At 42.6% G+C, this 70,636-nt stretch overlaps 3 protein-coding genes across 11 annotated transcripts in view; 2 read left to right on the top strand and 1 right to left on the bottom strand.

Annotated features, from left to right (window-relative positions):
- The window catches only part of STT3A (STT3 oligosaccharyltransferase complex catalytic subunit A), a 21,486-nt gene extending 10,790 nt beyond the window's left edge, over positions 1–10,696 (top strand). For all 4 annotated transcript variants that reach the window (XM_036353376.1, XM_036353378.1, XM_036353377.1 and 1 more), the window contains exons 9-18: positions 1–95; positions 862–1,017; positions 2,200–2,291; positions 2,950–3,105; positions 3,348–3,536; positions 4,390–4,506; positions 4,624–4,726; positions 6,001–6,189; positions 6,978–7,093; positions 7,659–10,696. The exon at positions 1–95 is cut by the window's left edge and continues 86 nt beyond it. In XM_036353376.1, the coding sequence (XP_036209269.1) occupies positions 1–95; positions 862–1,017; positions 2,200–2,291; positions 2,950–3,105; positions 3,348–3,536; positions 4,390–4,506; positions 4,624–4,726; positions 6,001–6,189; positions 6,978–7,093; positions 7,659–7,697 (1,252 nt within the window). In that variant the 3' untranslated portion in view covers positions 7,698–10,696. The remainder of the gene's footprint in view (positions 96–861; positions 1,018–2,199; positions 2,292–2,949; positions 3,106–3,347; positions 3,537–4,389; positions 4,507–4,623; positions 4,727–6,000; positions 6,190–6,977; positions 7,094–7,658) is intronic.
- Positions 10,697–12,429: 1,733 nt separating this feature from the next.
- CHEK1 (checkpoint kinase 1) lies at positions 12,430–51,157 on the top strand. Of its 5 annotated transcripts, XR_004974767.1 has the most exons (16): positions 12,430–13,049; positions 13,663–13,747; positions 14,734–14,957; positions 16,148–16,212; positions 16,301–16,370; positions 17,794–17,982; positions 18,411–18,515; positions 20,578–20,673; positions 21,663–21,771; positions 21,958–22,135; positions 22,393–22,524; positions 24,761–24,862; positions 26,161–26,282; positions 33,851–33,975; positions 49,840–49,953; positions 50,471–51,157. XR_004974767.1 is itself a non-coding variant. In XM_036353381.1 (14 exons), exons 2-13 carry the CDS (start codon positions 13,683–13,685, stop codon positions 26,254–26,256), a joined length of 1,431 nt encoding a protein of 476 aa, XP_036209274.1. In that variant the 5' UTR covers positions 12,430–13,049; positions 13,663–13,682; the 3' UTR covers positions 26,257–26,282; positions 33,851–34,169. The 5 variants fall into 5 exon arrangements, 3 of the variants coding, with proteins under 3 accessions (XP_036209274.1, XP_036209273.1, XP_036209275.1); XR_004974768.1 differs by lacking the exons at positions 49,840–49,953; positions 50,471–51,157 and adding an exon at positions 45,363–46,388; XM_036353381.1 differs by lacking the exons at positions 49,840–49,953; positions 50,471–51,157 and having other exon boundaries at positions 33,851–34,169.
- Positions 37,046–43,327, bottom strand: ACRV1 (acrosomal vesicle protein 1). 2 transcript variants are annotated; one of them, XM_036353384.1, is made up of 5 exons: positions 43,230–43,327; positions 40,517–40,720; positions 40,163–40,426; positions 38,095–38,214; positions 37,046–37,405 (listed from the first exon to the last, which is right to left on the bottom strand). In XM_036353384.1, exons 1-5 carry the CDS (start codon positions 43,276–43,278, stop codon positions 37,281–37,283), a joined length of 762 nt encoding a protein of 253 aa, XP_036209277.1. In that variant the 5' UTR covers positions 43,279–43,327; the 3' UTR covers positions 37,046–37,280. The 2 variants fall into 2 exon arrangements, with proteins under 2 accessions (XP_036209277.1, XP_036209276.1); XM_036353383.1 differs by having other exon boundaries at positions 40,163–40,720.
- Positions 51,158–70,636: the final 19,479 nt, after the last annotated feature.

Below are 70,636 nucleotides of genomic sequence, written 5' to 3'. Positions count from 1 at the left end.
GTTGAACCCACAGCAATTTGAAGTTCTTTTTCGAAGTGTCATCTCCCTGGTCGGCTTTGTCCTTCTCACCGTGGGAACTCTCCTCATGCTGACAGGTAGGAAAGGTTCATGTCTTTTAGTATTAAATGTAAACTCCAAAAATATGGGTTAAGAAAGATTTCTTCTTTTTCTCCTATTTCTCTTTTCATTATAAACATATGAAGTCCTACTTCTTCAACTTTTATTTCACTTGTCAGCCTGCTGTTTGGATTCAGCATAGCAAAGTATGTCTTGTTAGAGCAGCGCTTAATCTCAGAAGAATCACACTTGATCAAAGGACCGTATCTTACCTTGCTAATTATTCTCTCTCTTTTTTTTTCTTTTCCCTTTTTTGGTTCCTGTTGGTAGGATGGGAGAAGTCCTAACATTGCTTGCCAAACCCTACAGCACGGGCTCATCTGATCCTGTATGCATGCCACCACAGTTTAGTTACACATTTTCCTCACTTCCACTTCTCAGAGGCTGATTTTATTTGCCAAGTTTCTGTGAATTGTCTAATTCAGAGCAGCACTAGAGGACGTAGTTGACTTATAGAGTTGGCCTTGGTTTGACCAGATTTGGCCTAAGCCCTTCTGGGATGCATTTCTGCCTCCCTTCTGAGTTTATGCACAGCCTGACTTTATTTTGCTTGCTTTACTGACGAAAGTACTCTCCAGTTTGAAAAAAGGGAAGGAGTGAAATTCTCCAAGTATTGATGGCATTTAAACAAAAACGTCCTTCTGTCTCAGAGAATCTTATTGAATGAGAAGTTGTGATTAGTAAGGATTAGATGTTACTTTGTTTCAGGAGTGATTGTGAAATATTTGTTCTCTTTGCTGCCAGGAAAAATATCTCCCTGGACGGGGCGTTTCTACTCACTGCTGGATCCTTCTTACGCGAAGAACAACATCCCCATCATTGCTTCTGTGTCTGAGCATCAGCCTACGACCTGGTCTTCATACTATTTTGACCTGCAGCTTCTTGTCTTCATGTTTCCAGGTCTGTCTGCCTTGTGTTCTAAAGCGCCCTTCTTTGTAAGAGTCACCATTTGTTTCAAAATAAGTAAAATACCCTCATCCTTGTGTTTGTTCTTTGCCTACTTACCCTGTGCAGGACAGAGGATGATGGCTAAGCATTTTTTTCTGAAGCAGAGTAGATGTTAGAATTGAATAGTTGCAGACCTTGGAAAGTTCAGAACCTCAGTTTTCTGCTCATTTATGTGTGAAAATTTGTATTCAGGGTGTATGTGTGTGTGTGAATAATTCTAGTGTACCTCTCTCCCAATGCCCATCCCTGGGTCCTCCCCATTAATCAGCAATATTGAAATCCAGAATGGGCCTGGCTGATTGTAGAGCCTCTTCATCTAATGCAGTGGTTCTTAACCTGTGGGTCGCGACCCCTTTGGGGGATCGAACGGCCCTTTCATAGGGGTCGCCTAAGACCATCGGAAAACACACATATATAATTGCATATTGTTTTTGTGATTAATCACTGTGCTTTAATTATGTTCAATTTGTAACAATGAAATTGGGGGTCACTACAACATGAAGAACTGTATTAAAGGGTCGCGGCATTAGGAAGGTTGAGAACCACTGATCTAATGTATCTTCCGGCCAAGCCAGATATGTTTTTAGAATTTACCCGTTGTACTGGGCTTCCTTTTAAAAAAATTTTTTTATTTTGTAAAATAACTTTTACATTTTTTTCTTACTATGAAACTAAGTTATCTATTGTAAAAAATATATGTGAAAAAAGTTAAAAATTTCAGTTCTCACCACATATCTGTTGCTACTATTAACATTTTGATGTATATTTGTCCAATTATTTATTGAATAAAAATTAAATGCTAGTTTTCCTTGAGTATTTTAATTTCATAAGGAATCATAATTTCTGTTTAGTATTGTTTTAGAGAAATAATATTTAAGATATATCATTTGTTAACTTTTTTAAAACTACAGAGATGTGTAATGGAGAAGGCAAATGGTCCATAATCTCTGTAGCAGTATTTTAATTGTAGCATATTAATTTTATAAATAAAATATGCTATAATTTTCATTCTTAATGTTGGACATTTATGTGGTTTCTGATTCTTTGCTATTTTAAAGAGTGCTGTAGTGAACATCTTTCCATGTATGTATGATTGTTTTTTTAGCTGCTTACTTTTTACTTTTACTCTTGTAGTTGGTCTCTATTACTGCTTTAGCAACCTGTCCGATGCCCGGATTTTCATCATCATGTATGGTGTGACCAGCATGTACTTTTCAGCTGTCATGGTGAGGAACTCCCTATCCTAGCACACCTTATATTCCTAACTCTGGGTGCTTTTTTGTTTCCTGCATAGCAGGATTCAGAAAGTTCTGATGATTGTGCACATGCTTCCCTCTGAGCATTCGAGGGCTGCCTTGTAAAGCTGCTCACTGGTTGATCCTTCACTGGAAGGTGTGAGCACTCATGCATTCTGATTGGGGGCCCAGCTTTCTTGTATTCATGACCTTGTGTTAGGGACAGGCACTTCTGCTCTTGTTGGAGAAAGTGACCCTGGGCAGGTTCCTTCCCTTCTCTTTCTGGATGTCTTAAAAAGGGAGATGATGGAGGCTTTTTGAGTTGTTAAAACAGGAGAGATTTCATATATTGTAGCAATACTGTTTCTCACACGTTTTTGATCCCAAACCATAGTTAAGAAATATAGTTAATATTACTCAGGACTCTCATACATATATACATATATGTATAACTGAAAAACGAAGGTTTAGAAATATATACTTATACTACTGTAGACTTATCAATTATTTTTTCTTCTATTTTGTTCTATTTCATTGAAAAGTTATATTTGTTAAAAACCCCTAAATTAATGTCATCATGTACACATAGGTTGAAAACTATAATTCGTAAAACACAGATTAGACTGTAATCTTGCTTCCTGCCTCTTAGGTGCGTCTGATGCTGGTGCTGGCACCTGTTATGTGCATTCTTTCTGGCATTGGAGTCTCCCAGGTACTGTCCACCTATATGAAGAATCTGGACATCAGTCGTCCAGACAAGAAGAGCAAGAAGCAACAGGATTCTACCTACCCTATTAAGAATGAAGTGAGTATAAAGCAACACTAAGAACAGGCTTGGGAAACTGTGTGTGTGTGTGTCTATGTATGTTTGTTTGTGTACGTTTTTGTTTTTGAGTAAGGGAGTGAGAGGACTGTCATAAGTGGTCAGAATTAACTTATACAGCCCCTGACTTACTTTGATTCATTTTATTATTGACTGTGTGTAAGAAGCTGTTCTGTGTTGTGTAAATTTAATTTGGTTTTATAACACATTTTTTCCATGTTTAGGTGGCAAGTGGGATGATATTGGTCATGGCTTTCTTTCTCATTACCTACACCTTTCATTCAACCTGGGTGACCAGTGAGGCCTACTCTTCTCCCTCCATTGTGCTGTCTGCTCGTGGTGGGGATGGCAGTAGAATCATTTTTGATGATTTTCGAGAAGCGTACTATTGGCTTCGTCACAATACTCCAGAGGTAAAGATTTGGGAAAAGTGGGGCTGTGGGTAGGGTAAAGGGGGAGACATTTGATGTTATGGTGAATCAAAGCTTTTAGATGGGTGGAAAACTTGGAGAAATTGTAACTATAGGACTCTAGTGTTGAATGAGCTTTAAAGGTCACCTCCATTCAATTCAGGATTTCTGTCCTTACTGGTATTGATGGTGATTTTATCATTAGGTGGACTATCACAATTATATAAGAAGAAAAAAGTTACAGATAAATAATACATGTTCATTGTAAAAAAATCAGCAAATAGAAGAAAAAAAACAAATTTTCCATAATGTGATCACTTAATGATAACCACTTTTAACATTTTGGTTTATACCTCTGAGAATCTGAAGTGATTTCCTTTGCAGTAGCTATTAGAAATAGCACTTCTGAGTTAGATTCGTGAAGAGTCAAAACTTTAAGAATTTTGTAATCCTTTCCCATTATATCCTGTGATTTGTATTTCCCCCATTATTATAACATTTTTAAAATATTATTAAAGACCATTTATTTAATACAATTATCTGGTGAGGCCAATCTATTTGGAAATATTGATCAGTCCTCTATACCTCCTACTCCATTATACTTGTTTGTAAAAAAGTGATCTACAATGAAAGTATTAGGAATGTTGGATTATATAATTTGCACTGAGATTTCATGATTGTATATAAATGTAGGACCAGATGCAAAGATTTATTTTCTGTTGCATGCATTATTGTGTGAAGAAATTGATTAATTAGTCATGCCTGATTTCCTATCAGATGCCCTTCCACTCCATCTCTTGTATGTGATTTTTGGAGGCATTGAGAAGCTTGTTATTTTCATTTCCCCTTCTTTCAGGATGCTAAGGTCATGTCATGGTGGGATTATGGCTACCAGATTACAGCTATGGCGAATCGGACGATTTTAGTGGACAATAACACGTGGAATAATACCCATATTTCTCGAGTAGGGCAGGTAAGGTAAAGGGATCATTTGAGTGTTTGGCCCACAGGGTCTAGTGGGAAGTATTTCTCCTTGAGGGATCAAATGACCTGGAATTTTGTTCTGAGAAATGTGCATGTCTTTTTCTAGGCAATGGCATCCACAGAAGAAAAAGCCTATGAGATCATGAGGGAGCTTGATGTTAGCTACGTGTTGGTCATATTTGGAGGTCTTACTGGGTATTCCTCTGATGGTAATGTACTAGATTCTACTTCTGGCTGTAGGGCCTAGATTCTAAGAAAACTAGATGGCGCTCCTATTTTTCTGTCCTTCTGTTGTCTTAACATATTTTCTTAGTTGGGGAAGTTCCTAAGTATTTGCAGCTTGAGTTGTTTTGGTTTTTTTTTTTTTGGTAACAAGTAGAAAGTAAATGTAAATATTTCTCATGTAGGTACAGCATGCTATACTTGTTTAAGGTCTAGGAGCAGTTCCACAACCACAACATAAAGCTTCTGAAATGAACTTAAGATTTAATGTTTTTAGTAGGTTTAAGCCATAGAATAATCTCCCAGCTTAAAATGTTTTATATATATTGTGCCTCACGCAGCCTGGGCATGTGCCCTGATGGGGAATGAAACTAGCAACCTCTTGGTGCATGGGGTTAATGCTCAACCACTGAGCCACACCAGCTGGGGCCACATAAGTCATTTTAAAATGTCTGTTAGCCAGATCAAAATAAGTAAAAAGAAATAGGGAAAATGAATTTTATTTATTTATTTTTACTTAACTTTTTAATTGAATTTATTGGGGTGACATTATTCCCCCCATTGTTACAACTGCTTTTTTTTGATATTGTTATAGTCCATTTGTTCAATACAATTATCTGATAAGGCCAGTCTATTTATTTGGAAATATTGGTTAATAAAATTATATAGGTGTCAGATGTACAATTCTATAATACACCATCTGTATACTGCATTGTGAGTTTACCACCCCAAGTCAAGTCTCCTTCCATCACCATTTATCCCCCCTTATACCTTCTTCTACCTCCCCCACACACCCTGGAAATGAACTTTAATAATTTTATTTAACTGAATATTATTACTTAATATGTAATCAAAATGTGTTACACACTTGGTTTTGTTTTTGGACTATTTCATACTTAACAGCACATCTTAATTTGGACTAGCTTCATTTTAAGTGTCAGCTACATGTGGCTAGTAGCTACTGTATTGGACAGCTCAGCCCCAGCTAATACCTGGACCTAATTTCAGTTGTGACTTAAGCCTGGACCAATTGTATAGGATTTTAGCAGTCTAGTAATCTATAGGACAAGCTGTATATTTTGAGGAAAAATGTTTTATCTACAAATTGTCTTTCCAGTTTTTATAAATGAATTAAATGATGCCATTTCCTATTAGAAAAATATTGGGGAATTTCCTTAGAAATAGTGAGCTTTTCATTAGATGGTTTAGCTCCAGCAACCTTTGTAATGCAGCATTTCTTTCTTTTTCTTTTTTTCCCTAGATATCAACAAGTTTCTGTGGATGGTCCGGATTGGAGGGAGCACAGACACAGGCAGACATATCAAGGAGCATGATTATTATACTCCAACAGGGGAATTCCGTGTGGACCGGGAGGGTTCTCCAGTGCTGCTCAACTGCCTTATGTACAAGATGTGTTACTACCGCTTTGGACAGGTGTACACAGAAGCCAGTGAGTGATTCTTAGCAACATTAATAGCAATAATAACATTAATAGCTAACACAGGGTGCTTTTCATGTGCGAGGCTCTAAGTGCCTTACATCTATTGACTCACTTAATCCCCTCAATAGTCCAAAAAGTAAATATTAATATTATTCCCATTTTATATATGAGGAAATTAAGGTACAAATAGGATACTTAACTGCCCAAAGTCACATAGTAAGTGGCAGAGTCAGGTGAAACTCAGGTGATCTGGCTGTAGATTCTATGCTTTTACCCATTACTTTTTATTGTCTCTCAGTAAAAGGAATTGCAATGGGGAAAGGAATGAAGAGGGATAGATTAAAGGACTTTTTGTTTCTTTAGATAAATACATCGAGAGTAATTAAGGTTAAGTCTTTCCTTCTAACTTCAACTTCTTAGTTCTGCACTAGGGACAATTTCTGAACCAGATACAGGCCTTTGACTTCTGATAGGTTTTTCTCTGATCCATGGAAGGGTTATTAGTGTATCACAGAGGCCTCTGTGTAGCACTCCTCAGGAACAGGGGGGCTTGGAAGTCAGCCTCCTCCCTCTTAGAAGACACAAGCATCATCATCATCTTGGAGAGGACTTGAGTTAGGGTAACACTGGATTTGCCCTTACTATTGACATCCTTTCTGCAGGTCCTACTTTCTAAACAAACTACAGGCTGAGGAATAACATTCCAGTTAGTAGATGACTCACCAAATTGATTTACTATTTCCTTAGGAAATCTGCACTGTAGAAAGAAGTGTATCCCATTTTTTGTCCCTTTCTAGAGCGTCCACCAGGTTTTGACCGTGTGCGGAATGCTGAGATTGGGAATAAAGACTTTGAGCTTGATGTCCTGGAGGAAGCTTATACCACAGAGCATTGGCTAGTAAGGATATACAAGGTGAGCAGATGTTATACTGTCATCTTTGCACATTGGTTCTAGTGCTAAAAGTGGACTACGTATTTCTAAAGTAGGGACATTTCTAATGTCTGAAAAGTAGCTTGCAATTCCGAATTTTACTGTTTTTATTTAGATTGTTCTTAGAAAACACCCTGGTCTGCTGTCATTGTGGCAATGTTGTCAGTGATATATTTCCATTTGGGGCTGGCCTTGATCTTTTAATGATTATCAGGCTTTAGTGGGGTAGGGGGTGGGGTGGAGAAAGTGTGCTTTCAAGCTACTGAAGAATTTATGGAATAGAGTCACATAAGTGTGTTATATCTCTAACATAAGATTGAGAACCCATGATGTGTTGGAAGGTAGATCATTTATACTGCTCCTCACAGAGGTATTTCAAAGGCTAAGCAGAGGTAACTAGTCTCAAACTAGTGCTCATTTAGTCACAAAGCCAAACTGGGCAGGAGAATCCAACATAGTCCCTCCCCGTCTGGGTGACCCAACTCAGTAGAGCAGCTGTCCTAAATTGACTTGATTGTAATGTTAAACTGACATCTTTATGTTGTAGGTAAAGGACCTGGATAATCGAGGCTTGTCAAGGACATAAACATTACGTCCAGCTCTGATATGCTTCGCACTGAGCGCGTCACATTTAGGACGCTGAAGATGTTTTTAAAATATGCAGTTTATAAGAACGGAGCACGATGGGATTAGAATTGTCTGGAAGTTTTGCCCTGGGTAATATGGGCTGGGCCAAATGCAATGATTTTTTTTTTTATAATTCTGAGAGGTTACCAAATGAAATGTCATGGCTTTACTTTGGTCAATTAAAGGGAGGGAATTTTTTTTTTTAATGTGCCTTATTTGTTTTTATTTTTGACTGATTTGAGGAAGGCAGAAGTTTATGCTGGGCTGATAAAAGGACAGAAAGCAGGCCTCATCCCTGTTTTTAGCTTCCTAAATCAGCTATGTAGGGGCATACTGTCTTTATCAAGTCAGGAAAACTTCAAGGGCTGGGTCCGATCCTACATATACAAACAATTTTGTCATTTCAAAAATTACAGCACTGAGCACAATGCCGTGCACATAGTAGGTGCTCAATAAACTTCTATTGAATGAATAATGTGGGACTAGAGGAGTGCCATTTCTGGGTAGGAAAGGCAGCGGTGTTGCCATCACGTCTCTGTTCTCAACATATCTCATCCTTGGGAGCTCCAACTTTATGAGGGAGAGAAGGTGGCTAGCCAGACCTGATCTCTATTCTTTGGGACTAGCTAGGTGGTTTTTTTCTTATTTTTTTTTTTCATTCTTTTTTTAGCAGGAATAAATCAAGTGAGAATAAATCAGCAGTTTTGAAGATTCAAGGCAGAGAGTTTATTATTATTCTGATTCTCAGTGGAGGAAGAAACTCCTCCAACATTATATATACAACTTGATGTTTAATAGGTATTTTTGAATCAGCTGAAATATAATCATGCATATCTGTTTGAAATCCAGCTCTTTAGTACTCTCACTTATCCATGATATAGTAAATGTGTCTTTGCTCATTTCCTTTAGTTTAGGCACTAAAACTCTAGTGGTTATTTAAGGCGAGCTATTTTATCCCTTAGTCTCTGTCTATTTGTTGTTATTATGTACCATACCACTAACAATCTCAACAATCTGGTTTTGAAGTCCTTGCCAAATAAGCTATACTAGTAAGTTAGAAGGAGGAATTGCTATCAGTAGTACCTAGAGAGCAGGCCTAGCCTGACTACAATAAAGGGGAAGAGAAAAATTTTAACTCAAAGCACAGTAATCCTATGGATACTATTTAATGTCGGGATAAATATTAAATGTTCAATACAGTAGGACACTATGTATCTTATAACACAGGACATATACAGTGAAGTATATAAACCATAAGTCATTAAAAAAATACACAAGGTAACTGTTTAGTGTTACCTGTTGAAGAAACAGGAGCAAGTACATGGCTTTTAGATAAGTCCAAATGGTGCTCCTGGAGGGTATGCTCAGGTATACTTACGTACCCAGGAAACTTAACCTTCCAAACCAGTTTATATACCAAGTGCTTTAACTGTGAGATTTAGTTTTGATGCAATATATGAGTTACTGTACGTAAATACATTACTTGATTTATATACAGAATTCCTCCCTACTGAAAGAGGTTATTCTGAGGCTTGTTTTATTTTTTAAAATTTCTTTTTACCAATATGAATAATACCATTTAGGGATCATTAATGGTCTTTCTCTATAGTAATATGGGATAACCCTTTAACTTATCACTGTAGTTGTTGCTTTGGTGATTCTAATGTTGTTACTTCCTAGGCTGCATGAAGCTGTCTTTTTGAAAAATTAACTTTTTCACTGTTACACTTTTTTACACTTAGTGTAAAAAAAACTCAATTCTAAAAAGCAACAACAGTTTTCCACTCCCTGGGGGCAACCACTTTGAACTCTGCTGATTCTCACATTACTTAACCTCCATCTCATTAAATAACTTGCCTTATTTTGCCATGTGTTGGTTTTTCTATCTTAGGAGTATCATCTGTTGACTTTCTGGTGTGGAAATTGAAGATTTAGCTCTTTTTCACCATCCTGCTATTCCCATGGACCACTTTAAGGTTCTAAAATATCGGTTAGCTCCGTAGTTTTTACCTTATGGCTTTTTATAACTAGGCCATGGGGTATACTGTTGCTACTTTGTTTTATCCCTGCATAACTTTTTTGGAGGGAGTTTTTTCATTGTTTTTTTTTTTTGTATTTGTCACTAATTTCTCCCCAAGCTCTCATTCACTTGTTTCAAGTTTCTTTTAATATGCTCAGACTCATTGGGTATGTCTTAGAGATGTCTTGTTTTGGTATGTACAAGTTTGATTTATTCTTTACGTTTGTTACACATCTCTTTAGTTGGTATATCCTTTCACTGTCATGTTATGTATGGTAATCTGATTTCTTTCTTTTTTTGTCACCTCTAACTGCCTCCCTGAGAAAGTGTGTGGGAGATAAATTTCTTGAGATCTTGCATGTCTCACATCACAGTTAACAGGTTGGCTAGGTATAGAGTTCCAGGATGTGAAAACTTTTCCTTAGAATTATTTTGAAGTCATTGGCCCATTGTGTTTTCTCTTCTAAATGCTGAGAAATGCAATGCTGTTCTAACTTTTTTGCATGAGTCCATTCCCTCTCACTTCCACCCCCAGACCTCTTAGGGTCTTCTCTGCATGTAATGTTTCGAATTTTCCCGATGATGTGTCTTAAAGTGGTTCATCCATTGTGCTGGGTACTTTAAACTTTTAAGTCTGGAAAGTCAAGTTCTTTAGTTCTGAGAAATATCCTTATTTGTGGATTTCCCCTAATTCTCTTTCTCTTTCTGAAAAATAAGCTATTTGGATGCTGGACTTCCTGGACTAATCACCCAATATTCTTATTCTGTTTTCCATCTATATGCTCTGTTCTGGAAGATTCCTTGAAAAATATTTTTTGCAATCTGTGTAGTTTCCCTATTTTCTGCTATCACATTTTTTAATGTCCAAGAAGTGTTTTTCTGTTTTGTTGAATTTTCCTTTGTTTTGACATCTTTCATATTAAAGGCCTTTACAAATTCTTAGTTGTCTGCTCTTTTTAAGAGTGGGACCCTAGCCCAGTGGTGTGGCTCAGTGGTTGAACATGAACCTAGGAACCAGGAGGTCATGGTTTGATTCCCAGTCAGGGCAAATGCCTGGGTTGTGGGCTCAAGTCCCCGTTTGGGGTGTGCGGAGGCAGCCAGTCAGTGATTCTCTCATCATAGATGTTTCTCTCCCTTCCTCTATGAAATCAATAAAAACATTTTTAAAAGAAAAAAAAAAAGAGTGGGACCCTAAAGCAGATTGGAAGGTCTGTTTGGGGAAGGGAGTCCAGCTTATTGAATGTGGGCCTCACTCCTGTGATCTGGCTGGAAATCCCTGATATTGGCATCTTTAGATCTTTTTATATAGGTAACCTTCCCTTGAGAAGGCTTGTAAATCCTCTAAGGATACAAGGCAGGCTGCCATATTTCTAAGTGGGGAAAGAAGGCTTTTGAGCAAGCATGTCAGACGTGCAGCCAGTAAACTTCTTTGCATAAACTGACACTTAATCCCTTTGTTTTCAATAAGATACCCAAGCCTTTAACTGCCTGATGCTCTCCAGCTCAGATACCATGTAGTTACCCTCTCAAGCCCTGTACCAGCTTTGGGACAATGAGAGGATCCAAGGGTCTATTGCTTCTTACCTCGTCTTTCAACCTACCCTCTATAGCCCCACCTTCACCTACACTTCAGTTACCTGGTGTCACTAACTCAACTTGAGCCTTTTGGAAGTTCTGTGATGTAAATCAAGTTGCTTTTCTGCTTTCCCATTGTTGGCTCTAGGATTCATCTTTGTTTTATCTAAAGACTTTTCCACCTGCCAAAATCTTGTATCTCATACTCTTTTCTTGTGCCTTTTAAAGATTTACTATTTTAGTTAGGTTTCAGAAGGCAACAGAGGCTATTGTGTGCAGTCATTCTCCCAGGGGGCTGTCTTTAACTGTATTCTACCTCAAACGGGGGTGCCCCCCCCCCTTTTTTAGGCTAATTCCATACACACACACACACTCAGACACTGAGCAGGTCCTCCTCTTCCTTTCTCCATAGTCTGTCCTGCAGCACACAGTGCACAAATTAGAGAAAATGTGGTAAAAGATGTGGAAGCTTTATTACAGGAAGCCTAACCCGTGAAGTCATGGTTAAAAACGTCTCAAACAGGCATTTTGAAACGCTCTGGTATTGTTTTAAAGCAGATGTGTGCGTTTTTAAACGTGAAATTTATTGGCCCGACTGGTGTGGCTCCGTGGCTGAGGGTCGACCGATGCACCGGGAGGTCCGCCAGTTCGAGGCCCAGTCAGGAGGGCATACGCCAGGGAGCTGGCTGGGTCCCCTGGCCCCGGCAGGGAGTGTGCAGGAGGCCGCTGACCCATGTTTCTCGTGGATGTTTCTCTCTCTCTCTCAAATCGATAAGAACCTATTTTTTAAAATATTAAAATACGGGTTTAAAAATGTATTGGGGTGACATTGGTTAACTGCACTTTTGTGTAACATTTTATACTTATTTTACTCCATTACCAGTAACACAATCGAGCTACGATCAATGTAGGTGGCCGATTTAAGAACTGGAGAATTTAATGGAGATGACACTGCCTGTGCCTCGAGTTCCCGGTCACGTATTGCCAAGGGGGAGTGTTCCGTGTTATTTTATCCTAAACCAGGCGCACTTCCCCAGAATTTACTTCCCTCCTTAAACGGGTTACTTACAATGTGCTTTGTGCAATGAGGCAGAACGGCGTGTCTGCGCCACCTACCTGCCTGCGCCTCCCACGCTCCCAAGAAGGCGGGTGGGGCTAAGCGACACGGAGGCTCTTCCTGCAAACGGCGGGGCCCAGCTGCTGCAGGTGCTGCCGAGGAGCCCATTCAGGCCGCACGGGGCACAGGGTCATCCTCTCCCTCCGACGGCAGGTCTCGTCCGAGGCCTCCTCTGCCAGGGACCGAGGGGCCAGGCTCTGAGGCCCCCGCCGCCGCCTTCGTCCTTCCCAGCCCCGTTCTCGGGGGTCTGCGCCTCACTTCAGTGACCGGACCGGACAGGTCGCCGGGCAGATACTCGGAGGCGCAGAGCCGGCGTCGTGGCGCCCACGGGTGGAACCCCAGCCTCGCGCACGTCCGTCTCCCGGGTCTCGGCGCCGCCAGCACCTCCCGACTCACAATAGCCCGGGCGCAGCTGGCACCTGTGGGGCTGCCGCGCCGGCCTCCCGGAGCCGCCCAGCCGCCAAACTTCGCGAACCGGAAAGCGCGCCTCCGTGCTTTACGGCAAGGGCGCGCGCGTTTGCGACAGTGTGACGCGCTCCAGTTTTGGCGGGAAAAGCGCTGCATTTGGATTCCTGCGGTGGCGGGCAGAGGACGGCCTGGTGAGAAGGGCGGCGGGTAGGGTAGGCAGGGAGTCTGCAGAGGGGTTTCGGGGTCCGCATGAGCTAGGAGAGCACGGCGAGGGGTTCGGAGAGACTCCCGCGGAGAGGCGCCCCAAAGGGCGGAGGAGGGTGGCACGGGGCGCTGGAGGCAGAGGGGCTGCAGAGACCTCCCCGCTGCTAGTCTGCGTGCCTCCCGGCCCTGCCTTCCGCCCCTCGGGGCAGTTTGGCCCCGCCCCGGGCTCCACCCGGCCCCGGGGGACCCTGTGGGGTGGGGAGGAGGGGCCGCGGTGATCGTGATTATCTTTCCCCCTCCCCTGACCCCTCTTGCCCCTTCTCTACACCCACCGCGAGGCGTTGTCCCCCGACTCCATCCCAACTGCTACAGTTCCTCCGCGGACGAGGGGCCGACCCTGCGCATTCGCTGGGCGTGGGGATGGGGATTTACAGGATCGGACGCCAGCATTTGGGAGACTGGCCTGTGGTTTAGACGGGGGTAGGATCTGGGTGATGGGGTGTCAGGGGAAAGAAGAGCTGTTATTTATATGGAGGACTCCTGGCCGACGCGGAGCTCAGCGACCTCATCCCCCTCTTTTCTGGGTCCCGCCCCTTGCAGCCGCGGTGCGCAGCGGAGCCATGGCCGTGCCCTTCGTGGAAGACTGGGACCTGGTGCAGACCCTGGGGGAAGGTGCCTACGGAGAGTGAGTCCGCGTCCTCGCCCCCTGCTTTCCCGCTTGCTTTGCCCCCCTCTGTCTGGTTTGAGCCCCTGGGCGTCGTTTTGGAGTTATTTTAACACAGCGGGGCCTTAGGAAACGGACCTCTGCCTGTGAAATCCAAGACTTCTGGGGAACGGAAGTTGTGCGATCTTTTGTAAGCACTTTGTTTACTTTGACATTGACTTTGTCCAGCGCCGAGGCCCGTTTCTCCTGCCTCCGCTTCCTTCTTGAGCTTTAGGCATCGTGTTTTCAATGAACAAATGAACGGACTCTGGAGCCAGGCCGCCTGGTGTCAGATCATCAGCCTGTCACATACCGATCATTGTTTTGTTCTTAGGCGAGCTGCTGCTTCTTAAGCCTCATCGCAGCGTCTGTACATGTTGGTGTTAGAGGAGGAGGAAGGGAGTGAGAGAGAGGAAGAGAGATCCATGTGAGAGGGAAACCTCTGTGCCCTGACCAGGGGCTGACCCTGCACCCTTTTGGTGTAGGGAGCGATGCTCCCGCCAACTGAGCCACCCGGCCGGGGCCGCGAGCTTCTTGATACTGTTGTTGCCTCTGTTTCCTTAGCTGTAAGATGGCAATCATGGTACTGACCCCATCGGTGCTGAGAACAGTTACCGCGGGATTGGTAAATGTTAGGTGATGTTATTACAATTAAATGAATAGAGCATGTGTATATGGAATGTGGCCTAGAATGGTTATCCCAGTTTAGTTCATTTTCTCAAGCATTTATTGAATGACTTTTGGTTCAATAGCATAATGACTTCTTTGGTGCATTGTCTGTTGTACCTCATATTTCAGAAAGGAGGAGTATCTTTTGAGAACATGGCAGAAACCATCCCCATGGTTTCTCCTTGGTGGATACATTTATAAAAGTGCAATAATTCTGGATGGGTCGTGTTTAATCTTTTTTGAAGTTTTAAAATAAATAGAATTCAGGCACCTGGAATGTTACAATCTTTCTTTTTTAGGGTTCAGCTTGCTGTGAATAGAAGAACTGAAGAAGCAGTTGCAGTGAAGATAGTAGACATGAAGCGTGCCATAGACTGTCCAGACAATATTAAGAAAGAGATCTGTATCAATAAAATGTTAAATCATGAGAATGTAGTGAAATTCTATGGTCACAGGAGAGAAGGCAATATCCAATATCTATTTCTGGAGTATTGCAGTGGAGGAGAACTTTTTGATCGAATCGGTATGGAAAGGATTTAAGATAATTATTCTCCTAAATAAGTTTCTAAATTTCTTTCTTGAACTTGGGTCTGCTATGTGATCATTGTCCATTAGGAATTGCTTATGCAGCAGAGAAATTGGAATAAGTTGTTTTGTTTTTGCAACTTATATTAACACATGAAAGCATAAAAGCCATCAAAACTTTTTTCCCAAGTTGTATAAGTGATTTGGTTGGTATTGTTGTTTCGTAAGTTTTAAGAATGATAAAGTGTAGTCTCATTGTATATATTTAGAAATCCAGAATGATAGCATGTTACTATGTTTCTCCTTTTTTAAAAAAATATGTTTTATTGATTTTTTTACAGAGAGGAAGGGAGAGGGATAGAGAGTTAGAAACATTGATGAGAGAGAAACATCAATCAGCTGCCTCCTGCACACCCCCCACTAGGGTTGTGCCCGCAACCAAGGCACATGCTCTTGACCGGAATCGAACCTGGGACCCTTGAGTCCACAGGTTGACGCTCTATCTACTGAGCCAAACCAGTTAGGGCAGTATGTTTCTTCTTTATGTGTTCAAGTGAAATAATGTAGAATTTTCTAGGATTGCTTTTATAGAACACTGAGAAGTACATAAAATATATTCTGTGGTTCTAAGTTTATTATTTAAAGCTATGGTATTAACAGTTAAAATTGATTATTAGAATCACAAGTATTTATCTTAGGAGAGAGTTGAGTGTAAAAGAAATCATGAGTTAATAAGGGAGATCAAGATATAAAGAAGACGACTGACAATAGAATACATCTTAAAACTGTTCCTAAAGAAACATCACAGGCATTCATGACTTTGTTCTGTGAGAGGTTATCTGAAGTTTAAATCTGTTGTTAAATATTTAGTGAAATTAGCTTAGTTTTGCCCAAGCCTCCACTTTGGCAATTACACTTGAGGAGTGGAAAAATCTTGGCATGACATTTTGATGAAATTAGGGGAGAATTTGAAAGACCAAATAAATAGTGGTTAATATAAGATAAGCGGGGACTTTCAAGGTTGTTATTATATGTGTTAGTGGACTCCAGAGTCTTTTTGATTGTTAGCATGGGATTCTGTTTGCTAAAGTACAATCACAAATGTTTTACCTTAGAATTAAGAGGTTATGTGGTTGATTCCTGATTACATTTACCTCGTAAACTAACTTTCATCATGAATTCTTATAGAGCCAGACATAGGCATGCCTGAACAAGATGCTCAGAGGTTCTTCCATCAACTCATGGCAGGGGTGGTAGGTACAGTTGACTCTGACTTTACTTAAAATTAGAGTGAGTGAAGTAAGTTACTGAACTCTAATATTCTTCCCTCTGCTTTCTTAGACTTATCTGCATGATATTGGAATAACTCACAGGGATATTAAGCCAGAAAATCTCCTATTGGATGAAAGGGGTAAGTTTAGCATTTTGTGATTGCTACCTAAATTATTTTAATACCAGCCATACAAGGCTCTTTGAGGGCTTTTGCATTATTGAAATTTCAGGGAATAACAAAACAAAATCCAAGGATATACAGAGGTCATCCATTAGTATTTTCAGTGATTACTACTTAAAAATAACTTGGGACTCAATGTCATTGGTTTATTAAGATTGTCATATATAGATATTAACAGGTAATTATACACTAGCTACCTTCCAACTCAAATACAGGTAAACATCATCAATGGATTACATGCTATATTGTAGATGTAATTGATTTTTAAATAATTATTCCCCTATTTTGGGACAGTTGTTTTTGTAGCTTTTAAAACAAATAAAACAGTGATGACTGTTCTATAAATTTGTGCACAAACCCAATATAAAAATTGGGTCGTATAATGAATATTTTTTTATGACACTTGCCTTTTTTTTTTTTTTTTTTACTTATACCCAATTCTGTGTCAGTACATATAGCTATATCTTTATTTAAAAACAATTACTTATATAGTTTTGTTGTGTACGTGTATTATAAGATTTAGTCATTTCTTTATTGATGGACATTTAAGTTATTTACAAATAAAATGAATATCCTTAAGTTTGTGTGTTTGAGGGAGTATTTCTGTGGATATAGTCCTAGAAATAGACATTACTAGTTCAAAGAGTGTGTGAATATTTCAGATTTTAACATCTTTTGCCAGATTGTCCTCTAAAGGTTGAAAATAGGTAATCTTCCCTAATTCCTAAGACTAGATTTGATTCCTTTGCTATAGGATTTTGTAATGTCCTATATTTTCATAACCTGCAGTTTATATGTGTGGAAGATGGGAAGTTAGAGTAGAAATTTGCTTTTCTGGTTTGTTTTTTTTAGAGTTCCTCCCCCTTTTCTAAACGTAGCCACTTTGACAAGTAGTTCTGGTGGTTTGTGGATCTTTAGTTTTGGTGTGTCTTTACAGGGAAATTTTCTACCAGCCAACAGGCTTTGCCTGCTGCTGGGAAAGTTGTACCTAATACATTATTGATGTCTCCTCCTGCCTGCTGCACAACCCAATAAAGGGCCAGGCTCTGCTTTAAGCCTAAGTCTCCAATATCCTTTCCAGAAGGGCAGGCCCTTCTGACTTCAGTATCTTTCTTTAACCTGTTTGTGCATCGATATTTCTCTTTTTTTAAAAAATATATTTCTCTTGAATGAGCAGAAGCGATGAGTTCTTTCACTGATTTTTGCTGGATGATGATGTCTTTTATTTTTCTTTTTAAAAATTTCTTTGTTGCCTCGTTTTAAGGCAGAGAAGTTCTATAAACCTTGGGTGACACCAGTGATTTTCCAATAAAGCTTTATTTCAGTATATCTACTTACAAAACATTTTTATCCAGTGCCATCTCTTTTTCCTTTGGTTTAGATAACCTCAAAATCTCTGACTTCGGGCTGGCTACAGTGTTTCGGCATAATAACCGTGAGCGTTTATTGAACAAGATGTGTGGTACTTTACCTTATGTTGCTCCAGAACTTCTAAAGAGAAAAGAATTTCATGCAGAACCAGTTGACGTTTGGTCCTGTGGAATAGTACTTACTGCAATGTTGGCTGGGGGTAAGAGCTGTTTAATCATGATAAAACTCGTCTCCTGTGGAAAGACAGATTTGTTATTCCAAAATTAATGAAATAAGCCAAGGGCATCCATATTTATATGACAGGATTTTAATAGTAAATTATTTATAATTAAGTTGCAACTTTTAATCCCAAAGCTTTTAAAAAATGAGGTATGTATAGGCTATTAAACGAAATGCAACAGTAGCTCTCGCTTTTAAGATTCATGTGAATACTTTTGGAAAGAGTAGGGCAGGAAGTGATTCGGCTCATCTATCTTTGAGTGCTTCTGAAATTTTTGTGAGCTGGTATTCTTAGTTTGAAAACGATTGATGTAACTAGGAGGAAATGGATTTGTATTGTTAATTATTTTCCCTGGAATCTTTACTGCATGATGATATGAACACTCAAGAAACTTGTTTCTTTTTTAGAATTGCCATGGGACCAGCCCAGTGACAGTTGTCAGGAATATTCTGATTGGAAAGAAAAAAAAACATACCTCAACCCTTGGAAAAAAATCGATTCTGCTCCTCTAGGTAACTGATTGAAAGTACTGATTTCTTGGATAATGAAGTGTAGTGCTGTTTGATTATTTTTTCTTACATTTTCTTTTTAACTTTTAAGTTATCATATAAGTAATCTATAATCCTTGTAAATAAATATAAAAATGATTTAAAATTTTTGAAAATTGATTTCAGAGAGAGAGAGAAAAAAACATCAATGATGAGGGAGAATCATTGATCGACTGCCTCCTCAAGCCCTACACTGGGGATCGAGTTGCAACCTGGGCGTGGTTCCCTGACCTGGTTCATAGGTCAACACTCAACCACTGAGCCACACTGGCCAGGCAATAAAAAATTTTTAAAAACCAGTCCTATAATCCCTGAGAAATAGCTTATTTTAATATTTTGATATATGCTTCTATACTTTGTTGCAAAATATATGTATTTATGTGTGTTTTTACAAAAAATGACATTACACTACGTACACACAATATTTTGTAATCTTTTTGTGTGTGTGTGTTAATGCTTTGTGAACTTTTCCTATGATTGTAATTTTAGGCCTATGTCATTGTTTATAAAGACTCTGAAGGTGTTATACTATATGGACATTCCTTATTATACTCATCCGGTTCACTTTTTTAGAGTTCTAGATTTTTTTCTAATTTCTTCCTGTTATGAAAGAGAGACAATGATCATCCACATAACTAAATCTTTGCACATATCTTTAACTTATTTTATTAAAATAAAACCCCAGAAGTGGAATTGCAGGGTGAAGGACATTTGTAGTTTTGTTTTTTTGTTTTTTTTTGTTTTTTTTTGACAACATCAACTTTTAATAATGGAAACAAATTGCCACTCCAAAAACAATTTAGGGAAGAAAAATGTTCCCTATAAAAATAAACTTACACTCCTCAAAATTATAAATATTATAACTTTTTACGTCTGCAATTTAAAATGCTCCCCTGCAATATTTCCCCTCTTCATTTGACATCATTCCTGTACCATCACATAGTGAAGAGAAAACAGTATTACATTTGTAGTTTTTAATTATTCTAGTTTACTTTGCCACGTTGTTTTTCAGAAAGTTCATATATTTCATCACAATGTCATTAATTTACCTTAAAAAATATTTAATAGGCCTATAAAAATATATTCAGTGTTTTTTGTTTTTTAAATTTAGTACCAATGACATTGTATATCTTCAATGTATTTATTAGCTTTTTAAACGTATTAATGTCATTAGATCTTCGCATTTTTTATTGAATTTATTGGAGTGACATTGGCTAATAAAATTATGTAGGTTTTAGGTATACAATTCTGTAATACATCATCTGTATATTGTATTGTGTGTTCGCCATCCCAAGTTAAGTCTCCTTCCATCACCATTCACTTACCCTCTCCTACCTTACAATCTTTGCATTTATTACAAATACTTTTCACAATTTGTCATGTGCTTTTATTTTATTTATGCCATTTTGACATGCAATAAGTTGTGCATTTTTACTTAATTAAATCTATTATCTTGTCCTTTGTGGTTCCTGGCGATATTGTCATGTTTGGAAAGGTCTTTTCTATTCTAATGTTAAAAAAAAAATTCCCCATTACCTGTTTTTTTTTTTTTTTAATTTAAGCCTTTTGTCCATTAGAAAATTATTTTTGTGGTTGGAGATATATGAATCCATTATCAAGGTAATTAGGATGCTGGAAAGTAAAATTTTAAAATAAAACTGTGTGAATGAGTACTTAACATGACATTGGAACAAGTTTGGTATTGCAAATGGATAAGTTGTATCTTTTTGTTAATGTTGTCAGCTGGGGAGGAGCAGTTCTACCTGGCTGTTACACTACTATCTGCAAATAATTGAAAATCAGACCTGGGCAGACTATTCTAAGATATAGACAGTAGCAAAGAACAACTGCATGAAATTAAAGCAAGAATTTAGTAGCTTTAATAATTTATTCTTTCTATTCCCCAGAAATGATATTTGGACATAAGGAGAACAAGAGAGAGATGAGTTCCATACCACAAGCTATAGGCTTTTCTAATCTGCATGACTCTTTTGTAAATGTTTGTCTTAATGTTTTTTTTTTCCAGCTCTGCTGCATAAAATCCTAGTTGAGAATCCGTCAGTAAGGATTACCATCCCAGACATCAAAAAAGATAGATGGTACAACAAACTACTCAAGAAAGGTAGTATCCTTAAAATACAAGTATTTTTATTCTGTGAAATTAGGAATTTGACAAGAGTGCAGACGTTTTGAAATAATCATTGTGGAGAAAGGGAGAGGAAACTGTCGAGAGAAACACAGGACTGACTCAGTTGAGGATCAGCTGAGGATAGTAACCGTGAATTGATAGTGGCATCATTTTCTGTTTAACGAGTGTTCTTGTTACAGCGTCTCCAGTGGAGCAAGGAATGTTGGATAGAGCAAATTCATAATGTTCATTGCCATGATCATAGATTTTTTTTTCTTTAGCTAGGTTTCTCTGCCCTCATAGAACATTTTTCTATTACCATAAAAGGTACCAATAAAATTATGGCCTTGTACTCCACACGTGGAACACACTTACTGATCAATATTTGTATAATTTGACAAGTGAAGCCTAGTCAGTTCAAAACGACCACATTTCTCATAAAATCGTGTAGAAGGAGCCACTATTTGTTGGATAAGTATTTTGGTGTTAAATGAACTTAGATGTAGTTTCACTTCTTCAGATTGCCAGTTATATTAATTTAAAAGTATCGGCATAGAAGACTTTGAAAGCATTTGTATTTATTTTATTTTATTTATTTATTTTATTTTATTTTATTTTATTTATTTTATTTATTTTATTTTATTTTATATTTTATTTTATTTATGTTATGTTATGTTATTTCATTTCATTTCAATTTCATTTCATTTATTTCATTATTTCATTTCATTTCATTTCAATTTATTTTATTTTATTTTATTTATTTTATTTTATTTTATTTATGTTATGTTATGTTATTTCATTTCATTTCATTATTTCATTTCATCATTTCATTTCATTTATTTTATTTTATTTTATTTTGTTTATTTTATTTATTTTATTTATTTTATTTTATTTATTTTATTTTATTTATTTTATTTATTTTATTTTATTTTATTTTATTTATTTTATTTTAATTTTAATTTTAATTTAATTTTATTTTTTAGGAGCAAAGAGGCCCCGAGTCACTTCGGGTGGTGTATCAGAGTCTCCTGGTGGATTCTCTAAACACATTCAGTCCAATTTGGATTTCTCTCTAGTAAACAGTGCTTCCAGGTAAGATTAATTAATCAACATCAAGTGCCTGTGGAAGGTGATATCCCCCATGTAAAGTAATATTTATATGTATTTTATGTTAATAGTGATTATCAATTTTATTGGTGTGAGAATTGTAATGTGATACTAAAAAGCCTGATACATTTTATTTAAAGTTATATATTTCCCCATATCTTAATGTCTTAGTGAAGAAAACGTGAAGTACTCCAGTTCCCAGCCAGAACCACGGACAGGTCTTTCCTTATGGGACACCAGCCCGTTATACATTGATAAACTGGTACAAGGGATCAGTTTCTCCCAGCCCACGTGTCCGGATCATATGCTTCTGAATAGTCAGTTACTCGGCACCCCGGGATCCTCACAGGTAAGAGAATTTAGTTTGTAAGGTGAATAATGGAAGCCGTGTGTTTTTTATTGTCTTAAAGTCTCTCTGTTAAATGTGTAAATCTTAAAGTATTAACACTTTATATCGATTTTTTTCTGACAAGGAAGAAATAATTAGAAGAGACCTTTATGTATAAGAACCTTAAATCACAGAAAAAAGAATTTTAAGACTAAATAGCTGTATGTCTCCTTTTGGTGATAACAGATTTATCCTGCTTTTCTTTGTTTGGCATGTAGAACCCCTGGCAGCGCTTGGTCAAAAGAATGACACGCTTTTTTACCAAATTGGATGCGGACAAATCTTACCAGTGCCTGAAAGAGACTTGTGAGAAACTGGGCTATCAATGGAAGAAGAGTTGTATGAATCAGGTATATTTCATTCATTCTTCATTGTATCTTTTCCTGAAGAAAAATTTAAATATTTGACTAAAAAACTATCATCAGTATATTTTTAAAATATAGAGTAATTAGTTTGAAAAAGAAACAATGGAAATTGAAGGAATTTAAGTAAAATGTTAACTTAAATATTTTTTAAAGACTTCTCTAAGTTATTGAAAACATTGAGAGTCAAGTAATTATTTTCTCAAAATCGATCCATACTTAAATTGTAAAAGTAACAATCGACTTCCTTCTATGAAAGATGAATACATTAACAATCCCACACTTTCTCCATGTCCTCTGCTCCCATCTACCAGTTTTTGTTTATATCATTACTAGAGGCCCGGTGCATAGGATTTGCGCACTGGTCGGGGGCATGGCCTGTGGGGATTGGCCCACTGTGGGAGCTCCGCTCATCCCGGTCAGCCGAGTGGCTATGGACCCGCCCTCTGAGGTCTGCTCTCTGGTCTGGAGCAGAGCACTCGCCTCCCCAGGGGACCCATTCAGGGCCAGGCCCAGGGACAATAGCACTGAGAGGCTGCAGAGTAGGCCTCAGTCCCGTGGCATCCATGAACCCACCTCCCAGCCTCCGGGGTCAGGTCTGCGATCCCCTTGCGGGCATTCGGAAGAGGTGGCAGGTAACGAGGAGGCAGAGGAGGAGGAGCCTGGGGTAAGGAGTTGACAATCGCAGCCCGGGCTCCTGCCCATTGGCTCCAGGTTCGCAGTGGGAGCTGCTGGTCATCCTGGCCGGCCGAGCGATGCTCCCACTGTGGTAGTGCACTGACCACCAGGTGTAGCTCCTGCGTTGAGTGTCTGCCCCCGGTGGTCATTGCGCATCATAGCAACTGATCGACCAGTCGTTCTGCCGTTCGGTTGCTGGGCTTTTATTATATAGGATAGCATATTTGGAACATTGACATTCTATTATCTTTAGGCTTTTCAAAACTCTTGTGAAAAACCAATAGGGGAATATTTCCTAGTATTAAAGGAGACTAAAGGGGCCTGATAAATAATGCAATCACTAGGTCATGGATTTAAAGGAAAAAAGCTATAGCAGATGTTCTTGGATCAATTGGGGAAATTTGAATATGGGTTTTATATTAGGTAATGTTTTTGTATCAGTGTCAGATTTCTTGGGTATGATCATAAAATTGTAATTTGTCAGAGAATGTCTTGGGTTGTAGGAGAAATATGGTGAAGTTTATGCTGTTTATAACTTAGTTTAAAAAGAAACAACCAACCACATAAAAAAACCCTACACCACATCCTTATCTAGGTCGGTAAGGCCAATGAAGGGTATGGCTTTATTTATTATACGGTTCCTTCAGTTTTTCTGCAGATATGTGAGCTTTAACAATTAGAAGTTAGGAGAAAATGCCACTGTGCAGAAATCTGAAGCCAGCCTGATTGTCCTCTCACTTGTATAAATAATTCGCTCTTTTTTTTAAGGGTAGATTTAATGAGATAAAATTCACATAACAGGAAGATCATTGCTTTAACTATTTTAAAGTGATTTTCAGCATATTCACAAGATTGTACAACTTGCATCATCATTTCATTCCAGAACATTTTCTCATCCCCAAAATAAGTTGTACTTCTTTATTAGCAGTCACTTCTTACTCTTTCTTTCTTCATTCCCTGCCAACCACTAATTTACTTTCCATCTATGGACTACCTATTCTGGACATTTCATATAAATGGAATCATATGATATATGGCCCTATGTGTCTGCTTTTACTTAGCATAATGTTCTCAAGGTTAATCCATGCTGTAGTATTTAGCAATACATATAGTATATTCCTTTTTATGCGTTGATAATATTTCATTGTATGGGTAGACTACACTTTGTGTATACATTTATCTGTTGATGGACATTTGGGATGTTTGTAGTTTTAGGCTATTTTGAATAATGCTGTGATCATTCTTATACAAGCTTCTGTGTGAACATATGTGTTTGCAAGGGCTGTCATAACAAAATATCCCAGACTGGGTGTTTTAAACAACAGTTATAGAGGACTTTCTATTGAATTTCTTTTTGGGTAATTCTGGTACTTCCAAACTCATATTTTAACTGGGACTTTTTTTTTTTTTTTTTTTTAATGCATAGTCTCGCTGGATATGGAGTTCTAGCTCAACAGTTTCTCTTTCAGCACTTCGAATATGTCATCCCACTGCCTTTTGGCTTCCCACCCAAACATCTGGCTTAACCTTATTTTTATTGCCTTAGGTTACTGTATCAACAACTGATAGAAGAAACAATAAACTGATTTTCAAAGTGAATTTGGTAGAAATGGATGAGAAGATCTTGGTTGACTTCCGGCTTTCTAAGGTATATAGGACAGCACATATCTTTTTAAAAAACTTAGTTTTGCTTAAAGAGTATTTTTACACATTCATTATAGAAATTTAAAAAAATACAAAAAAAGTTCAAAAAAATACAAAAAAGTTGAAAGAAGGAACTCAGAATCAAGTTTAATCTTATCATCCAGAGAGAACACACATTTCTATTGTTGTTAATCCTCACCTGAGGATATTTTCCATTGATTTTTTTTTTAGAGAGAGTGAAAGGGAGAGGGGAGACAGAGAGAAAGAGCAACATCGATGTAAGAGACACATTGATTGGTTGCCTTCCACATGTGCCCTGACTGGGGCTAGGGATCGAGCCTGAAACCAAAGTACATGCCCTTGACCGAAATTGAACCCAAGACCCTTCAGTCTGCAGGCTGACGTTCTATCCACTGAGCCAAACCAGCTAGGTCCAGATTTATTTTGATATATTTCATTATAGTAGTCTTACTGCTACTAATAGTATATACTATGGAGAGTTTATGTGGAAGTTATTTTAAGATGTTATTATATTTATATATACATGGCATTTATAAATATATTGAATTGCTATTATCTTTTCTATAAAAATTTTGATTTGTCAGAAATGTTTGCACATTGTAATTAATGAACCATTATCTATTAATAATCCTCTGCGTAATATCCAGATACATAGAGTTTTACTCACATTTATGATTTTTTTTTAGAAATTATTAGAGCTGAGGTTATATATAGTTTTAAAGCCTTTGGTATATATAAGACAAAAATAGCGTCTTCTCTATTTCCTGAGAGATTGTATGAGCTCTAAAGGAGGTTGGAGGAGAAGGTCACATTCTGTATATGGGAGATTTCCTGCATTACTGTTGTCCAGATGCTTGGTATGGAATTATATTATTAAGATCCTAGTGTGATAATGTTTGTTTTGTTTTTTGTTTTTTTTTATAACTGAATCACTGGCTTTGTTGCCACAGTATTTTGAGAAGGCTTCGGTATAGTTGCGTAGCTTATTCTTAGTTTACATTTTTCCAATACCTATGGAAAACAATGACGTAGGGCCCGAGATACCAACGCTTAAAACAGACAGGCTGTCATTGTATTTGCTCTCTGAGCCCAGTGTTGTGGGAACAGTGATGGGCCCTAAAATCAAGTCAGAATTATTTATTTTAGCCATTTCTTCTCCCAAGATAATTGGTCTAAAAGGGGAATGGTAGCTGGACGCATCTGTAGATGTTTTTCTCTGCATACCGCCACAGAGGTTTTGATTTTTTTTTGACATTATTTTTTGTATTATTCCTAACATAGGGTGATGGATTGGAATTCAAGAGACACTTCCTGAAGATTAAAGGCAAGCTGAGTGATGTTGTGAGCAGCCAGAAGGTCTGGCTTCCTGCCACCTGATAGAGCCATCGGCTTTGGGATTCCTGGTGAATATAGTGCTGCTATGTTGACATTATTCTTCCTAGAGAAGATTATCCTAATCTGCAAACAATAGTCCCTGAAGAGTTGTCTTCCTCCTAGTCAACCATTTTCCAATTATTTTGTAATTTCTGCATAAAAATAATACCTATATTTTAATTGTAAATAAGACTTTGGGGAAGGGATAGATAGAATTCATTAGATACTTTTTCATCTGTGTTTAGTGTCTGAATTTGAGACCCACCTGGTGAAAACCAAGCTTTGGGGATATATGAGTTTACCAGCTTTTATACCAATATAATGAAAGATGATATTCTTGTCTCATTTTTACCAACACAATTGGTTTTATCTAGAAAGTACAGATTGCTTCCACCTTGATTTAAGTGGATGAATTAGTGAAAAAAGGAAATCCTTGTGGCTTTTGAACAGTAGATTTATCAGTCTGTGAAGTGAAGTTATCTTCAAAAAATATATCCCCAAGATTGGTACTCATTTTCAGAAGGGCCTGGCCAGGTATCTAAACCCATTATTGAATTATAATTATTCATTGGAATTACAAGTTGGTATGTTTTTTCCATTATAGTTAATAAAATATAAATATAAAATGCTGGTTGGTCTTTCAAGTAGAAGTTGAGCATAAACTCTAGTGCATAACTACCTTTAAAATTACTGTTGCACATTTTAAATATTTTTCTACATTCTCTACTTTCACGGCCATATTTTAATTCTTTATTACAGAAATAAATTCTATTTTGAAAATAAATAACTAACTCTGTGAACTTACTGGTGACTAAGCTTCCAGGTGGTAAGAAATAAAAAAGGAGTCAGAAATAAGGAAGCTATAGTAGAAGTAGATCTGATTCCTCATTCTTTTATCTATGAGATTTACTAAGACTTTATTCTAATACACTTTATATTAACTTGAATGTATTAGGTTCAGACCCTGTATTCCTATTTCTTGGTAATTTATGAAATCACTCATCTTAGTCTGAAGTCAAGGACATACGAAATTTTATTGTCCAAGTTTATCATATATTAGTGTATATGTACCAGTAAATTGTTCTACTGCAGTATACCCATAGGAGGAAGAAATTTGAACCGATAGATGGCTCCTAGGAATTGAGCCAGTAAATTCTTAAATATGAAGAAATTTTGTTCTTGAAGATTGCTATCCAACCATCCATCAGTAACTCAAAAACAAATCATTTCTGGCTTTGACCTCCCCTGAGTTCTAGACTTTTGTAGCTACAGCCTGCCTACCATTTCCTCTAGCCTAATAGTCAAGACCCAAAATAACTTTTTATTTTATTGTTTTTATTAATTTTAGAGAGGAAAGGAAGAAAGAGATAGAAACATCAATGATGAGACAGAATCACTGATCTGTTGCCTCCTGCTCCCCCCCCTCCCCCCCTACAGCTGCCCCACTGGGGATTGAGCCCCCAACCCGGGCATGTGCCCTGCTGGTAATTGAATCATGACCTCCTTGTTTATGGGTTGATGCTCAGCCTACCACTGAGCCATGCCAGCCGGGCAAGGAAGTTTGTAATTTTAATGTAGTCCAATTAAGATCTTTCCTTGGCTAACATTTTTTTGTTTCTTATTTAAGGATTCATTCCCTACTATAAGTTTATGAGAAATTTCTTCCATATTTTAAAAGATTTATTTATAGTTTTTGATTACACAGATCTACAATCTACCTGAAAATGTTTTTTTGTATAATGTAAGATAGAGGTCAAGTTTCACTTTTTTTTTAAATATACTTTATTGATTTTTTTTACAGAGAGGAAGGGAGAGGGATAGAGAGTTAGAAACAGTGATGAGAGAGAAACATTGATCAGCTGCCTCCTGCACACTCCCTACTGGGGATGTGCCCACAACCAAGGTACATGCCCTTGACTGGAATTGAACCTGGGACCCTTCAGTCTGCAGGCCAATGCTCTATCCACTGAGCCAAACCGGTTAGGGCTCAAGTTTCATTTTTTCCCCCATATTTGGCTATCCGTTTAGTACTGGTTATTGAAAAGATTATTATAGCTAGTAAAATTGAAGCAATTATAAAAACAACTTTCAATAAACAAAAGTTCTGGGCTGGATGGCTTAACAGGTGAATTTTATCAAACATTCAGAGATGAATTAACATCTATCCTTTGAAAATTATTCTAAAAAATTCTAGAAGAGGGAAGATTCCCAAACTCATTTTAAGAGGCCAAATAATTCCAAAACCAAATAAAGACACTACAAAGAATGAAAATTATAGGCCAATATCCCTGATGAACATAGATGCTAAAATTCTCAACAACATATTAGCAAACCATATCTAATAATACATTAAAAAGATCATATACCACCCTATCTGGTTTGGCTCAATGGATAGAGTATTGGCCCGCAGAGTGAAGAGTCCCGGGTTCGATTCCAGTCAAGGGCAGATGCCTAGGTTGCAGGCTCGATCCACAGTAGGGAGTGTGCAGGAGGCAGCCAATCAATGATTCTCATCATTGATGTTTCAATCTCTCTCCCTTGCTCCCTCTAAAATCAATAAAAATACACCATGATCAAGTGGGCTTTATTCCAGGGATGCAAGGTTGGTACAATGTCTACAAATCAATAAATTTGATACACCACATTAAAAAAATGGTTAAAAACCACATGATTATATTAATAGATGCAGAAAAGGCATTTGATAAAATCCACCACCCATTTATGATAAAAACTCAGCAAAATGGGAATAGGGGAACATACCTCAATGTAATAAAGGCTATATATGACAAACCCACAGTAAACATCATACTCAATGGGCAAAAACTACAAGCATTTCCCTTAAGCTTGTCAGGAACAAGACAGGGATGTCTGCTTTTCCATTCATTCAACAAAGTCCTAGCCACAGCAATCAGACAAGAAGAAGATATAAAAGGCATTCAAATTGAAAAGGAAGACATAGAACTTATTTGCAGATAACATGATTCTGTATATAGAGGATCCTAAATATTCCACCAAAAAAACTAGAACTGATAAATGAATTCAGTAAAGTAGCAGGATAAATATCCAGAAATCAGTTACATTTTTATATACCAATAATGAACTATCAGAAAGGGAAACTCAGAAAATAGTCCTATTCACAATTGCTTAAAAAAAAAAAATACGTAGGACTAAACAAACCAAGAATGTAGAAGACCTATACTCAGGAATTATAAGACATTAAAGAAAGAAATTGAAGAATATACAAATAAGTGGAAGTGTATACCATGTTCATGGATAGGAAGAATTAGCATCATTAAAATGTCCATACTTCCCAGAACCGGTTTGGCTCAGTGGATAGAGTGTCGGCCGGCGGACTCAAGGGTCCCGGGTTCGATTCCGGTCAAGGGCATGTACCTTGGTTGCGGGCACATATCCATACTACCCAAAGCAATCTGTATATTCAATGCAATTCCTATTAAGATACCAATGGAGTATTTTAAAGAACTAAAACTATTCTAAAAATTTATATGGAATCACAAAAGACCCAAATAGCCACAGCAATCCCGAAAAAGAACAAAGTTGGAGAAATCACACTACATGATATCCAACTATATTATAAGACCATAGTAATCAAAATAGCCTGGTGCTGGCATAAAAACAGACATATAGATCAATGGACCAGTATAGAGAGCCTAAAAATAAACTGATGCCTTTATAGTCAATATTTGACAATGGAGGCAAAAACATGTGCAGTGGTTCTCAACCTTCTGGCCCTTTAAATACAGTTCCTCATGTTGTGACCCAACCATAAAATTATTTTCGTTGCTACTTCATAACTAATGTTGCTACTGTTGTGAATCATAATGTAAATATCTGATATGCAGAATGGTGTTAGGCGACCCCTGTGAAAGGGTCGTTCGCCCACTAAAGGGGTCGCGACCCACAGGTTGAGAACCGCTGAGTGGGATAAAGATAGCCTATTCAATAAACGGTGTTGGGGAAATTGGATAGATACATGCAAAAAAAATGAAACTAGACCACCTTCTTACGCCATACACAAGAATAAAAATATGGATTAAAGACTTAAATGTAAGACTTGAGACAATACAAATCCTAGAAGAAAACAGGCAGTAAAATCTCAGACATTTCTCATAGCAATAATTTTTCTGAAATATCGCCTCAGGCAAGGGAAACAACAAATAAAAACAAGCAAATGGGACTAAAGCAAACTAAAACGTTTCTTCACAGCAAAGGAAACCAACAAAATGAAAAGACAACCAGTGATACAGCTGATTAGGGATTAATATCCAAAATTTATAAAGAACTTACAAAACTCAACACCAAAAAAACAAATAATCCTATTAAAAAACGGGCAAAGGACCTGAATAGTCTCTTCTCCAAAGAGGACATACACATGGCCAATAGACATGTGAAAATGTGCTCAATATCACTAATCATCAGCGAAATGCAAATTAAAGCCACAATGAGATATTACCTGTCAGAATGGCTATTACCAATAAATCAACAAGTATTGGTGTGGATGTGGAGAAAAGGGAATCCTTGTGCGCTGTTGGTGGGAATGCAGATTGGTGCAGCTACTGTGGAAAGCAGTATGGAGCTACCTCAAAAATTAAAAATGGAATTACCTTATAAACCAGCAATTCCACTTGTGGGAATATATCCAAAGAAACCCAGAACACAAATTTGAAATGTTCATTGCAGCATTATTTACTATAGCTAAGATCTGGAAACAGCCCAAGTGCCCATCAGTAGATGACTGGATAAAAACGCAGTGGTACATTTATACAATAGACTACGACTCGGCCATAAAAAAGAAGGAAATCTTACCCTTTGGGATAGCAGGGATGGATCTTGAGTGAAATGCTAAGTGAAATAAGCCAGTCAGAGAAAGACAAGTACCATATGACTTCACTCATTTGTGGAATCTAAGGAACAAAATAAACTAACAAACAAAATAGAAACAGACTCATAGAGAACAGACTGACAGTTGTCAGAGGGGAGGGGAGTTGCAGGGCTTGGTGAAAAATGTGACAGGATTAAGCAATTAAAAAACATACTCATAGACACAGACAACAGTACGGTGATTACCAGAGGGAAAGGTATGGGATCGGGCAGAAGAGGGTATAGGTGGAATAAATGGAAGGAGACTTGGTGTGGTGAACACACAATATAATAAACAGATGATGTAGTATAGAAATTGTACACTTGAAACCTATGTAATTTTATTAACCAGTGTCATCCCAATAAACTCAAAAAAAGGGGGGAAAAGAGAAAAGATTATCCTTTTCTTACCACTCTTCATTGATATACATTCAGTGTTTACATTTTCTTATTTTTTTATAGTATGTTTTTAAAAAAACTATATTTTTATTGATTTCAGAGAGGAAGGGAGAGGGAGGTATAGAAACATCAGTGATGAGAGAGAATCATTGATGGGCTTGCCTCCTGCACATCCCCTACTGGGAATCTAACCACAACCTGGGCATGTGCCCTTGACCCGAATCGAACTTGGGACTCTTCAGTCCACAGGCTGACGCTTTATCCACTGAGCCGAATCGGCTAGGGCTGTATGTTTTGAATTAGAATCCAAATAAAGCCTACACTAGCAATTGACTGATGTCTTTTAAGTTATTTTTGGTCTATAAATTCCCCCTTCATCCTCCCTCTCTCTGATTTTTTCCCCCTTGCAATTACAAAAAAAAAAGGTTTTTACTGATTTTATAGAGAGAGGAAGGATAGATAGAAACATCTTAAGAAACATCAATCAGCTATCCCCTGCACGCCCTCTACTGGGGATCAAGCCCACGACCCAGGCATGTGCCCTGACCGAGAATTGAACCCGTGACCTCTTGGTCAAGGCTCAACTATTAAGCCACACAGGCCAGGCCCCCTTGCAATTTTTATTGGTAAAATAATCCAGCTGGTTTACCCTATAATTTTCTTTCGTCTGAATTTGTTGATTTTATTACTATGGTACAGTTTCATCTTTCCTCTATCCTTTGTGTTTTCTGTAAATATATACATTCATGATACTAGTCCTGTGTCAATTAAATGTGCTTCATATAAGCATTTAAAATCATAAATTTTCCTCTAAGTACCACTTTATGCCACACATTTTCATGTGTTGTATTTTTGTTATCTGTGTCAAATGGTTTTCTAATTTCTTTATGATTTATTTTTTGACCCAGGGGCTATTTAGAATTATGTTTCTGAATTTCAAAATTAGGACTTGTTTTTAATTAAAAGCTTTTATTGAGATAATTTATACGCCATAAAATTCACCCTTTAAAATGTACCCTTCAGTGGTTTTTAGTATGTTCACAAAGTTGTGCAACCACCACCACCACTGTCTAATTCCAGAACATTGACATCACTTCAGAAGAAACCTTTTACCCATTAGTAGTCATCACTTTTTCCCCCCTCAGCCCCTGAGAAACACTAATTTCTGTCTGAATTGATTTGCTTATTCTGAACACTTAATAGAAACAGAATTATATAATTTTGTGCCTGGCTTCTTTTACTTAATATTTTCAAGGTTCATCCATGTTGTATCAGTACTCCATTCCTGTTTATGGCTTGAATAACATTTCATTGTATTTTATTGTTCAATCAATGGACATCATAGTCTTAAATGTAAAATAAAAGACCATTAAACTTTCAGAAATAACATAGGAGAAAATCTTCAAGATCTAGTCCTAGACAAAGCATTATTATTCTCTGTCTAAGAGACACAAAAATATCATCCATAAGAGGAAAAACAATTAAACTTCATTGAAATGAAAAAACACACACACATTTGCTGTTTTTAGACCTATTAGGATAAAAAGGCAAGCTACAGAATGGGAAAATGTTTGCAAACCATGTTGTAGCATGTTTCAGATCGGATTTTGTTCCTTTCAAGGCTGCATAATCATTTCGTTGTTTTTGTATACCATCTTTTATTCATCCATTGATCCTTTGATGGACATTTGGATTGCTTCTACCTGTTGGCTATTGTGAATAATGCCACTACGAATGTGGGTGTGCAAATACCTATCTGAGTCTCTGCTTTCAATTCTTTTGGTTATATCCCTAGAAGTGGAATTGCTGGATCATATGGTAGTTGTATTTGTAATTTTTTGAGGAACCATCCCGCTGTTTGCCACAGAGACTGCATCACTTTACATTCTCAGCACCTAACCAGAATCTCCTACCCAGGCATCTGCTCATCTGTAGGCCCCTACAGCTTTCACAAGAGGTGCTTACTGCTTCTCGTGGGTTTTTCAGCCTAAGATCAGAGCTGTTCTGCTTTTCCCTACCTGAGCTCCGGAGTTGATTAAGACAGGGTGGTCCTCAGGCAGCCCCCACACAGATTAGCACGTTGCAAACAGGGTCAGCTCCATTGGGTTGGGGGCAGTGTATTGGCAGTTGGACCACTGCCACCTTCTCTAGAAAAGGGGGTGGACCAAGGATGAGTGAAAACACCATGAAACTTCCTACCATGTTTAGGCTTTTTCTTGATTGGGGGTTCATTTGTTTGCTGTAGACCTTTGACTGTTTTCTAGCATTCCTACTAAATTATTTTCTCCGATCTTTAATTAAAAAAATATTCCCACAGGGAAAAGAGAGCCTGGAGTTACCTAGTCCATCATCTTGATGATGTTGCTCCTCCTCATTGCTGGGCTTTTGGTTGGAATTCTACTAAATTCTATCAACTTTGGGAGAATTGTCAGCTTTCCTGTGGTAAGTCTTCCAATTCATGAACACAACACATCTCTCCATTTCTTAAAATATCTTTGACTTCTTTCATCAGCATGTGTAGTTTTCAGTTTATACAGCCTATGCATATTCATTAGATTTATATCTACATTAGAGGCCCAGTGCACGAATTTGTGCACAGGTAAAGTCTGGCCGGCCCAGCCCCAACTGGGGTGGATCAGGGCCAGGCCTGTCAGGAGGAGGTGATGAAGGGAGGTTGGCCGGCCAGCCCACACTGATTGGGCTCAGCAGGGCTAGGCCAGCTGGGGGGAGGAGTCATGAGCGATTGGCTGGCGGGCCCCGCCCCTGGTTGGGGTGGGAGGGATTGGGGGCAGGGCTGGCTGTGGGGAGGGGCTGTGGGCAGTGGGCCAGCTGGCCCCACCCCCAAATGGGGTGGGGGTGCCGATCAGGGGTTAGCAGCTGGGGGAGGGGTGGTGGGAGGTTGGCCAGCCAGTCCCACCCCCGATTGGTGTGGGGGGGTGACCAGGGGTGGAGCTGGCTGGGGGGAGAGGCCTCAGGCCAATCGGGGTGGTGGGGGCCCACTGGGGGTGGGGCAGGCCGGGGGGAGGGGCTGCAGGAGGTTAGCTGACCAGCCCCACCCCCATATCGGCCAGTTTGCTGGCTGCAGTGGGCATCATAGTGACTGGTCGTTCTGGTCGTTCTGGTGTTCCAAACACTGGCTTTTTAAATATATATAGATAGTTCTCTTGTTGTAAGCCATTGGGAAGGATAGTGTGTTTTAGTTTGGGTGTTTAAGTGTTCATTGCTAGCATATAGAAGTACAATTGATTTTTGTACATTAATACTGTGTTCTCTGACCTTGCTGGACTAACTAAGAGTTTTTTCTGGATTTCTTCAAATTTCCTACATGGAGTATCATGTCATCTGCTAATAGGGACAGTTTCATTTCTTCCTTTCTGATCTTTATGCCTCTTACTTCCTTTTCTTTCCTTACTGCACTGACTGGAACTTATGTTGATTAAGATTGTTCCCAGACTTAGAGAGAAATCATCCTTTTTTTTTGTCATTACGGATAATGTTATCGGTAACGTGTGTTTTTAAGTTGAGGAAACTCTCGTCTGTTTCAGTTTTTCTGAGAGTTTAACCTGAATGATTGTTGAATTTTTGTAAATGTGTTTTTCTGTGTAAGTTGATACGATAAACTTATTTTTCTCCTTTAGCCTGCTATTATGGATTACATTGAGTTTCAAATATTGAGCCAGCTTTGCACCCACAAATAAAACTCATGGTGTATAATTCTTTCTACATCATACTTAATTCCATTTGATAGTATTTATTCAGGATTTTTTTGTCTGTATTCACGAGAGATATTGATCTATAGGTTTTCTTTCTTTCTATTTTTGTGTGTGTACTATGTTTGTCTGGTTTTGGTATCGGGGTAACATTAGTTTCTAAAATGAGTTGCTAAAGGTTCTCTCCCCCTCTGTTTTCTGGAAGAGATTGTGTAGAATTGGTGTAAATTTTTCTTTAAACATTTGGTAGAATTCTCAAGTGAAAACTTCACAGCCTGGAGATTGTTTTGGGGGGAATTTCTAGATTATAAATTCAATATTTTTAATAATTATAAAACTATTTAAACTACTCATCACATTAGTGAGCAAGTTGTGGTAATTTGTGTTTTTCAAAGAGTTGGTTTCTTTAACTAAGTTGTCAAATTTATGTGTGTAGAGTTGTTTATAGTATTCCCTTAGTAACTTTTTGAAGTCTTCAGGGTCTCTTTGTATCTTTTTTTTTTTTTGTCAGTTTTGCTAGAGGTTTAATTGATCTTTTCAAGCAACCATCTCTTCCTTTTATTGATTTTTCTCTATTTTTCTGTTTTCAGTATTACTGATTTCTGCTTTTACCTTCATTGCTTCCTTCTGCTTCCATTGGGTTTATTTTGCTTTTCATTTTCAAGGTTCTTGAAGATGGGAACTTAATTGACTTGAGCCTTTTTTTCCTTTTCTAAAGTGTGCATTTATTGCTATAAATTTCCCCCTCAGCACTGCATTAGCTGTGTTCCACAAATGTTATATTTTCCTTTTCAAAAGTATGATATATTTTATATTTCCTTTGATGCTTCCTCTTTGACCTGTGAATTTAGCAATATGTTCCTTCATTTCCAAGTCATCTATATGATTTCAATTCTCTTATTGTTTAAGTGTGTGCTATGGCCCACTATCTGGTCTGTTTTCTTGTATTTTCCATGGGCACTTGAGAAGAATGTATAAACTGTAATGGGGTAGGGTGTATAAACATTGATTAGATCCTTTTGGTTTATGGTATTTTGAGTTCTGTATCTTGGCTAGTTTTCTGTCCAGTTGTGTGTATTTGTTGCTTATTGCTGCTGTAACAAATTACCATGCATGGGCTTAAAACAACATAAACTTATTATCTTCCACTTTTGTAAGTCACAAGTGTGTGACACGTGACTCTGTGGGTTGAGATGTAAGTATTCGCCAGCCTGTGGTCCTCCGTGGAGGCATTTCCTTGCCTCTTCCAGCTTCTGTGGGCTGCCTACACTCCTTGGGTCATAGTCCCCTTTCTGTAACTTCACAGCAGAGACAGAGACTGTAACACTGATACCAGGCGAAAGGGGCGATGATAGCATTCCCACTTGCCCCTCGATGGCTGAGACAATCCAGTAACGTCGTGTATGAGGAAGGGATTTAAGCATTACGACCTGCTATATATTTATACAGCACTAGATAAAAAGGAGTCATTTTATTCTGATTATGTTAAGAGTAGACTCTTGAAGACTAAACACTGTCAAAGAAGGGGTGAATTTTGGACCCCATGGTAAGTAGAAGGGGATGGGGTTCCTGTAGGGAGTCAGAGAGGGACCCTCCCTCTGTTTACGCTTGTAAAACGTTAGTACCGACTTTGTATTCCTCTTTGTGGTCTCTGCCCTGGGGGATCCCTTCACTTTGACGAATGTGTGGAACGGTTTAAAAATGCATCTGTTTCCACGTGTGACGTGAAGGACAATCAGGCTGACCCTGCAACCGACGGAAAAGAAATCTGTCTGGAGTCTGTATTCTTTAACCATGCGGGATTTATTGAAAAACAAAAGAATGTTGAGAGATGGATTTGGGGAACAGAGAAAACAGAGGGCAGAGATGAGTGGGTAGGAGAGGCATGGTATGGAGCATCCAGTCTGACACTCAGGCAGAGGCACATGCGACTAGCTGTTGACTGGAAAAGAAACCAAATATAAACTGGGCCCAGATGGTGGGTGGAGGATTTTTGCTGCCTGAGTCAGAGCCAGCAGCAAGGAAGAGCACCAGCTTCTAGGTCTTGTTGCAGAAAGATGCATCCCGACAGCAGATAAGTTGCATCCTGGTTCCATGGGAGAAGAGGCTCATCGATGGGCACATATTCTCACATCCCTGAACCATGAATTCAAGTTTTCCACCTGAAAGAAGCAGAAACAGACTGTAGTGAGTGAGCAGAAGCCTTCATCCTGTGGTCCCCAGTGTCCTCATGCTGGCACGAGTGAGACCTCCCATTCCATTTGCCTCTGCTAGGCCCTTCCCTCCATCTGTTGCCCACTCCCTCTATTGAGGGACCGAACAAACTACAAGGGAAGTCAGGCAATGTGGTTTACAGGATGGAAGTAACCAAGATCCCTTATTTTGGGGATGAGGGTAGAGAGGGATAGCTATATACTCTGACAGTTCTGCAACCTATGGGCACAGACTGGTAGACAATTGTTTATTCATTTATTCAGTATTTACTAAATACCTACCATGTGCTGGACATTGTGCTACGTGCTAGGAATATATAGCCATGAACAAGATAGACACAGTCCTAAGCTTACAGTCAATGACTCAAGGGGAAACTCCTATTTCTTTAATAAGAAGAGACAGTCATTCTTCCTGCCTCCTTTTAAGACCTTCTGGGAAGGGACTCTATCTCTCCATCAGTAGAGAGATAAGGTTTTGAAAGGATAAGGTTTTGTTGAATTTCCAAGTTTCTGGGAAGCACAGCTTGATTCCTCCACAGGCCCCTGTCCCCTCCCTGCCACCCAACTACTCCCCATAAATACTCAAGTTGGTTGATGTGTTTTCTGGCAAAGATCGCCTCATGAAGTCCCCACTATACCTTCAAAGATCTTCTTTAACATGCACTGCTGGGAATTCTGAATGGTGCAGGATCCCTCTCCACGAAGACATTTTGCTTCACTATTCATATAAGAGCATGTGTGGCAGTTTATCGCTGGGCCTGAAAATTTAAGATAAGCCCTGATGAAATTCTCTTGTGTAGCTTTGAGTCACACCACTGGGGATGGATGATGGGCAACTTGTAGCCTGGACACAACACTTTTCATTTCTTGGTTCTTGTTGGGGATCTGAGGGCCCTGTGTCTCATAGAGCATATTCTTTCTTCTCTACCAGTGAAATCCCTTCATTCTTTCTGCTTCATCTATGATGTTCATTGCTGATGAATCCCAAATTTATCTCTCTGATACTGACTTTTGCTCCAATTCATATTTCCATTGGCTTCCTGGGCATTTATAATTAGATGTCTATTTATAGGTCTGCCGTGTCTAACAATAGGAGCAAAGAAGAACTTATTACATGACTGACGCCCTTTAGTACTCTCCTCCACTCTCTCACTTACCCACAGGCACAAACCCTTGGAGTAAAATTTGACTAATAAGCTACGTTAGAATGCTCTCATTTTGCTAACCCTATAAAGCAGTGGTTCTCAACCTTCTGGCCCTTTAAATACAGTTCCTCATGTTGTGACCCAACCATAAAATTATTTTCGTTGCTACTTCATAACTGTCATGTTGCTACTGTTATGAATCGTCATGTAAATATCTGATATGCAGGATGGTCTTAGGCGACCCCTGTGAAAGGGTCGTTCGACCGCCAAAGGGGTCGCGACCCACAGGTTGAGAACCGCTGCTGTGAAGAGTCTGTACCGTTCTCCATTTTCAAGTCGACCTTTATGAGAAGGTCAGTTTGTCACAAAGGGCATTCTCTTTGAAAGGCTTCTCTGTTGCCTTTTGGACTCTCTCCACTGCCAATTCCCTAGTTAAGGAAGCATAAGAAGTGGAAAAAAAAAAAAAAAAATAGGGCTTTGGAGTCAGACCTAAGTTTGAATCCAAGGTTTGCTATTTTTTAACCATGTGATGTTAGTCCCACTTCTCTCATCCGAACATTTGGGATACTACTACTTATGCAATGGGGTGAAATATGAAGTATTTATGTCTGGTAATAACTTAAGGCCTCAAACCTTTGATCTAGTTTTCAATTCCTCGAACAACCCATTTTTAGTAAGAGCCAAAGAATGTCCATTGTCCTGGGAACTTATTTCTGGATCTAACAGAATGTCTTCACGCCTTACTTTTTGTGTTCAAACAAACAAACAAACAAAAACTCACACCAAAGCCACCAGCTTGGAAGCTAGGTATTTCTCTCTTTTTTTTAAACAAAAAAAAAAATTTTTATTGATTTCAGGAAGGGAGAGGGAGAGTGAGAGATAGAAACATCAATGATGAGAGAGAGAATCATTGATTGGCTGCCTCCTGCACTCCCCCCGTCCCCTTATGGGGACCAAGCCTGCAACCCGGGCATGTGCCCCAACTGGGAATCGAACCGTAACCTCCTGGTTCATAGGTCGCTCAACCACTGAGCCACGCTGGTTGGGCTAGATAGCTCTTTACGGGGTTTGGGAGCTGTGAGCATTTGTAGTCACAAGTTCTTTTTTTTTTTTAAATATATTTTATTGATTTTTTACAGAGAGGAAGGGAGAGAAATAGAGAGTTAGAAACATCGATGAGAGAGAAATATCGATCAGCTGCCTCCTGCACATCTCCTACTGGGGATGTGCCCGCAACCCAGGTACATGCCCTTGACCGGAATCGAACCCGGGACCCTTCAGTCCGCAGGCCGACGCTCTATCCACTGAGCTCTATCCAAACCGGTTTCGGCACAAGTTCTTATGTAAAGTGAGGTTGGAGGGCCTGCTGGCCTCTTGCATTTGTGTTATATTTCTTAAAAGAGGACCTTCCTAATGGGTTCGCCTGTAGAGAGAGTCCCTGGGAGAACAGTTTGCAAAGTGTTTGTGAACTATAGTCTCTCTTCTACGCGCTTGGGTCCCTTGATGTGTTGCCTCCTTCCCAACCGAAGGCAAGGCCTGGCACCCATCAGACGTGGCTCACCTGCACTGGTTGCCGCTGGGCTGCCTGAAGGCTGTTCACCCGAAGCCTGTTCCCCCGAAGGCTGTTCCCCCGAAGGTTGTTCCTTGGCGGTCAGTTCAGTCACGGCTTGTTCAGCTGCAGCGTGTTCAGCGGCAGCGTGTTCAGCAGCAGCGTGTTCAGCCGGAGCGTGTTCAGCTGGAGCGTGTTCAGCCGGAGCGTGTTCAGCCGGAGCGTGTTCAGCTGGAGCCTGTTCACCTGGAGGTGGTTCCCCCTCAGCCTGCACACCTGGAGGTGGTTCACCGGGAGCGTGTTCACCCGCAGCGTGTTCACCTGCAGCGTGCTCCCCCACACCGGGCTCACCTGAAGGGTGCTTACCTGAACTGTGCTCACCAGAAGCACGTCCAACTAAAGCGTGCTCGAATGCAGCCTGCTTGCTGAAAGCGACCCGGCCTGAAGAAGTGTCAAAGAAAGCCTCGCGGTCTGAAGGGGTTGCAAGTGAAAAGGGCTCACCTGAAAATTGCTGGACGGAAGCTTGATGATTCAAAGAGCCAGGAGGCTCATCCAGCTGACTTGGTGCTCCTAGGATGGAGAAGGAACAGAAACAGAAGATGAGGAGGAGGAGGAGAGAATGCGTGTCCGGGGTAAAGACTACTTCCCTGTGGAGGAAGGGTCCTAGGCTTCCTGTGGGCCTGTATCAGGCAACGGAAGGTATTACAGATGCTGGAGGAAGCCAGCTAATTAAACACAACGGAATGCTACTCAGCCATAAGAAAAGACGGAAGACTGCCATTTGAGACAGCATGGATGGATGGACCTTGAGAATATTACGCTAAGTGAAATAAGTCAGTCAGAATAAAAGGGAAGAACCATCTGATTTCACTCATCTGTGAGATATAAAACTGAAACTTGTGGACACAAACAACAGTGTGGTGCTGCCAGAGGGAAGCGGGTGGGGGATGAAGGGGGTCTAATATATGGTGATGGAAAATGATTTGACTTTGGTGGGCACACAGTGCAATATACAGATCTCGGTATAGAAATACACACTTGAAACCTATATGATCCTATTAACCAATGTCACCCTGATAAATTTAATTAAAAAATAAATGTCTACTGAACAAAAACATTACCAGATGGAATTAAGACACCTTTATTTGGCAATTTCAACTTCTTTCCTGCACTCAATCCCCTATCTATGTGGGTTGGAGACTCAAAGCAAAGTTGCCATCAATCTTAAGGTAAAAACATCCTTTGCTTATATATCTGAACTGAGATTCCTCGTGACATAACATTTACACCCACTTCATGGAGTTGTCATGAGTAGTGAATAAGATAAATGGTGAAGTGCCTAGTCCATTGCTAAAGTGCTCAATTAAATTTTTTAAAAAATATATTTTATTGATTTTTTACAGAGAGGAAGGGAGAGGGATAGAGAGTTAGAAACATCCATGAGAGAGAAACATCCATCAGCTGCCTTCTGCACACCCCCTACTGGGGATGTGCCCGCAACCAAGGTACATGCCCTTGACCGGAGTCGAACCTGGGACTCTTCAGTCCACAGGCCGACGCTCTATCCACTGAGCCAAACTGGTCAGGGCGTGCTCAATTAATTTTAGTTTCCTTTCCTCACTTACACTGGGAATTACAAAACTCTTAGCTGGGCATTCTCTTCTGGTCAGTCTCTTCTGCCTTTAGTCCATTTCATCAATGACTATAGACAGATATTCCTTAATTATGACTTTCATTTTATTGAGTGAAGCACCCAATAGAATTTGAGTATTACTCTTTGAGTTGACTGAGTAACCCAGAGGAGGGAGAGCAAACTACAGTGACTGAGTTATTATCCTAGTGCCAGTGGTTGGCAAACTGCGGCTCGAGAGCCACATGCGGCTCTTTGGCCTCTTGAGTGTGGCTCTTCCTAAGCCTTAGGAGTACCCTAATTAAGTTAATAACAGTGTACCTACCTATATAGTTTAAGTTTAAAAAATTTGGCTCTCAAAAGAATTTTCAATCGTTATACTGTTGATATTTGGCTCTGTTGACTAATGAGTTTGCCGACCACTGAAAAGCTGAGAGGAATTACAAGATCTTTCAGACAGATAGCCTAAGGCCCCAAAGTCCTCTAGCTCTGTAAGAGTTCTGACTCATTCATTCACTCTGGGTGATCTGCAGTCCTTAAAATCAATGACTTCCTGGAAAAACTAAGCTCATAATATGTGGATAAAGGAGGAAAGGTAAGACTTAATAAGGCTTTTAGGAGGTTTTTATTTTTAAAAGGTCGTTACAGAATTATCTGCTTGACTGGTTCTTCAATAGTTAACAGAAGCTTTAACAAAGAGATATTTGTACTATAGAAAGGAAGCTTGAAAAAGTACAGATTTCTTAGTCATCCTTATAGTTTCTGAGTCACTGCTTTGCCGTGGGGCTGACATATATTACCACCTGGTAGCTATGCATCTATGTTTCTGAGTCAACCTTTGAAAATCTAAAAAGACCAAAAACAAAATGTCTGAGAACTGACGTTACAGGAAAACGCTTTGTCATTTAACCAACAGCTCAGAGTTCGTGGCCTCTCTCTTCTCCCGGAGGAAGGAGGAGGGAACACAGCCCACCATGAATGTGGGTCCTAAAGAGGAAATACAGACACCTGGAAGGCAGGAAAGAGAGATGTGCCAGTAAACTCTGGCCCCAGCCCTGCTGTGTCCTGACACGGCTTTCTGGCACTTTTCATTCCCGCCTCCTTGTAGCTTTCCTTGCTACATTAACGGCACATGGATCTCTTGCGTTCAGTTCACAGGAACAAGCCTTCATTAGACATCCATAGAAGCCTAGACCTATCTTCTCATCTCACAGAGCATCAGGTACAAGTATCGAGTGGTTGAACGAAGTAGGAACAGGCCTGGGCCACGCCAGTGGTCTCCTCTGACGGTAAAGCCATAACTAGAAGGAGTCAACTGGCTCAGAGTTGAAGTGGTTTAGCTCTTCCTCATAATGAGTCAGACTGATTTCGGTAACTAAGGTACCGGTCTTTCTTCTTCAAGGGCTGAAACATCTTAAGATCTACCCGGAGCTAAGGTAGAGGACTCACCTCTGGCAGATCCAAGCAGATAAAGACTCATGAGCAAGAGAAACTTCATCTGGATTTTGGGAAAGAGGGAACCCTGGTGGAGGGCCCCCGAGAGCTGTGAAGAGAAACTGAGCAGAAGCTCCCAGTGCTGAGTCACTGCTTCTGGGAGTTCTAGAACCTCAGCATCAACCCATGTTTGCTAACAATGGGCTGTGCTCTGAGGTTCTCCAGCAACCCATCAAACGGTGCCAGTGCGGGTTATGTGTTTGCCACGTGCCAGGCGGTGTGTTGGGGCCCTCTGCCCTATTTTAAAAAATCTTATTGTCAAAATAACATATAGCCTTTGTAATAAAATTTAAAAGCTATATCCTCTCTTCTTCAAGTGTTCTTGGGAGTGAAGTGTGGCTGACTGGTTATTTTCTCTTTGGCGCTCTAAATCAGCCCTTCACTGACTCTGTACCCCAGAAGGCTGACCTCTATTAACTTGATTCCCTGAGTGCTGATTGGGTTTGGATTCAGATTGGGTTTAGCCAATGGAAGATTGGAGGGAGGAAACAGACACACACACATACAGAGGGAGAGGGAAGGAGGGAGAGAGGAGAGAGAGAGAGAGAGAGAGAGAGAGAGAGAGAGAGAGAGAGAGAGAGAGAGAGACAGAAAGAAGAAGAAAGAAGAAAGAAGAAGAAGAAGAAGAAAGAAGATAGAGGAGGAGGAGGAGGAGGAGAGGAGGAGACAGAGGGAGGATGTAGGTTGAGATAACAAAGAAGTAAAGAAGGAGGAGGAGTAAAAAGAACGAAATAAGAAAGCAAAAATCGCCAGAATCAAAATCCCGCAAATCACCACGGCCACGGGATTGAGATTGAAGCACTTGTTATTCCTATTCCTGCCATTCTTTCCATGATGGAGCTTCTGTTGAGTGTCCTCTCCTTCATGGTTCCAGCTCTCAGCCAGGCTATTGTAACATGTTTTTCTTCCCCTGCCCCCTTAGGCCTAAGGACAATGATAGTTTCTTTCTGTGCTAAAATCTGGATGCCCCAACTCCCTTTCCTTCCTTCCTTCCTTCCTTCCTTCCTTCCTTCCTTCCTTCCTTCCTTCCTTCCTTCCTTCCTTTCGTTTCCTTAACCCTGCCCACTTCTGTAAATAGTCTCATCATAAAGGTCTATATCAACCATGGTTTTGGCAGGAAGCAGATGGCAAACTCAAATGGGTAACGAGAGAATTTACATGCTATGGGCACAGAAAAGGGATCAACAAGGGATAGTGGAAAGCTGTGCCTTGAGCTGTATGTTCTTTCTCAGGAGTAGCCAAGCTGAGGGGACAGATGCAGTGAGGCATCCCCCTGGTATAAAGCTGGAACTTTGGGGGAACTCGGTGGTAGAGAGCCCCCAGCCTTCATCTACTTCTTCCCTGCCTGCCTCTGTTGGACCACATTGTGCTGGATCTAGAGTAGATGATATTCACCACTCTATAATTATCTGTTCAATGTGTGTTTCCTCCATTAGACTCTAAGCTCCTTGAAAGTAGGTCCCTGCCTGAGTCACTGTTGTATCCCCAGTACCTTAGCAGCATATTTGCCACATTAAAGGTCCATAATACATTTTTTTTCCTGAATGAAGGAATGAATGAATTGCCTTTTCTGGGCCTCTCTCTGCCTCCTGGATGAGAATCTATACAGAGCATCTAGAATGGGCTGGCTGAGGATCCTGGGTCAGTTGGAGAAGCAGGATCACCAGGGGACAAAAGCTGCAGAGGAGGCCTGCCCAGGAGGACAAAACTAGGATTGAGCTGGAGGACAAAACTAGAATTTCAAGGTCAAAGGCTGGGCTCATTTGGAATAAAGAAGAGCATGAAAAAACACGCTACCAATAGTTCCTTTCTTTCATGCGGAGTAAGTTCGGAGAAACAACTATGAGGTCACATTGAGTCAGACTTTTGATGCCAGAAGCCGTGGAAATTAGTGGAAAGGAAGAGGCGCTGTGGTCTACACCACCCCCCAGTTTAAAGTTTAGCAGCACCCCTCTTTGCAATTAGTATTCCTTTCCGGGTCATCCCTGTCTCACCCCTCCCCCATATTGAGAGACAGGACCTTAAAGCCTGATTATTCTCTCCTTAAACCCTGTGCTCCAACTTTTTCGTCTTTTTTTTTTTTTTTAGGTTGGCTTTATGAGACTATAGCCCAGTCCCACTCAGGGTGGCATTCCCTGAGTTCTACTTTGGAAATCTCTTTCCTATGTCCAGCAGCCTGGCACTTCTAAGCCAAACCTGTGAGTGTCTGAGCACACCGTATAAGAAAACATGATGATGGAGAATTCACTGTGGAACTTGGAGCGTTCTGGAACTAAGACATCCAAAGGTGCTCCAGTCCCCGCCTCCTTTCTCTCCCGATCTCTTTCGTCCTAATGTTCCAGTTCCAGTGCCCCTAAATGAACCCAAGAATCAGCCAGCTCAGCCCCTGTAATGTTCATGGCCCGGCTGAAAAAAAGGTGAACTGAGCCAATCAGAGTCTTCTCCCAGGAATTTGCCGTTGAGACACAGAAAGACAGAGACAATTTGCAAAAGATCATTTAGCCTCATGTGCTGAGACCACTATTTGGGGCCAAATGGAGGATGAGCAAGCTGAGAAGTCCAGGAGACGGTAACAGAGAGAAAAGAACACAGAAGAGTTGGTGACACCTTGCCTCATTCAGTAAACCTTAACTAATGGGAAATTACATAGATGTCCACGCAGGGAACACATACCACCCGGACTGGGCCACGTGGAGACCTGAACACATCTGTGACCTGAGATGGGGTTCTGGCTACACGGCCGTGCTAGTTGTAGTTATCTTGTAGGACTTCGTTTCCTATAGTCTTCCTCCCTATGCCCCTACTGCTCTTGTTCTAAACTCACTTTCCTCTAGTCCTTCTATTTTGAGACTCTGCTTACTCACAACTCCTGATTCATAACTTTCGCTTACTCACAGCCTCTGAATATTCATTACATCTGCTTACCCTTGACTTCAGAGGCGTGCCTTTGTCTATCTTTTGATCCTAGTGTGCGTTGTTGACTCTCCTCACATTTGGTTTTCTTTGTTGTTTGTTAATCCCACCCCTCTGAGGATATTTTTCCATTGATTTTTAGGGAGAGTAGAAGAGAGAGGGAAAGACAGATAGAAAAATCGATGTGAGAGAAACACATTGATTCTTGCCTCCTGCACGATCGCTGACTGAGGCCTGGGCCAGGGAGGAACCTGCAATCAAGGTGCATGCCCTTGCCCTTGACCGGAGTCGAACCTGGGACCCTTTGGTCTGCAGGCCGAGGCTCTATCCACTGAGCCAAACCGGCTAGGGCTCACATTTGGTTTTCAAGAGAGAATCTCAGTGGTCTAACCTCTCATCTCTTTTGCACAAAATTCCAATGCCAGGCTACCTCATAGGCCATTTGTGTGATTCACATGGCCAGAATGGAGGGTATCTGTGATCCCTAGGATGGCGATCCCCATGAAAAGACCTAGGAAGGGGTTGTAGCCATGGCAACCATTTTCAGGCTTCCCAAAAGTTAGAGGGGGTGAGGGTGCAGTAAAATTGGAAGGCATGTTGCTTCCCCTGGGCAGTACTACCACCAGGACCTTTTGCAACCTGTCCCCACATATACTTCCATAGGCTCATCTTTCTGCTCCACCCCCTCTCCATCTGCATCGCAAGCTCCCTCCCAAGCCACAGGCATACACAGCTGCCAGTTTTTTCCTGAGTATGCAGCATGCTCTGCACATGCATGGTTCTCTCCTCTCTTTTCCTGAAATCATACTGCGCCACCTCATCTTCCTGATGAGAATGAATTCTCAACTCTTCACACACTCCCTGGTTTGTCTTATCCATGCCAGTCACCACCTACAAATGGAAGACTTCCTGACTATCCATCTGGCCCGCAGACACCTGGCACAGGGGCCGGGTGTGGAGGGACTGTGCCAGGATGAGACTGCTCTGCCCCACGAGCTGGGCCTGGGCCGAAACTGAGGCTGCTCTCTGCAACCTCCCTTAGGGACTGATGGTAATTGATGTTCCTTCGGAGAAGTCAGCATCCCTTCCTGGCCTCCTGCTATGTGCTGGTTCCTGGAACAGGCTGTTGTCCTGACCTGGTCAAGCACGTACTAGTAATATCCCCTCCGTGGTGGCAATCCCATTTGATACCAGTGCCCATGCCTGTCTCCCCACCTTTACCCTGTGTAACCGCTGGCGCCCACCAAGCAGTGCCAGGTTCCATTTTGTCTCCCATTCACCTAAGACACTCCTTGTATGTAAGTTTCCCTTAATAAACTCGTTAATGACCAGACTGGAGGGGACAGACTTTTTTTTTCTTTCTTGTTTTTCCTTGCCCTCCACTTACCAAGGTAGATGTTTTTGTCTCAGAGCTTTCTCCTGGGTCTGCATGTACAAGCACAGGGTCAACCGAGCCTGAAGATCTGGGTTCGATTCTGCCATGTGTCCTCTTTGTCACTTGGGACCGATGACTTCCTTTTAGTTTTCTCATCAATAAAATGGAGACCTATATAGGCCCGTGTTTGAGAGTCAGCCGGAAGAACCTTGTCTGGCATATGGCAATCTCTCAATGTCACGTGTTGTTCTGGGAGGGAGTGTGTGACAACCTCCTCAGACTTCAGAGCTGGGCTGGGGAGTGTTGTACCCTGTGGAGCTTGCCCCCCATTTCAGTGTGTTTCCTGTTCTTCCTTAAACTGGGGGAGGAGGGCCATGCAGAAGGGGTGGGGGGATGTATTTGCTCTTGAAGTCTGGCACTTGGGGAAGGGTGGACCCCACGTTATGGGATGTGCCGAGGGCTGCAGAGGAACCTGAAGCCAAAGTTATAAAACATTTCCCTCAGATCAGTGTTTTAAAATGACATTTATCGCCCTAGCTGGTTTGGCTCAATGGATAGAGCGTCAGCCTGCAGACTGAAGGGTCCCAGGTTCGATTCTGGCCAAGGGCACATGACTGGGTTGCAGGCTCAATCCCCAGTAGGGGGCGTGCAGGAGGCAGCCAATCAATGATTCTCATCATTGATGTTTCTATCTCCCTCTCCCTTCCTGTCTAAAATCAATAAAATAGATTTTTTTTAAAATGCCATTTATCAAGCGACAAACAAACAAAACTCTCTGTCTTGTCTGGAATGCAGCCTGCCTGAAAAATAAGCCTAAATCTGCTATTCGGGGTTCCGTGTGTTATTAGCAACAGTCTAGGCCCGTGGTTGGCAAACTTCGGCTCGTGAGCCACATGCGGCTCTTTGGCCCCTTGAGTGTGGCTCTTCTTAAGCCTTAGGAGTACCCTAATTAAGTTAATAACAATGTACCTACCTATATAGTTTAAGTTTAAAAAATTTGGCTCTCAAAAGAAATTTCAATCGTTGTACTGTTGATATTTAGCTCTGTTGATTAATGAGTTTGCCGACCACTGGTCTAGGCGCATATCTGTTCCCATGAAATCAGGAGATTGCCATAGCTGGACTCACACATTTAGGGACGAGGTCCCATAAGTAAGGAAGATCATGTGTTGTGAGCCCCACCCAGGTTCATCTCTCACCTGAATCTCCCAAGTCCCAGGGCTGAGTAAGGCAGCCACAATTCTCCCATTTAAGAGCTGGTAGGGCCAGTGAGGGGTTCGGGAGCTCCATGCCCTCAGGCCCTGGGGAAGGGCAGCCCTCTGCCTGGGCTCCCATTGGCTGCTCCTCCCGTTATAAAGCTGGACAGGTTCTCAGGGGTTGGTGCCTGCAGCGAGCTCTGTTTTACCTTCAGCTACTGCCCTGTCCTGGGCCGGAGATGGGTACCAGCCTTTCACCGCGGCTGCTGTTTCTGCTGCTGGGCCTCTCTTTGCTTTTGGGCTCCCTGCAAGGTGAGCCCCTCCAGGGCATCTGGGGGGACCCGGGGTACTGGGTTTAGGTGAGCAGACCCACTGGGGTGCTGCGGATTGAGGGGCATGGGGACACGAGTAGCAAGACATAAGGACCTACCCTCAACATCAGAGGTGACCGCAGCCTTCCCCCCACCCCACTCTACCCCCCACCCCCCCCACCCCCGCCTCGGCTTCCTCCCCTTTGCTGCTTCCACTTTGGGCCCCATTCTGCTCCTCCTCCCTTTCTTCTTCCCCCTCTTGTCCTCATTTTACTTAAGCCTCCACCTCCCTTCCAGCTCATTTCTAACCTTGATGCTCCCCAATTCCTCACGCTTCCTTGCTGAGAGCCTTACATTTGAGTATAAAGACAGTCTTTTGTCGGTGGACGTTGGTCGGTGGTCGGTGGATGTGGGCTCCTATGGGGAGGACTGGGAGGAATGGGGAGGACTGGGAGGAATGACATGGGCGTTACAGTTGGGGTCAGGCAGACTGCTGGGTAGAACTTGACCTCCTCCAGCAGCACAGTCCACCCCTGGGAGGTGAGGAAGACCCTGTCTGTACTTGGGCACAAGCCCTGCACCCAGAGAAACCCATGTCTCCTCCCAGGTCCCTCAGAAGTCACCCGCTTCCTGCATGCATCAGGTGGGGCCTTCAGTGTCCGTCATTGTCATTGTGCAGCCTGCGTCCGGGCCAGGGGCTGTGCGCTCCCTCCTGACCTGCAGGAGGTAATGGCCGGAAGAGCCTCATGGTGTTGGTTTTGCCTTTTCAGCTCTAACGTGTTTCAAATGTGATCTACTCAACGCCACTGGTGTCTGCGAGCGCGGGGAAGGGTCCTGCCAGGCCCTGGGCAGCCAGGAGTGCTTCCTGAGGAAGGTGTATGAAGGTAGGTGGGCCTGAGCCGGCTCCGGGTGCACTTGGCCCCACCTTGAGGGCGGTGGCTCTCTCAGGAGCCCTGGGGGCAGAGGCAGAGAGGGTGGAATTTTTTTCCCCTAAGAAGTTGGGGAAGTGTCTGGGTCTGGTGCTGGATGGCCTCTGACCCTTGACCAGATAAAGAGACTTGTCAGGAGACAAGTGCTTGTGGGGGAGCCCCTGGGTCCTTGTGTCGTCCCCACACACACTCAGGGAGGACAGGAGTTGGACTATAAATGCTGCGGGAGCTTGTTTATGGTATCGATTTGGGGGACGGGAGGCCCTGGTGAGGGCAAGATTAGGGGCTGGGGGAGGGATGGCTCCTGGCAGTCTGACTTCTCGGAAGCAATGTGCTGTTTGCTTCTCCACATTCATTGAATCACGTATTTTTTTTAAAAGTTATTTTTTGCCTCTTACGTGGTGAACACGTGTGCTTGGAGGCCACAGATCAGAGATCCCTGTGTTTTTTTTTGGTCTTTCTTCCTCTCCAGATGACAGGTTCCATTATGGATACCAGGGCTGCAGGGACCTGTGCATCTCCATGTCTATCTTCAAACCAAATATTCGAGTGGATAGCGAATGCTGCCATGACGTGTCGTTCTGTAACCGGCTTTAGAGACCTGGCCCCTCCTTGCTCCGATCTGCTGTTCACTAGCCTGGGCCTCCCATGTAGCCCCTTTTTATACCCCCGTAGCCTCTCCCCGTCCCCAAACCTGCTCCTACTCAGCTACAGGCACTGATGCTTCAACAGCTTAACCCACCAGATGGAAGCTTTCTCCTGCCCCCGACCCTTGCTTCTCCCTCTCAGATCCTTGTCTCCTCCTGTTCCTCCCTTTCTCCCTCCCTTCTTCCCCCACCATTGGCTGCGCATAGCAAGACCCATCATCCTCTTTTCAAAAAATATTTTCTGATTGCTAACCCCTGAATTAGGAGCTGATCGTAGCGCAAAGATTAAGATCTGGTCCCTCCCGTCAATGAGCCTTCAGTTTAGTGGCTCTTATTCTGCCAGGTTGACCAGGGTCATCATAGTGGCTTCAATCTTGCCTTCCTCTTATTCACAGGTCTTAGGGCTGGAAGTTTTAAACACACACACACACACACACACACACACACATTCTCTCTCTCTCTCTCTCTCTCTCTCTCTCTCTCTCTCTCTCTCTCTCTCCCTTTCTCTCTCTCTTTCAGTCTTTCCCCCTTTCTACTGTTTAGCTTTTTCCCTAATAAATTTCATACATTATTTTGGTTGGTGTGGCTTGGAATTTTTGTTTTTATGTGTGTTTCTTAATTGTCACCCAAGGATATTTTCCCATTAAGTTTTAGAGAGAATGGGAGGGAGAGAAAAGGGGGAGGGTGGTGAAACATTGATGTGAGACACATCAATTGGTTGCCTCCCGCCTGCGTCCTTAATAAACCCTGATCCAGGCTGGGGATGGAACCGGCAACCCAGGTACGTGCTCTTGACTGGGAATCGAACCCGTGACCTTTCAGACCCTTGCCCTTCCCAAGCCTGAGATAAGAAAATCATCTTAACGAAGAAGTTCTCTCTCTCTCCACTGCTAACACACACTTGCCTCATTCATGTGTGCGTTCTGGGGGCAGACTGTGCTGGCCTGAGCACAGTGCCAGCCGGGTACAGACTAAGCTAGCTGATCAGGACAGAGAGGGACTGAACCAATAATGCAAAATGTCCGGACGCTGGCCGTATTCCTGGGCCTGATGAAGACAAGATTGGACTTCTTTCAGAGCAGGATGGACGGAGTTGGGACATTGGGAACCTGGGGGCAGCCTTCTATTTTCACCCACATAAATCTTACCAACAAACCTCATCCTCCCTTGTGGGTCCCAGGAAATGCTTTCCTCAAGACACTGCAAGAACCCCACTTCTACCAGCAACAAGTAGACCTCACAACCCATCATATCACGCAAGAACTTACCTCGTTTACATTTTCAGATATCTTTCCAGGCTTTTAAAAGCTGACATAGGTCATGATGTGTATCTCTGTGCATATTTAAATATATATATGTGTGTATATATATATATATATATATATATATATATGTATATATATATATTTACATATGTTAAAAATTATATCTTACTTTTTTCTATGATGCATCATGAATATCTTTCCAACTGTACATCTATAGTATGTTACCATATTTCATTGGTTGCATTATAGTGCATCCTCTGACCTATAATATTAACTTAATAAGTTCTTATAGTTATTTAGAAGATTTTCAATAATATCAAGCTTTCACTCATGTGGGATATAAAACTGAAACTCAGACACAGACAACAATATGGTGGTTACCAGAGGAAGATGGTGGTGGGGGTAGTAAAGGGTAAAGAGAACCAAATATATGGTGACAGAAGATGATTTGACTTTGGGTGGTGGGACCACAATGCACTAATCTGATCATGTATCATGTGCACTTGAAACCTATATAATCTTATTAACTAACGTCACCACAATACATTTAATGAAAAATAATATATATTAAGTCATCATTGTCATACAGTAAGATTCATGCTTTTTAGGGGTACAGTTCCCTCAAATATGATCAATTGTGTGTGTGTCTATGTTGTTGTTTTCTGGTGATGGATCTGATTATAATACAATTGGCAAAAAGGAATTTGCTTTTCTGTAACAATATTTTAAGATCACAAGAATTACAAATGAAAATATTGTATCATGACTTTATAGAATCTTTGAGAGTTTTATATAATCTACTAGAGGCCCGGTGCACAAAAATTTGTGCACTCGGGGGGGCGGGGGGAGGGGTCCCTCAGCCCGGCCTGTGCCCTCTCGCAGTCTGGGACCCCTCGGGAGATAACGACCTGCTGGCTTAGGCCTGCTCCCGGGTGGCAGAGGGCAGGCCCAATCCCTAGGTGCAGCCCCTGGTTGGGCTCAGAGCAGGGCCGATTGGGGAGTTGGGGCGCCGCCCCCTGTCATGCACAGAGCAGGGTGGATCGGGAGGTTGCGATGCCACCCTCAGTCACGCTCAGGGTAGGGCCGATTGGGGGGTTGGGGCACCGCCCCCTGTCACACTCAAAGCAGGGTCCATGGGGAGGTTGCGGCGCCACCCCCTGTCACGCACAGAGCAGGGCCCATCAGGGGGTTGGGGAGCTCCCCCCTGTCACGCACAGAGCAGGGCCCATCAGGGGGTTGGGGAGCTCCCCCCTGTCACGCACAGAGCAGGGCCCATCAGGGGGTTGGGGAGCTCACCCCTGTCACTCACAGAGTAGGGCCGATAGGGGAGTTGGCGCACTGCCCCCTGTCACACACAGAGCAGAGCGGATCAGGGGGTTGGGGCGCCGCCCTCTATCACCCACAGAGCAGGGCCGATCAGGGGGTTGGGGCGCCTTCACCTGTCATGAACAGAGCAGGGCCGATAGGGAGGTTGTGGCCCCACCCCCTGTCACACACAGAGCCGCAGGACGATCAGGGGGTTTGGGCGCTGCCCCCATCACACTGATCCCGGTGCCAGGAGGCCTCTCAGCTCTGCTGATCCCGGTGCTGGGAGGCATATTACTCTTTTACTATATAGAATAGAGGCCTGGTGCATAGTGGGGGCTGGCTGGTTTGCCCTGAAGGGTGTCCTGGATCAGGGTGGGGGTCCCCACTGGGGTGCCTGGCCAGCCTGGATGAGGGGATGATGGCTGTTTGCAGCTGGTCACACACCCTTCAGGGTGGGGGTCCCCACTGGGGTGCCTGGCCAGTCTGGGTGAGGGGCTGAGGGCTGTTTTCAGGCTGGGACTGAAGCTCCCAACTGCTACTTTTTTCTTTTTTTTTTCATTCTGGGCCAGCTTTAGCTCTAAGGCTCCAGCTCTTAGGCCTCTGCTCCTGAAAGCAGGTATCTGGTTTGTTTCGGTTCTACAATCGAAACTCTGTATCAACTCCAGCTCTGAGATCCCAGCTCGCTGAAAGCTGGTTTCTGGGGTTTTGTTTAGCTTCTATTTTTGTAACTATGTTTGAAACTGCAGGCTCAGAGGCCTGCAGCAGCAGGCGGGGAATGTTGGAGTCCTCCGTCACTGAAGCAAGCAAGCCTCATGTTAGTTTCAAGCTGCCTGGCTGCCGGCCGCCATCTTGGCTGACAGTTAATTTGCATATCTCGCTGATTAGCCAACAGGAAGGGTAGCGGTCATACGCCAATTACCATGTTTCTCTTTTATTAGATAGGATTATACTCATTTTAGTAATAAAATATATGTATACAAATATATCATAATTACTATTTATTTATTTGGCAAAGCTTCCCATGTAGTTTTAGCATATCAGGTAGGTTTAATTAGTTTAGAATTTCTTTTTATAAGGAGTGAGTGAACAAATCTTTGAGGTATTCCAGGGGCCCACTGGAATACCTCAAAGCTATTTCCAGCTTTAAAAAATTGTTTTAAATTTTGAATTTTAGGAAAGTTTTCAGACATGCTTGACCAGAAAAGATTCTATATCATTGTGAAGCAACATTAAATTATTCATAATTTTTATCTTTACCTTTTTCTTCTTCTTCCTCTTCTTAAAGAATACCTTTCAGCATTTCATATAATACTGGTTTGGTGGTGATGAACTCCTTTAGCTTTTTCTTATCTGTGAAGCTCTTTATCTGACCTTCAATTCTGAATGATAGCTTTGCTGGATAAAGTAATCTTGGTTGTAGGTTCTTGCTATTCATCACTTTGAATATTTCTTGCCACTCCCTTCTGACCTGCATAGTTTCTGTTGAGAAATCAGCTGACAGTCGTATGGGTACTCCCTTGTAGATAACTGACTTTTTTTCTCTTGCTGTTTTTAAGATTCTCTCTTTATCTTTTGCTCTTGGCATTTTAATTATGATGTGTCTTGGTGTGGTCCTCTTTGGATTCCCTTTGTTTGGGGTTCTCTCTGCTTCCTGGACTTGTAAGTCTATTTCTTTCACCAGGTAGGGGAAGTTTTCTGTCATTATTTCTTCAAATAGGTTTTCAATATCTTACTGTCTCTCATCTTCTGGCACCCCTATAATTCTGATGTTGGTATGCTTGAAGTTGTCCCAGAGGCTCCTTACACTATCTTCATATTTTTGGATTCTTTTTTCATTTTGCTTTTCAGGTTGGGCCTTTTTTGCTTCTTCGTATTTCAAATCGTTGACTTGATTCTTGGGGTCCTCTAGTCTGCTGTTGGATCTCTGTATATTATTCTTTATTTCAGTCAGTGTATGCTTAATTTCTAGTTGGTCCTTTTTCATATCCTTGAGGGTGTCACTAAATTTATCGGCGGTTGCTAGAAAATTCTTGAAAAACCTTATAACCGTGGTTTTGAACTCTATATCCAGTAGTTTGCTTTCCTCCATTTCTGTCATTTGTGATCTGTTCCTTTGTCTCCGCATTTTGGCTGCTTCCCTGTGTTGATAGAGTGGCTTTCTGTGCTAGGTGTCCTATAGGGCCCTAGCTCAGTCTCCCCAATTACCTGAGGAGGACACTCTTGGTGCACCCCTTTGTGGGCTTTGTGCACAGTCTTGTTGTAGTTAAGCCTTGATTGTTGTAGGTATCACTGGGAGGAATTGACCTCCAGACCAATTGGCTGTGAGAATCATCTGTGTCTACAGTGGGAGAACTTCTGTGCTGAAGACACCTTTCTGGGGCAAGACTTGCTTCAGTGGGGCTTTGGTGCTCACTGAGTCTGCCCCCTGAGTGTGTCCCTTATGGATCTGAGGAGTTGTAATCTGGATGGTCCCAATCTGACCACTGGGTACACTGGCTCTTGGATCTCTAAGGAGGTGCTAATTTAGCCTCTGCCTGAGGCTACCCAGCAGGAGCTATGGAGAGATCTTCAGATTCTTCTTCCTTGTTTGGGGTTTGGAGGTGCCCAGATGAGGCCCAGCTGTGAAGCAGTGCAAGCTGCTGTGGGGCCTTGGGCCATCTTTTGGATGATCTGGGTCTCTCTGACCCAGCTGCAGCTTGTTAGGTAATTTTAGATCTCAAAGGGCCAACCCATTCATATGCAAAAGCCTCTGCTAGCAGCTTGGGTGGGGCAGGGCCTCAGGGAATCAACAGGGCAGAGCAAACAGCTATGGCTGATCCTCAGCCCTGTCCTAAGAGGCCCCGGGTCTCAGTGTCCTGTCTCAATGTCCTACCAACATTAAATTATTCATTTACTCAAAGTAGCAATAGAGGCATCAAACCTAAATATAAGTTAGCTATTGTTAGCAAACTTTTAGTTGTTAGGATTGGGAATATTGTTTTCTTAAGTAAGTAATCAAGGAACTGATTAAGACAAAAGAAAACAGAAAACAAATAAAACAGATTATTTGCCTTCCAAGCAGAGAATTTTTTATAACATTGTGTTGGGAGTAGAACAATCAATAGAGGAAAAACTTTTGTCTTTTTAAGAGAGCAAAAGAGAACATTTTTAACATTAAAATGTATTTACTTAAATGAATTTATTTCTATTTTATTTCACTTAACCACAGATATACTTTCCTCTCTTAAGGTTCCTCTTCACATACCTTTCATAACTTTCCTCATCTCTCTTAGTTTTCCTCTTTTCAACTCATTCAGAAATAACCAACTTCAGGACAAACCACTTTCCTTCAAAAATATATCTTCAATTCAAAACCAGTTTCTTTCTATTTAGAATTCTTTTTTTAAAAATATATGTTATTGATTTTTCACAGAGAGGAAGGGAGAGAGACAGAGAGCCAGAAACATCGATGAGAGAGAAACATTGATCAGCTGCCTCCTGCACACTCCCCACTGGGGATGCGCCCGCAACCAAGGCACATGCCCTTGACTGGAATCAAACCCGAGACCTTCCAGTCTGCAGGCCGACGCTCTATCCACTGAGCCAAACTGGCTCCGGCTCTATTTAGAATTCTTAACTTTAGAAACCGTAATTCCTAGTGACAACTAAAAAGTAAGCAATCAATATTCTGTAGACTGACAAATTTATGAATACATTTCATAACCTTTAGAAACATAAGCTCATTCATTGGCAAATATATTCACAATTAAAAAACATTTTTAATAAAGCACAAGATAGATTCATTAACATCCAAATTTATTTCTTAGTTTTTCTGTAATAAAAACCAAATGTAAGTAAATTTAGACTTGTCTAGTAATTAATGTTTTTAGTATTTTATGTTATTTCAAACTATGTAGCTATTCAATAATTTTTGTTATGTAACTCATCTTGGAAAACTCTTAAGTTTCAAGTGACTAATAGATTTTGGAAAACTATGTTTAGGTATATATAAAACAATTATCACTGAAAGGTTTTATCAAAAACCTTTTATTTTAATTCTAACTAATTATTAGTTCTTAATAAATCTGTGAGAGTCTAAAGTCTCTTACAAACTCAGAGACTGAAAATAACCACTTAAGTGGTCTGAACATAAAAATTCCCAATTGGAAGTGAGTCATGGAGTGTAGTCATGTCCTAGGCCTGTAGCTTCCTTGACAAAGGTTAATCTTTACCTTCGGCGAGCCTGTCCATTGTTTTTTTGCATCTAAGATAACAGATCTTTATAATTTCCAAGCAGTCTTCTTTTCCAGACCCTTCAGGGCACAATAGCAGCTCCACCTCCAGAAGACAGACGCCATGCACAGTAGATTCTGGAGTGTGGGCTACGTGAGTAACTGAGTGACTTTGCTGAGTCAACCAGGCACCTTCCTGTTCAGCCTGCCTCTCTAACAGTGACAGTTGAATTCCAAGGGTCTCACAGTTTCTCAAGACTACATCACCCCCATTATAATTATGCAGAAAAAGGGGGTGAGGAAGGAGTAGAAATGGGGTAAATTATAAATAAACCCATTATTGGAGCTTCCAAGGAGCTGCTTTGCTCTTCAGTAGTGTTATCTTACTGAAGAGACGCTGTTGTGTGCCAATTGAAGAATGATGATACTACATAATGCATAACGTGATATTGGAAAGGGACGTGTTATCCTGGGGGAACCTAGGAAAAGGGGGTGGGAAGAAAAGAAAAGAATGGGCTGGTCAAATTTTCCTGTGGGAATGAATGCTCCACAAACTTCCCAATGGTGTTTTCTAAGGCAAGCACAGTGGAATTCTTTTAGCGCGATGCAACTGATCTATGTAGGCTGCTCACATGGACAGAACTTCTCTGATGGATTTATGGGATGTGGCCCCACCAGAACTCAGGAGCAGAGCTTAGCTCCCGAGGTCCTCACAAGGGGCATGACAGTCTGGATGCAACTTCCCCATCAGGTTCACTCTGAACCACAGACAGGGTACTAGTAATGCAGCTAATGCACCTCCTATTGGGTTGCTGGAGCCATCAACACAGTCACTTCAGAGAACAGTTGACATATCCTATGTAATAAAAGGGTAATATACAAATCCACCGAAAGGAGGAAAGACTGGCCGCTATGACGCTCACTGACCACCAGGGGCAGATGCTCAATGCAGGAGCTGTCCCCTGGTGGACAGTGAGCTCCCATAGAGGGAGCGCCACTCAGCCAGAAGTAGGGCTCACGGCTGGGGAGTGCAGCAGCAGTGGTGGGAGCCTCTCCCGCCTCTGCGGCAGTGCTAAGGATGTCTGACTGATGGCTTAGTATTAGTCAGACATACCCTGAGGGCTCCCGGACTGTGAGAGGGTGCAGGCCGGGCTGAGGGGACCCCCCCTCCCCCACCTAGTGCATGAATTTTGTGCACCTGGCCTCTAGTCTTCTTATAAGGTTACAGGGGAACCAAGTTAGTAAATGAATCCAGGGTCAATTCATTCCCATTAAAGAAAGAACTGTCCCTTTGACCTTTGGTTGACTTTTTTAACTAGAGGCCTTGGCCTTTGCTGGCATAGATTTAACTTGTGTCTCTAAGTCAGCGGTTCTCAACCTGTGGGTCACGACCCCTTTGGGGGTCGAATGACCCTTTCACAGGGGTTGCCTAAATACATCCTGTATATCAGATATTTACATTATGATTCATAACAGTAGCAAAATTACAGTTATGAAGTAGCAACGAAAATAATGTTATGGTTGGGGGTCACCACAACATGAGGAACTGTATGAAAGGGTCGCGGCATTAGGAAGGTTGAGAACCACTGCTCTAAGTGGCCCATGCGTGATCTCAGATATACAAATGGAGCCATTTCAGTCACACACCAGCTCCATGTTATTTGGCTGTAATTACATAGCCGTCACAGACATTTTCATCTGTCCTCAGAAGTATCCAGGTGGGTTGGCTCTGTGGGAACATTTCCTGGGCCTGGGTGGCAGCGAAACACCCACTGGCCAGTGTGCAAGAGGAAACTTCTGCCCACAGCCCAGGAGCAGCTCAGTCCAGATCTCCACCCCCCTCCCATCGGCACCCCAGGACAGCCTGTCCAGCCCTTCCCTGCACGCAGCTCCCTGCTCCAGGCCCCTCTGCATCTCCCTGCCATCCCGGACTGAGATGGACAAGCCTGTGCTCCTGCTGCTGCTGCTGCTGCTGGGAGTCTTCCCTTTCATGTTCTTCCAAGGAGTGGGTGAGGCCCTGGGCTAGCTGGGCAGGGGTGAGGGCATGGGGGCAGGGGAGCACTCCCGGGATGATGATCTGTCCCCTTGGGAGGGAGTGAAGTCAAGGATGAGGTTCTGGGATGATCACCAGCAAGAGTTTGAGGTCTCTCTCTGCTGTCCCACCCTAACTACTACCAGGGAAATGGTTCAAGTTCCTTCCAAATAGCCCCCGAGTGGGGTCAGTTACTCCCTTGGGATAGATTGGTCCTGGGGGCATTTGGGGCTTTGGGCCTGGCTGGAATGAGCTCCAAGTTTTGCCCAATGGGTGCTTAAGACTTTCTCTAAAGCAGCAGCCTGGGGGCAGTGGTCCAGCTGGAAGAAGCAATTGGATGACTTCTTTTATTTTTATTTTATAAATGTGATTTTATTGATTTTACAGAGCGAGAGGAAGGGAGAGGAGAGAGAGAAACATTGGTGAGAGAGAGAAACATCTCTTGGCTGCCAGCTGCTAGCCTCCCACCAGGGACTGAGCCCACACCCCAGACATGTGCCCCAACAGGGAACTGAATCAGGGACCTCTTGGTCACTGATGACGCTCAACCAACTGAGCCACACTGGCCAGGGCTGGATGAGTTATTTTGAACCAATATTTTCACAGCTCTCTTTTCACATGCGCTTTGGATAACTTTGGTGCTGTGCTAGCAAATCTTTGGATACTAAAATCTGCCTCCTCATCTTCAAGCTGTGTAGTCCTTATGCCCCATCCATTTCCCCAGAGGTCCTGGCCCAGAGTGGCTGTACGCAGATGCTCTCATTGGGTTCTGCACATGGCTACACAGCTAAGGGGAGAAGGTTTGCTTAGTGAAACCTCTCCTAGATTTTATGAGCGTGTGAGCACAGAACTGGTACTAGGGAAAGCTCAGCCGGGTTCCTAAGGAACAACAATTAAGGAGACACAATCTCTTAGTGTTGTTTAGGGACAACGTTGGAAATTTCACTTGCCCCGTTAGAACCCATATCTTTTCCCCTCATATCTCACCTCCCAGTGTCTCCCACGTCACCTGGCAGTAACATCTCATATTCTTGTTCAAAGTTCTTTTTTTAGAACAGCTTTTCATGAGATATAATTCACACACCACACAATTCACACAAAGCTAGTGTACCCTACATTATTTAGCCTTGATGGCTTTTGAGATTCCCGTGATCAAAGGCCCCGTTTCCTTAAATACCTAATGGAAGTAATCCAGTGGGGATATTTCCTGCCCCAAATCATGTGTGGGAGAAAGTATTTAGAGTCATGCTTTGTCCCTAGACTCCTGGGTCCTCATCTGCTATAACCCACCGTGGTCCCAGCCCATTCAAGCCCGGGCTCAACCTCCATGTCTACTTCTCCGTAGCGCCAGCCACACTGTGTATGGTCTGCAAGGTTTTTAAGAAGGGCAAGTGTCTGGAAAGCAACGACACCTGCACTGTGGAGGAAGGCCCCGGATGCAGAACCCGGGATATCTTCTTTGCCCACGTGAGAGGTAATGCTGTTGAGCCAGGGTCCACCGTGTGGAGCGGGCCCCTGACTTCAGACACTGTGTTGGGCCTCTCCAGCCTGAGGAAGCCCTTGCCGAGAGGTGGTTGTGTCTGTCGTCTGGGCCAGGCTTGGTGTGGTTGGGGAAGGCCCTCTTGAGCCCCAAGCATTGTCCCCTGGCACTGACTGCGAATTCCTTCTCTTCCAGATAAGTGGCGCTACAACCACACACAGCTGGACTGCTCGAATGAGTGTAGGGCTTGGAAGTTGTTTCGCGGGGACCTGAAGGTTTCAAGCTTTTGCTGTCAAGGTCAAGATTTCTGCAACATGTATCGAGGAAAATCGCTGTTTTGGAAGTCGCACTAACTGATGAATCCTTTGTCAGTGGTGATGGCCACGGGCCCTCTCCTGTCCCTGGCGTCTCTGGTCCTGTCTGCCTCCACGTGGGCGCCTGAGGAGCATGCGGGACCCTGCTCTCTCCTCCATGTTTCCCTCCTCACTTTCCTCCTGGCCACTGGCTCCTTCCCCGTGACACCAAACACTCTCAGCTCACCCTTGTTTCAGGGCTCTGCTTCCTGCACATCTGCAATCACCACCAGCCCCTCTCACCGTGCACATCCTGGTCTCTCACAATTATCACGTTTCTCTGGCTGCCTGGCTGCCTGATCTGTAATCCTGCCAATTCAGAAGTGACTGGAATGGGCCCAGAAAAAGAGTGGGTTCCCTTCTACACATCAGGAGTTTGAGGGTCATTGGGAAAATTCAGGAAAATGTGCCCAAATGTCAGGTGGACAGAGAGGCCCCAAAGTCCAAGAAGGTTCCAAACCCTGAGTCATGATGATGGGATCATCAGCTTTAGATGCTACATGCAAACTCGGGACCTACTGAGAGCTTATGTTATGAGACTTAAGGAGGCTGTCCCAGGAGAGAAGGGAACGGGGACAAGAATCTTAGGTCCTGGAGGCTGCCACCATAAAAAGTGGGTGATGCCCGGCCAGTGTGACTCAGTGGTTGAGCCCATTAACCAGGAGGCCACGGTTTGATTCCCAGTCAGGGCACATGCCCGGGTTGTGGGCTCGATTCCCCAGTAGGAGGCATGCAGGAGGCAGCTGAAGAAAGGTTCTCTCTCATTGTTGATGTTTCTATCCTTATCTCCCTCTCCCTTTCTCACTCTAAAATCAATAAAAACATTTTTAAAAAAAGTGGGACCTAGCCGATTTGGCTCAGCGGATAGAGTGTCAGCTCGCGGACCGAAGGGCCACCCGTTTGTTTAAGGTCAAGGGCACGGGCACATGCGGGAGGCAACAAATCGATGTGTCTCTCTCACATCGATGTTTCTTTCTCGCTGTCTTTCCCCCTCCCTTCTACTCTCTCTAAAAATCAATGAAAAATATCCTCGGGTGAGGATTAACAACAAAAAAGTGGAGTTTCGACCTACAGTATGAACCAGGAGATCACTATTCAATTCCCAGTCAGGGCAGATGCCAGAGTTGTGGGGTAGGTCCCCAGTAGGAGGCTTGCAGGAGGCAACCTATCAATGATTCTCTCTCATCACTGATGTTTCTATCTCTTCCTCCCTCTCCTGTCCTCTCTGAAATCAATAAAAATATTTTTTAAAAATTTAAAAAGTGGGTGAAGGTCACTCTCCAAGAAGATTCATGGGTGATGGTCCCAGAAGCCACATTACAGTGAGGTGAGAGATGGAAGGACTATGATGGGAGGAAGTAGTGAGTATGGGCAACTCTTCCCAGAAGTTTTGGAAGAACTGAGAAAGTGAAATAGTATTTTTTTGTAAGACAAGTGAGCTTAATATGTTCTTAGGCAAAGAAAGTTCTGTGTCTTCTCTTTAGTGTAAAATGCCTCTCATATAATGACTGTGGGAATACCTGCCACCATCTTATCATCTTTCTCAATTACAGTTTAAAACTTCTCTGTCCAGCAAGAGTTAAGGGGTTACATAGGACAGGGCAGGATGGATGGGGATACTAAGGGTTGACCTGCCCCAGGTAAGGGGGAACGCTTCACACGCTGTCCCAGGAACTAGCAGGCATGGGCCACAGGGAGGGGCCGGAGAGCCTCTGAGGGTGTCTACATCTGTTCTGCCCCGGATATAACTGGATCTTGCACGAGGGGCTGGCAGTGGTCAGCCAGCGGTCACATCATGGAACAGTCTGTCCTTCACAGGAGGGATGGGAGGAGTCAGGCATCCTACTCACAGCCTCTCCCTGGCCCCACAAGACTCATCAGAGCAAAGGCCTACCCATCCTTGCTCTGTGTTGCATAGTGTGCTTAGAAACCTAACATTCATCCAGTATATAGACGTAGATACATACATTTCCTTACAGCCATTCTATGACTTAGGCACAACGATTATCATTTCTCCTTAGTAGAGGAAATCTCTCCTCAATAGAGGACACTGAGATGCACAGAGATGATGTAACCTGCCATGGCCTCAACATTTTAAAATGCTGGACCCAGGCTTCCAACCCAGACCGGTCTGATATCTGAGTCTGTGCTCTGGCCAGGGCACGCCCTTGTTGGGCCCGGGCCTGGATACATTCCTGGCAGATCTGACGGGGGTTGGTGTGGGCCTGGAAGCTTGTGGCGGTTCCGGGTGCCCACTGTCTGGCTTCTGCAGAGAAAGAGGCTCCTACACAGGCAGAGATGGTGCCTGACCACCAAGTAGGTGGGCCATTGATTTATTTCCTGGACTGGAACACGTAGGGAGTAAATGGGCACTTATTAATATTTAACTTGGAATAGAGGCACAGATTTGTCTAAATATTAGATCTCTGCCAACTTGTGAGTCTGGCAGGCACTCATGGGCACAGAATGAATTTAATACATGCATCCATCATGCTTCCAATTCCTCTCCTAGACTCTCCTAGACTCCCCTAGACTTTGGGGCCCTAACATTGACTTCCCCTAGACTCCCCTACTTCAATTCTACCATTAAAAATTACCTTTCCATCCCACCTGAGGTAGAGACCTTATGGAATGGTGTTCAGGAAGAGTGGATGAAGGTAGACCGGAACCCTTGGCGTCTCTCAATGACCCACGTGTGGTATCAGACATGTAAATGGAGCCATTTCAGTCACACACCAGCTCCATTTTATTTTGCTATAATTACATAGACATCGAAGACCTTTATTAACAGGGCCTCAGCCCATAAATCTGTCAAAGTTTGTTCATTGTGAGCAGCCTAGATAGATCAGGCGCATTGCGCTAAAAGAATTTCGTAGTAAAGGACACCATTGTGCTTTCCTTAAGAAACACCATCAGGAAGTTTGTGGAGCATTCATTCCCTCAGGAATATTTGACCAGACCATTCTTTTCTTTCCTTCCCACCCCCTTTTCCTAGGTTCCCCCAGGATAACACGTCCCTTTCCAATATCACATTATGCATTATGTAGTATCATCATTATTACATTCTTCAAGTTGGCACAGAACAGTGTATCCTCAGTAAAATAACTCTACTGAAGAGCAAATCGGCTCCTTGGAAGCTCCAATAATGGGTTTATATCTAATTTACCCCATTTCTACCCCTTCACCCCCTTGTTTGCACAATTATGATGGGGATGATGTAGCCTTGGGGAACTGTGAGACCCCTGGAATTCAACTGCCACTGTTAGAGAGGCAGGCTGGACTGGAAGGTGACTCTGCGACTCAGCAAAGTCACTCAGTTACTCATACACCCCACACTCCTCCAGAATCTACTGTGCATGACGTGTCTTCTGGAGGTGGTGAGGGGAATGCTCATGTGTGATCGCTCTGATCTCCAGTGTGGGATGCAGCCGGACTCTCTGTCTGTGGGTGCTTGGCCCTTCCCCTCTCCTGGTGGCTGGCTGAGCCTCATGCACTCATTCATTTGTCCCATCAATCCTTGTTTAGCTGGAAATGCTTACCGCGTGCACAGCCTGACCAGGCATTGTGCCAAGTTATTCTGATTTCCTGGTGAGCATGACTGTCAAGGTCTATGTCATGAAAGGATGTCTAGATGGAAAAGGAGAGAAAGAGAGAGAGGGAGAGAGAGGGAGAGAGAGGGAGAGAGAGGGAGAGAGAGGGAGAGAGAGAGAGAGAGATGCCCTGCACCCTGGAAGGTTTTCTCTAGTGTGCACTCTGCACATTGGGATCTCTCTCTAGCTTCTTTCTCCTTCCCTTGACGGGATCTCCATGTATAAACACTCTGTTGGAGGCTTGGCTATTTGTAGTAGGCATGATCAGTGAGCTGAAGAGATTTACTTACAAAATATAAGCAGAAAATTTTAATAAAAATGGAGAAAAAATATTTAGAATCTGGTTTGTTCACACTGATGAAGAAGTGTCTGTACAAATTTTGAGCCTTCCAACCAAGTCCTGCAGCGGTCGGCAAGAGCCGCTATCTATATACATCCTGCTTGGTGAACGTGGGTCTGTGTGTTTAGTGGCTACAAAGAATAAAAGAGTTGGACATAGTAGGAATTGTTTAATAGTTTGTAAAATAACATGGCCACCTATCTACCTGTTAGGCCTCTATGCCTTGTTGTTTAGGTAGTATATGCGGTATATTTGACGTGTTTATGACAGACTGAAGGTGTATCTTAAATGATGTATTGTCTGATAGTAAGGGATGCAGATCTGGTTTATAGAAAGGACTAAGTAAGTGTTTTTTACTATGCATAACCAGGGCGGATTTTCAATACCAGTTTAGTACTGAGAGATGATAAAACTCTCTACTTTGATCAAACAGGAGTCAAGGTCCTCTGAGTACTCTCCCTGACTAGTCCCGGACCTGGTTCCTGACCTTGACACATTTTGTTCTTGTTTTAGCTATCACCCTGCTAGGTCAGTTTAGTAAAACCCTTCACCTCGATATTTCATGTTTCCTCTTAGTGATGTTGCATGACTGAGCCCCACGCTACTCCTTGGGTATAAATCTGCACTTGTCCTTGTAATCAGAGGTGAGATTGATCTCTTTCTCCTACTGCCAAACCCCATTATCACTGGCCTCTTGAATATAGTCTACCTCACTGTCACTGACAAATGCCATGATTTATTTTTTCTCCAACATTGGGCCATGGTCCTAACTGCGAACATAATGGTGGAAGCACTGAACCTATGAGGAAAGCAACCTGAGCCCTGAGATGGGTTGTCGGCCAGTTTGTGGACTGTCTTGGGCGGAAAGGCGGGAGGGAAGGTGGTCATGAGGGGCACTGGACCTAGAAGAAATGGGCATTTTAGCACAGCCCTGTTCTTGGGCCTGGGCAGTGGGGTGTCCAGACAGTAAAGGGTCAGACTACTGAGGGGTCCAGTCGATCTGGTCAAGAATCATGCCTCTATTCTTCAGGGGGCAGACTCAAGGGAGCAGGAGAGGGCACCCAGAACATCCTCCGTCCTCAGAAGTATCCAGGTGGGGTGGCTCTGCGGAGCATTTCCTGGGCCTGGGTGCCAGCGAAACACCCAGGGACACTTAGGGAGTAAGTGGGTATTTATTAATATTTAACTGGCCAGTGTGTAAGAGGAAGCTTCTGCCCACAGCCCAGGAGCAGCTCAGTCCAGCTCTCCACCCCCTCTCATTGGCACCCTAGGGCAGCCTGTCCAGCCCTTCCCGGGACGCAGCTCCCTGCTCCAGGCCCCTCTGCATCTCCCTGCCATCCCGGACTGAGATGGACAAGCCTGTGCTCCTGCTGCTGCTGCTGCTGCTGGGAGTCTTCCCTTTCATGTTCTTCCAAGGAGTGGGTGAGGCCCTGGGCTAGCTGGGCAGGGGTGAGGACATGGGGGCAGGGGAGCACTCCCGGAATGATGATCTGTCCCCTTGAGCAGGAATGAAGTTAAGGATGAGGTTCTGAGATGATCACCAGCAAGGGTTTAAGGTCTCTCTCTGCTGTACCACCCTAACTACTTCCAGGGAAATGGGTCAAGTTCCTTCCAAATAGCTTCAGAGTGGGGTCAGTCACTCCCTGGGACTGATTGGGGTTTTCTCCATTTAGGGTTTTGGGGCTGGCTGGGAAGGCCCTCAGAGGCAGAGCCAATGGTTGGTTGCTCAAGACTTTCTCTAAAGCAGCCACCAGGGGGCAGTGCTCCAGCGGAAACAGGTCACTGAAGGACTTAACTAGAACCAATATTCTCAAGGTGTGTGCACTGTCATCACTCAGATATGTTTGAACATCCAATTCCCTTTTGTGGGAGCTGTAGTAGGAATTTTGTGGGACTGCACCCCCCACTTTGGAGCCAGCACGGTTGTTATGTCTCATGATATTCTAACAGATCTCTAGCTTCACGTGGATGTAAGCAGGTACTTTGTATTCTGCACAATGGCGCCAAGGTAAGGGGAGACCATGCCCTTTATTTTCTTTAAAAGTATTCTTTTAAATTGTTGATACTCTTACATATGTCCCCCGTTTTTCTTCGTCTTCCCCCCTCCCCCTGCCTCCCCTCCTCCCCGTGTATTCACCACATTGTTGTCTATGCATATATGCATTTGTGTTCCTTGGCAAATCTCTTCCATACTTTACATCCCATGACTATTCTGTAACTGCCAATTTGTATGTCTAAATCCCTTCACCTTTTTCACCCATACCCCTAAACTCCCTCCCATCTTATTCATTGCCATTTTATTGTCCATATTTTTATCTTTCTTTTTCTTTTTTAAAAAATATTTTTACTTTGGAATTGTTCCTTTGTCTCCACAGTTTGTCTGCTTCCCTATGTTGTCCCACCCCCCACCCCCCATGCATTAGGTATTGCTGCTACATCTCCCAGGCTTGGTAGAGTGACCTTGTGTAGTGCGTGTCCTGCAGGGCCCAGGGACACAGTTTCTCCAGTCACCTGAGCTGGGCTTCCAGGTGTGCCCCTCTGTGGTTGTGTGCACTGTCCTGTCATAGTTGAGTCTTGAGTGCTGTTGGTGTCACTGGGATGGAAAGACCCCCAGGCCAGTGCTGTGAGGACTGGCTGCGACTATAACGAGGGAACTACTGTGCAGGAGTCGACCCTATGGAGCAGGGCTTGCTTCAGTGGGAGCTTTGGTGCTCATGCAGTCCATGCCTTCAGTGTGTCCCTCATGGAGATGGGAGGGTGGTAATCTGACGTGGTCTGAAGCTTTCCAACAGGTGCACTCGCTCAGGGGCCTCCCATGAGGTGCAAAGTCAGCCACCGCTTGTGCCCTGCCTGGGGCCACCCAGCACAAGTTATAGGGCTATCTGCAGATGGCTCCTACTTGTGTTGGGCTTGGAGGTTCCCAGAAGGGACAGAGCTGTGAACCAAGGGGGGATGCTGCTAGTGCTGGGCCTGTGACCACCTCACAAGAAGTAAGGGGTACACAGAGGACAGATGCTGCTAGTTTGAGAGATTTTAGGAAAGTCTAAAGCATGAGGCAAGAGAGGCCAGTTGTATAAAAAAGCCACCAGAAACAGCTTGGATGGGCCTTTAGGTTGAGTGGGATGGCTCCTCAGGGAATTACCTAGAGAGGAGAAAATCAGGTTAATGGAGTCTCAGAAATGTCACCCACCAGTCTGCTCTGTCTGTGGGAGGGTGTCTCACAAAAGAAACAGTGGCCTCTGCCAGTCCTTTGGTCTGTCAGAAAGCTACCTCCCAATTCTTGCCCTGATGCCTGATAATTCAGTTCCTCCCGGTATGTTCCTGGTTCCTTTCAAGCTGCTATCCCAGCACTGGATCTCAGAGGGAGTGAATCTAAGTAGTCTGTGCATGGGCCCTTTCAGAGGAACTGCCTGGGTCTCTGAGAGCACCCATCCCACTAGGCACACCCCCCTCAGGGTTTTAAGGGGACTTCTCTTGCTGGCACTGGAACCTTGGGCTGGGGGGTGAGGGGGTTTGGTGTGGGACTGGAATCTCTCGCTCCTCAAAATATCCCTCCTAATTTTAAATCACCACACATGGGGGTGGGGCCAGCCTGTTCTGCATCTCTATCCCTCCTACCCGTCTTGATGTGGCTTCTTCTTCAAATCCCTAGTTGTAGGACTTCCATTCAGCTCTATTTCAGGCAGCTCTGAATTTTAGTTGTTCTGTCATTTATCTGTAGTTTTGATGTGGTTGTAGGAAGATTTGAGTACCCACATTTACCTCCGAGCCATCTTGACTGGAAGTCTGACCTTTCACTTTATTTTTAATGGAATCAAGAACCTTGTGTTGAAGTCCCATATACTTAAAGAATCAACGGACATCATCAGATGGGAATACCTTCAGGCTTTAAGAGTATACTAGAGGAGGTATTTTAGGCAGTACTTTACCCTTGAAATCCTCAGCCCTCTCATCGTCCTAGCCCACCTTGGTCTCATCCCATTCAATCCTGGGATCAGCCTTCATTTCCTTTTTCCACAGATCCGGCCACATTATGCATGGTATGCCACAATTTTAAGCAAGGTCATTGTTTGAGGGGCAAGGGAAATTGCACCATGAAACAAGGCCCAGGATGCAGAACCAGAGATTTCTTCGCTTTCAGTGAGAAAGGTAATGCTGTTGAGCCAGGCTCTACTGTCTTTTTCTTTTTCTTTTTTTTTTTTTTTAATATATTTTATTGATTTTTTACAGAGAGGAAGGGAGAGAGATAGAGAGTTAGAAACATCGATCAGCTGCCTCCTACACATCTCCTACTGGGGATGTGCCTGCAACCCAGGTACATGCCCCTGACCAGAATCGAACCTGGGACCTTTCAGTCCGCAAGCTGACGCTCTATCCACTGAGCCAAACCAGTTTCGGCAAGGCTCTACTGTCTTGAGCAGGCCCCTGACTTCAGACACCGTGTAGGGGCTCTCTAGTCGGAGAAAGCCCTTGCTAAGAAGTGGATGTGTCTGTAGCCTGGACCAGGCTTGGTGCAGTAGGGAAGTTCCAAGCATTGTCCTCTGGCACTGAACACGAATTCCTTCTCCTCCAGATGGGTGGAAGCACAATCACACCGAATTGGACTGCGCAGAATATTGTTCACCGATATCTTTTCATTACGGGGGCATGAAGATTTCAGTATTTTGTTGTAAAGGTCAAGAGTTCTGTAATCGATATCAAGGAAAGGGACGAGAATACAAGTAATAGAATCCACGAATTCTTTGTGATGGTGACAGCCACTCCACTTGTCTTTTCCCTGGCATCTCTGGTCCTAGTTCCCTCCACATGGGCTCCTGGAGAGCAGGCAGGGCACTGCTCTCTCCACGCTTCCCTCCCCACTTTCTTCCTGGCCTCACCGGCTCTCCCCCATGATGTGGAACACTCTCCGCTCACCCTTGTTTCAAGTCTCTGCTTCCTGCACACCTGCAATTCACCGTCAGCCTTCCTCACCTTGCATTCCTGGTCCCTCACCATCATTGCATTTCCTTGGCTACCTGACCTCTACTCCCTCTCACTCAGAAGTGACTGGAATGTGCCCAGAAAGGAGTTGGGTTCCATTCTACACATCAGGAGTCTGAGGGGCCCGTGGGAAACTCAGGAAAATGTGTCCAACTGGTAGATGGGCCGACAGGCCTCAGTGTCCGAGAAGGTTGCAAGGGCTAAGGCATGAAGAGGGGATCATCAGCTTTAGATGCTGGGGGATTTAGATGCTAAACTTTTGCATGCATTTCTCTTGTCTTTTGACCCCTTTTTCTTTCCCCTTGTTGCACTTCTGTCCTTATCCTCTTCCTTCATTCCATCTCCTTTATCAGTCTTGATACAAAAATAGAGAAAATTATTGTTGTGTTAAATTACTTATCAGCCCAGCCAGTGTGGCTCAGTGGTTGAACG

Source organism: Myotis myotis, unplaced genomic scaffold, assembly GCF_014108235.1.
Source record: "Myotis myotis isolate mMyoMyo1 unplaced genomic scaffold, mMyoMyo1.p scaffold_m19_p_20, whole genome shotgun sequence".
Lineage (NCBI taxonomy): Eukaryota > Metazoa > Chordata > Mammalia > Chiroptera > Vespertilionidae > Myotis > Myotis myotis.
The sequence above is the reverse complement of the archived record's forward strand: the minus strand, read 5'-3'. Positions and strand labels throughout refer to the sequence as shown.

Bases quoted from the DNA above. Each gene is read 5' to 3' on its own strand.
- CHEK1 (XM_036353381.1), top strand. From the start codon at position 13,683: ATGGCCGTGCCCTTCGTGGAAGACTGGGACCTGGTGCAGACCCTGGGG. The intron at 14,958-16,147 runs GTATGGAAAGGA...GAATTCTTATAG, and splicing joins AGAACTTTTTGATCGAATCG to AGCCAGACATAGGCATGCCT. The intron at 24,863-26,160 runs GTATATAGGACA...TTCCTAACATAG, and splicing joins TTGACTTCCGGCTTTCTAAG to GGTGATGGATTGGAATTCAA.
- ACRV1 (XM_036353383.1), bottom strand. From the start codon at position 43,278: ATGAAGTTTCTCTTGCTCATGAGTCTTTATCTGCTTGGATCTGCCAGA. The intron at 40,721-43,229 runs GTGAGTCCTCTA...TCTCCATCCTAG, and splicing joins TCTGCTTGGATCTGCCAGAG to GAGCACCAAGTCAGCTGGAT. The intron at 38,215-40,162 runs GTGAGCCACGTC...TTAAATTTTCAG, and splicing joins CCCAGCGGCAACCAGTGCAG to GCCCAGCGATAAACTGCCAC.